The sequence below is a fragment of the Silene latifolia genome, chromosome 1 (assembly GCF_048544455.1).
Source record: "Silene latifolia isolate original U9 population chromosome 1, ASM4854445v1, whole genome shotgun sequence".
In the NCBI taxonomy this organism is placed as follows: Eukaryota; Viridiplantae; Streptophyta; class Magnoliopsida; order Caryophyllales; family Caryophyllaceae; genus Silene; species Silene latifolia.
In genome coordinates, this window is record NC_133526.1 from 188,451,137 (window position 1) to 188,512,084 (window position 60,948).

The window sequence follows — 60,948 nt, forward strand, 5'->3', positions numbered from 1 at the left end:
ACCCTAAGCATACCCTAGAGACAGCCAGACGTAGCCGTCACTACTAAACCCTAATGGGCCTAATATCATCCTAATACCCTCCCGCAATCGTAAAGGCAGTAAGTAGTACGAACTTTACGATTGGAGAAACACAAAGAAAATATAAAAAGAAAAAATGAAATCTTCATCTTTTTCGATCTTCATCAATCATCTTCGTCTTCGAAAAGTGGTAAGATAAACGAGTATAAAGACTCGCTAGAAATTTATTCGAACAAGAACGTTAATTTTTTCGGACTTGTCGAAAATATGAGTTAATTTGCAGGAACCCTAATCGAACCTGACAAATTTCAATAAAACGGAAAATTATCCGTCAATTTTAAGATCTGGAGAACGTTGATTTTTTCGGACTCCAAATAAATCAAGTACCACCTTAAACGACGTTGAATGATTTTAATAGAATTTCAAATAAGAGTAGATTATCACTTTTCTTGATCTCAGCAAGCAACATGGCAGTATTCATGTCCATGGATCTATCGTTAGTTTGGAAATTTCCAAACTCCATGAGATGCACACTTCAAACGTATAAGAAAATAGGGGAAAGTTTTTATTTTTTATTTTATTTTTTTGAACTAAAATAATTTGTGTAAACAATTGACAACGAAAATCCTGCCGGTGAGCGTCATAATTTCACCCACCGGCAAGATAGCGGAAGCGTATTTAGAGACCTCAAGAACGAGGCTCTGATACCATGTTAAGATTATAGAGGGGGAGAGAATTGCATAAATGATTTGTATTGATAATCGTTGTATTATTGATATGAGTAGAATGATCGGTATTTATAATACCTTACATGAAACCCTAAGCATACCCTAGAGACAGCCAGACGTAGCCGTCACTACTAAACCCTAATGGGCCTAATATCATCCTAATACCAATTTAGTTATTTAGTATCACTGAGCCATCATCTTCCACAATATTTACCGAGCAAATCGTCTACAACACACGCTGCTAGCATGGAGGGTTCGTGTGACAAGCATGCCGTCGTCGTGGAGAGGGCGTAGGATAACCTCGCTGCAGCCATGGATCATTCGTGTGGCACTTGCGAAATGCCCTTGGTGTGTTCGTGCATTACACACGACAATGCCGAAGTTGTCTCGTGTGAAATGTGCATGAAGCCACGAATGCACCATTGTGTGCGTATGAAATACCCCATCATTATGAGTCTGCTTCTTTAGTTTATTCAATACTCGATTCTTCTTTTGTTCAAATGCAGCCTTTTAGTGTCCAAATCATTTTCCAATTTTTTTTTTTTTTTTTTTTTTTGCTGCAATGTCAATCAATCTACAATTGTTTTCATCAACTGATGCAAATAACTAATTAAATTAAGTAAACTAAATGAATGACCTTGATTCTCTTGGATAATGTTGCTAAAAAACTAAATTATTGTTCTTCATTAGGTTAGATGTTAAAGATGACGAGTTGGGAGGGGAAGGGAAGTAAATAGAAGAATAAAAAAGGGTATTTTAGTTTTTTACTCGGGCAAAATTACTAATTTATGGGCGACAAAAAGAAAAAATGTATATTATAGACTCTAACTTTTATCAAATATTTATAAGCGATGTGAGAGAGCCTATTTTTTACGAACTATATAGAGCTATATAAGAGAAGATAATAATTATTTAGCTAAAGACGATTATATGAAGAAGAACGACTTAAGTGTCAACACGTGATAAGTTATGTCATATCGCATAATAAAAGCTAAGATCATAAATACAAGAGTGTTGTGTTTCTGTTCGTAAACTTAAAACACAGCAAACTAATCCTTATGCCTTAGGATTAAGTTTTGAAGCTAAGTGTCTAAAACCAATTAGAACACAACTTACCACATAGTTGTGTTGCTCCTATAATTTAATAAAGTGCTTTTTAAGAATTAAAGAGTGACATAAAATTCCCGAGCAGCTATGAGTCTATGACTATCACCCACTCTTATCTTTATTGGTTGCACACAAAGTTTGGAGATGAGAAGGGTGGATAATAAGATGTATCGTGGAATGATTTTCCCGATTCAAGATAAATTCATGGGGAAGTGGTATCGAACCCCCGACACCGTGGTTCGTAGCCACGTGCTCTAATCCTCTGAGAAGTCTAAGTTCAATCAGTAACACAACTAATATAATCAATGTATTTGAATCCTTTGTCGTAAATGGAAAAATTGAGTTATAATATATAATTAAGAAGCTTTTACGAAATACTTTTAAGAAAAAAATTAACTTTTATAGAACTCTTTAGAGCAATATTAGAGAATCCAATATTTATGACTACCTAAAACGCATTAGAATACATAACAAAAAAATAGAATCTAATATGATATCGATAATAAATAAAATGATAATGGAAATTCGGTCCTATGATTTGTATATATACATATGTACTCGATCAACTTTCCCTCCCTATATTTGCTTTTTAAGAAATTCTTATCGTCTCTGTCTTTCACTATTAGCTTATTTACTACAGTAAGTTTTATTATTTATGGAGGAATAAGTTTGTCATTTACTTTCCATTAGATATTAGATGTGCAATTAGTTAATGAGAGCGTTAATCTCATACATGGGTACAACACTAAAAAAACAGTGGCATATCATTTCGATCGTTACATCGTAATGATAGATTATTACAAATTGGCCCGGGCATCGCCCTGGCATTATTTTCGAGCGATTACATAGACTCCAGCTTTTGCGAACTACCTAAATAAAATTAAAAAAAAAATGCTAAATATAACTAACAAATAAAAGATAATTTTATTTAATGGTCATGTGGAAGTTGGACTCCAAATAGTAGGAGTTTTAATATTAATTAATTAAATAAAAGGAGTTTTATATGACTTCAAATAAGTTTTATAGTACTATAAAAACCTTTTATTTACCGCACGCAGAAACCAAATTCCTTTTAATTATCTTATTTCTCTTTTAGCTTCTTTATTATATCTTTTACATTGATGTCGGTGAAATCATGTTTTGTGATTTAATTATCGTGTAAATTTATGTTTGTGTTTAGCAATAATATTTCTTAACAATAATATATGGTCTGTGAAATGTACTAATTATTGGGCAATTTGGTTTGAAATTCCAGGTAGCAAATTAGATTGAACATGTAGCATGTATGGTCGTTGGATTCATACGTGAAACGGCTATCAAATAGCTCTATTGGTAGAGGTAAGGATCTAATAATGTAGTGGTTTTCCTTAAAATAATAACAATTATTCATACAGGTTGAAGCTATGTAGTACATAATTAGAAATCTAATTCATTTTATTTATTAAATTGCAGGACATATAGAAGCTTTGAATTGACGATGACAAAAATAAAAATAAAAAGATAAATCTTTCTATAATTTCTTTATCAATTTCGAGATTTATCTACACTAACATATGCTCATACTTCTTTGTATCCTGATAATATAACCCATACTTTTACTTAATTTTATATTTGTAATTTTGATATATTGAATCTCGCGTCTATTTTTCAGGTAGTTTGGTACGAAATCACTGTAAGGGAATACATGATCAATAGTAATATTTACTTTCTGGGTGGTCTTCGAGACATTACTTTCAGTTCAGCTCCTTTTAACCAAAAACATCGAGATAATACATTATAATAAACATAATGTTCAACTACTGTTTATAAAACATACAAGTACAAGCGGCCCGTGCATCGCACGGGCATTAACAAAGGCAACAATCAATATCTATCCATCCATCTATATTATTAAAGGAAGCTTTTTTTCGAGCGATTATAGAGTCTCCACGTTCTACGAACTTCTTGATTTAAAAACAAATAATAGATAATATAATAGATTAAAAGTTGAATTATAATAACGTAAGAACTACCTAAGTGTTCTAAGCCGGGTCAAATGTAATTAGTTGATTTAATGAGTCCTACTTTAATTCATACTCCTATGTAATTTGTAGAGTCCTACCATAAGCTTACAATCGCAATGTATTACTCATTGCTATATAAATTGTCGTGCGTCCTTTACATCCTTGATTGACGACTCGAAAAAAGCATGGAACTTGATCCACGTAGATGGAGAGCAGAAGCCATGACGACGAAAATAGATACGACGTATTATTGACACCAATGTGTAAATACTACTCCCTCTGCCAGTAAATAATTTACTTTATTTTAATTTTTGAGGAAAAAATAAAGTAAGTGTAAATACTATTCCCTCCACCGCTCATTCTATTTCTACTACTTTTGAGATATCTTGCCAAAATCATTTGAACAAATGTAATAATAATTGATGTCACAAATTCACAATGTGCATGAGATGTAGTTGGCTGCCGTTCAGTCATATGTTCATGTTTTTCTTACGAGTTATTACCGTGCCTAATTGCCTATTATATACTGTAGTTTTTACTGTTTTAATCCAATTTATGAAATTTAGTATGATAAATTGTGAGACTTTCAAATTTACATAAGTTTCAAGCTATTAAGAATGACAAAACAGGCATATTTATATATAATAATATTATTGAATGGGAGGGCGATAAAATTTAACTTGTGTACAACTCTATCAAAATTCCACTACTACAAATCAATCCTACGTGATTTTCTCATGTCGTACGACTGTATGAGGCTTCCATGTAAATCATGTTCATGCACTTTCAACAAATCAACACTTTTTTACGTTTTCTTAGATTTCAATGTCTACGTGTATAGGAGTTAATTTCTCTTAATTTCAATATTTCTCTTAATAGGATAATCGTAGGGCACAACTAGGTGGCATAAATAAATTATATATGAGAGAGTGATATTGAGATTGGGTACCACCGGTGAAGCCAACTCAATTTCCTATTATATTTATCATTACTATTACTATGTTGACTATAATAGCACAAGTATTAATTGGTACTCCATATTAAAAAAAATCTCAATGTGTGGGTATATTGGCTTGCTATTTTTTTTGTCATAATACTAATTTTTTGTTGATGATATTACACTCCCGTTTTTTTATCTTCTCATTTGCTTTTTTGCGGTATTCAAAACGGTACTTTGACAGTTCTATTCGACTCGCATGTATCTTTTTTTTTTGGAAAAAAAAAGAGATTTTGACAATAAATATACATATTTTAGTTTTATGTATTACGAGTAATATTTTTTATTTCTCTACTTATTTATGATTAAAGTTACTTTGACTCCAAAAGAAAAAGGGAAGATATAAAATTTTTTTGGAGGAAATTATATTAGAAGTTTCACGCACGACTAAAATAATAACTATGCTTTATATCAATTGAGGCGGGCGTTGAAATTTTATCACAGGCTAATTCAACCAAAGAATGAGTGAGAACTAGCCAAATAGATCCAAAGCAAACTTCTACGTCCGTTGGGATTTTGGATCTATAGTTATTGAATTGGTTCTTCAATTGATCAAAACACATATTCCTCCCGTATTCCTGAGTATCATTGTACTTTGGGAGTTTGGGAAAATGAAAACTACGTACTAAGATAACTACCCTTTGTCCAATCGATTATCATTTGTCGTTTGCATGTTTGTCGATGCTCATTTTATTTCATTAATATTATTACCTACACATATTTGAAAAAATTATAAAATTTTGATATTTTTATTGTATTTATCAAAGCAAATTAAACGAGAATTCATATATTATATTTTATGTTACGTACTAATAGAGCCGTTAGGCTCCAAGATGCTGCTAGTCCTACGCTATCTCACACACAAGGAAAGGATTATTATTTCCACAAGGAAATAATCACAATTTCCGTAAATATCGTAAATATAGCTGTTAGCTTTATTCTTCCCGTAAATAATCTTATTCCCTCATATGTATAAATAGCTTGCTAAACATCCTTTGTAAATACGATTATCAATAAGATACAATTCTTATATACAGTAGCATTGTACGTTTTCTAATATGGTATCAGTTTTCCAGGGATTTCAATCACAATAAAATCGACTCCTACAAAATCGTTCTCCTTTCTTCGAAATCATGACAAATTCCGAACAACCAATCCCCGAACAAAAATCGTCTGCCTCATACTCTATTGTTCCTGTCGAAAATCCGGGTGCAAACATCACCACCGTTGTCTTCACAGGGAAGAACTACGATGATTGGGCTCGTTGTCTCCGTCTGGCTCTCCTCGCAAAGGGGAAGTTGGATTATATTGACGGCACTATCTCACAACCTCCCGAGACCGATCCCGATTTCAAAACTTGGCGATCCGCCAATGCCCTAGTCTCTGCCTGGATCTTCAACTCCATTGATCCGGACCTCCGTACATCGATCACCTTGCAAGACAATGCCACCCAATTGTGGGCCGACATCAAGCAACGATTCACTGTGGTAAACGCTACTTATATATTTAAATTAGAATCCGATATTAATGCTTGTAAACAGGGCCCAACCGAATCCGTCATGACATATTATGGTCGTATGAAGAAACTGTGGGACGACCTGCTCACCAATGATGCGTTCCCAACCTGCTCTTGCAATCCCTGTAAGTGCAATCTCCTTACGCTTCTTGGCCGTTATCGTGAGAATAAACGGGTACGTTCCTTTCTTATGGGTCTTGATTCCCGTTATGCAACTCTCCGTTCTCACATTCTTGCGACCGAACCTCTACCCAATTTGAATCAAATTTACAGCCGTCTTCTTCAAGAAGAGGGCATGAGGACCACACTCGATTCCACACCACCCGAACCACGGTCTGACTCGATGATCTTTGCTACTCGTGTTCCGCCTGGAACTAATTATGGGGGTGGGATGCAAGCCACACGACAGTATGCAGCAAACCGTGACTCTGCTCCCGCACCACCGAACCCGACACCCAAACCGCGAACCACCTGTCTCGCTTGCAAACGACCTGGACACCACTTCAAATCGTGTTTCCGGGTTACGGGCGACTTCCCGGACTGGTGGGGGAAAAGACCTCGGGATAGGATCATACTCCCACCCGACGCCACTGATATGAGTCAGGCAATTTTTATACCTGATGAACGCGGCCGCAAACGATTGGCCTCGCAAGGAACTGCCCGTGCCCATATGAGTCACGTTAACAACACAGGTGCTTCCTCCTCTTCGAATTCGGGTGCTACTGATAACCCGAACTTAAGCAATGTCAATCCTACCGAGCTCGCCGAAATCGTAAAGTGGTGGCAGTCACAAAAGTCCTCTGCCGAAGGACAATTGAATGGTAATGCCTCTGTCCCTATTTCTTTTTGGATTATAGACACCGGTGCCTCCCATCACATGTCGGGAAGTTTAACGCATTTCTCTAATCTCCGTACTATTGCACCTCTGTCTGTCGGTCTGCCCAATGGGGATCGCACTATCGCTACCAAATGTGGCGACATCATTTTATCATCTCGACTTATTTTAAAAGATGTCCTTTATGCTGCTAGTCTACAATGTCACCTTATTTCTGTCTCTAGTCTTCTATTAGACGACTCCTTAACCATTCAATTTACTCGTAATTTATGTTTAATACAGGACCGTTCCTCGAAGACGGTGATTTGAGCGGGTGAGCAGCGTGAGGGACTGTATTTCTTGAAAGATGTCCGCCATTTCGAGCCTCGAGTATTCATGGTAGGATCGGTGGATACAACTGAGCTATGGCATAGACGGCTGGGGCATCCTTCCACGGACATTATCGGTTTACTTCCTGTTTTTTCTAATAAAACTCGAACTATTTCTTCTTTTCATAGCAAGTCTTGTGACATTTGTCTCAGGGCCAAACAAACACGTACTCCTTTTTATTCTAGTCCTAATAACGCTACGTCAATTTTTGATTTAATTCACTGTGATCTTTGGGGTCGTTACTCTGAAAACGCGTCTTGTGGGTCACGCTATTTTTTAACAATTGTTGACGATTTTTCACGATCTACATGGGTCTATCTCTTACGTCACAAAAGTGACGCACCAAAGAAATTATTAAACTTCTTCGCTATGGTTGAACGACAATTTAATAAGAAAATTAAATGTTTGCGAAGCGACAACGGCACTGAGTTTACATGTCTTCAAAATTTTTTTGATGAACAAGGGGTCATTTTTCAAACCTCTAATGTTGACACTCCTCAACAAAATGGGCGGGTCGAGAGAAAACATCGTCATATTTTAAACGTCGCCCGCGCCCTTTTATTCCAAGCTTTTCTTCCTATAATGTTTTGGGGGGAGTGTGTCTTAACGGCCGTCTATCTTATAAATCGCACCCCATCAAAACTCTTACAAGGTAAAACACCTTACGAGCTTCTCTTTAATAAACCACCCCCACTAGACCATATGCGCACTTTCGGTTGTCTTGCCTATGCCAAGAGTCTTAATCGATCCCATGACAAATTTGCCTCAAAAAGTCGAAAATGTATCTTTATTGGATACCCATATGGTAAGAAAGGTTGGCGCCTTTACGACCTCGATACAGGCTCTTATTTTGAATCCCGAGACGTAGTCTTTATGGAAGAAACTTTTCCTTACCAATCACTTCACATACACGAAAATGACAATGATACTCCGACACACCCTCCTGATCTTACACCTATTGATCAAGTATTTCTTATCCAAGACCCACCTTCCTCCACAACACAACAACCCCCATCGACCACCACGCCTACCACCACGACATCCACCACCACCACCGATAACACCCCCACACCCTCGACCACAACAGAGCCCACGACCACCACGACCGACAACCCCGAACCCATCAACACGACCACTAACACCGACCCTCCACACTCTTCGACCACAACCGATGACAATTCTCTTGGCCGCGGACATCGTCTCAAGAAACCTAATTCGAACCTCAAAGACTTTGTGGTCACCACCACACGTCCCTCGCCTGCTGCTCTCCACGCCTCGTCATCATCTTCAGGTACTCGATTTCCCATTCAAAATTACGTTAGTAGCAAAGTGTTTTCTCCTAACCACCAAATCTTCTTGACGGCCGTGACTAAAAATCACGAGCCACGTACCTTTTATGAAGCTATGCAGGACCCGAAATGGAAAGCAGCTATGGCACAAGAAGTGGCTGCCCTCGAGTCTAATAAAACATGGACACTCGAAGCTCTTCCTCCAAACAAAAAGGCCATTGGCTCGAAATGGGTTTACAAAATCAAATACAATGCCGACGGAACTATCGAGCGCTACAAGGCTCGCCTTGTCGTCATGGGGAATCGACAAGTTGAAGGTATCGACTACACGGAAACATTTGCACCTACAGTAAAACTTGTCACGGTCCGCACCCTCCTTGCTATTGCTGCGGCCAAACATTGGGAACTCCATCAAATGGATGTTCACAATGCCTTTTTACATGGCGACCTCCATGAAGAAGTATACATGAAACCCCCACCCGGGTTCCTTTCAAACGCAGACGGACGAGTATGCCGGCTACGAAAATCTTTATACGGTCTTAAACAAGCCCCCCACTGCTGGTATGCTAAACTCGCCTCCGCACTTACTAAGTTTGGTTTTAAATCTTGCCCCTATGATCATTCCCTTTTCTCTATTTCCACGCCTAACAAGGAGGTTCATGTGCTAATATACGTCGACGATCTCGTCATATGTGGTAACGATTCAACCATGATACAAACATTCAAGAACTACTTATGCAAATGTTTTCATATGAAAGATCTGGGTGCCCTAAAGTACTTTCTCGGGATCGAAATATCTCGCAGCAAAACTGGCATATTCGTCTCCCAACGGAAATATGCTCTTGACATCCTCAAAGAAACCGGTCTTCTCGGCTCAAAACCAAAGCCCATTCCGATGGAGCCCAACCACAAGTTAGCTTCTTCCACTGCACCGCCATTAAAGGACCCTCAATTATACCGCCGCCTCGTGGGCCGCCTCGTTTATCTCACTATTACTCGCCCCGAGCTCATATATTCGGTCCATACTTTAGCACAATTTATGCAAACTCCTACAACTGAACATTGGGACGCCGCGCTACAAGTGGTTCGATACATTAAAAACGCCCCAGGCCAAGGCATTATTCTCAACGCCGAGAGTACTCTATCTCTCACGGCATACTGTGATGCCAATTATGGCACCTGCCCAGCGAACCGACGTTCACTCTCTGCCTATCTCATTTTACTAGGGTCATCACCCATATCTTGGAAGACGAAAAAACAGAATACGGTGTCCCGATCATCAGCTGAGTCAGAGTATCGAGCTATGGCATATACTTTATGTGAACTCAAATGGCTAAAAGGACTCCTCAACTTTCTCGGCCTACCACACAAACATCCTATCAAACTCTTATGCGACAATCAATCCGCTCTACAAATTGCCCGGAATCCGGTTCATCACGAACGGACCAAACATATCGAGATTGATTGTCACTTTATACGCGACGAGATTCTAAAGGGTACTCTTAAAACCAGCTATATATCTACCAAGAATCAACTCGCAGACATTTTCACGAAAGCTCTCGGACGTCCTCAGTTTTATGAACTTTTATCCAAGTTGGGCGTTTCGAACCTCCACGCACCAACTTGAGGGGGGATAATAGAGCCGTTAGGCTCCAAGATGCTGCTAGTCCTACGCTATCTCACACACAAGGAAAGGATTATTATTTCCACAAGGAAATAATCACAATTTCCGTAAATATCGTAAATATAGCTGTTAGCTTTATTCTTCCCGTAAATAATCTTATTCCCTCATATGTATAAATAGCTTGCTAAACATCCTTTGTAAATACGATTATCAATAAGATACAATTCTTATATACAGTAGCATTGTACGTTTTCTAATACGTACTGAAAATTATTCTGAAAATTAATTCTCTTCAGTAATGAATAGTCCTTGAAAGCAATGATAACGATTGACCAAGACGGAGTGAGTATACGTGGTCAACTTAAGATGACAACATAACGATTGTACACAGTAGAACACCACAAATAGGCCCGTGCATCGCACGGGCATTAAATCTAGTCTATATTAATAAATAAACCTTTTTTCGAGCGATTACAGAGAGTCCAATTTTTGAGAACTACCTAAAATGGTTTTTTAGTTAAAATATATTTAAAGATAATTACAAAAGATATAAATTTGATTATATAAATGAAAAGAAAATATTGTATCACGTCATAAACAAGTTTACACCTAATAAACTTCTACTATCATCAACACTCAAACACTTCGACACAAGACCTACCAAAAAAACAACTACAATCCTATGTGCATTACAATTCTACTTTTGTCAAATACTAAACACTAGATAGCATCCCGCGCTTCGCGCTGCCAGTTTGTATATTTTATGATTATAATTGAACAAAAACAATATAATTGATATGTGACATTTAATATTTTTATTAGTTATAAATAGAAATAGATTAATCTTTTTCAAATATTAGTTTTTTAGAATTAATTTTATGGTTAGTTATGCATGATCAGTTTAAGTATGTCATATGATGTTTAAGATTTTATTTATTAAATAAAAAGATTGAAATTTATGATATATAATTTTTTGAGGTTTTACTTCAAAGTATTTCAAAATATATCCTAAAAGTTATTTAATTAAAATGTAGTCGTTAATACTGTGTATATACATGCTCTTTATCACTCTATTTAAACCCTCTTAAAATCTTATACTCCCTTTGTTCCTTTTTTATGTCATTCTCAATTATTGAGACATTCCGTTCTCTCTGTAATATCTCTCATAACATAAGAGTAAATATCATGAAATGTGGGATACTATGTATCTTCAAGTGGAGTATAGTATATGAGGTTATACTTTATAGTATACATGGGTGGAAGGTGGATACTATGTATCTTTAGCTTTAATCATTTTTTTTCAACAACTTAATTTAATCATTCTTTTCAATATCAGTATTATTTATTTATTTTGAAATTAACATATTCAGATAGCAAGCATAAACACGTTTATATTACATAATAATTACTCGGTATTATTTATAACTTAAACTTACTTATGTTCAGTGTTTCAAAATTTAGAGTAATAAATAAGACGATCCTTAACACATAATTAAATGTGTATTTGTAAAACATGTCCAACCTATTCTTCTAAATGTATACATAACCCTCATATTAACCTTGAATACAATACAATCATCCACTCACCCCAACAAATCTAAACTCATTTATGCATAAGGATTATACTCGGTATTGATAACAACTCATTCCTGCTTATTTCTGATTTCCTACGCTCCCCATCTTCCCAAGAGAATTAAGGAGTCCTATCAAATGAACTCATCTCATCCTTTACATGGTTTTCGTCGTCGTCTGACTTTTTCGTCCCTCACTTGTTCTGTCTTTATTTGTATATCCGGTCATATCTAATACTTATCCCATTACTACGTCTTCGATCAGCTCAATTCAATTCATATGCGAAGTGGGAGTTTTTGTCCAAGTGTGTCTTTTGCTGATGGATTGGCTATTAAGAGGATTTTTGTTTCATAACCATACTTTTTTAGGTTGTGATTGTTAATCATGGAGATGAGTTTATTTTTTAATGTTTAATTTAATCTATCTATCTAAAGCTTACATGAGGTTATACTCCATATTTATCTTATTATCTCTAATAACCAAATACAAAGTTCCTATAGACTGTAAATAGAATTATTGATTTTAGATAATCTATACTCGTTATATATGTTTTTCATCTTTTATACGGTTTCTTAGTCTATACCTCTATAGTTCTATGATTCATTCTACCCTTTCTCCTATTCATCTTAAAGAAATATTTTGTTTTAAAAATACAACATGGATTACTTGCTTCTGTCTCATATGAACTCAAACATATGAACAGTTTAATTGATTATGAAGAAATGAACAATTTAATTGATTATGAAGTAATGAACAGTTCAATGTTGTGAAGATATGAACAGATGTTTGAACAATTTAATTGCTTATGAAGATATGAACAATGGACTATATATAAAAAGTACTACGAAGAAAACTTGTGCCTTCGTTTAAATGTTACGGAGTACCAAGATATAAGGGAAAATAAAAGCTTGTGTTATGCCTTAAAATCACATGAGTAATTCTTCTATGGTGCCGATTTCTTCGAACATTTTAGTACTCCACATTTGATAACATAGTTTTTTAGCTTATCAGTGGCTCTTCTTTTCGTTGACAAAATTTCATACTCTATAGACTTAGTTGATCTTTCACCTTCCCATCATCCTCGTCGGTTATAACGCTTTTTGTAGAGCACCATATTTTTAGCTTCAGAAGAAAACCACACCTGCAAAACAAATCATACAAAACCACATTATTAGCTATAGGTATATATGATGCAATCATGTAAAGTTTGGAGATCGTTTGACATGGATTAACCTATTAAGAAAAAACTAAAGCATAATACCCGTTAGTAAGTTGTGATGATCAGAAAATATGGTCGTGTAGTATTTATATGCACTGCTAGTGTATGTATCTTGAGAATACATACATGTGAATGGATATTAGAAACTTTGAGTATGTGCTCATGAGTTTGTGCATTGACCTTAACTTTTATTTTTACTTTGAATAAGTATACAATTCTTTGTATCTACTATCTACCGAAAATGTAACATTTATTTTTGATTGACTTCAGTTTTATAATATTCTAGGGAATATAAGTTCAACTTAGTCTCGTATAATTATATAGGAGTACATTCACATACAAATATATCAAATCCACACTTTCTCAACCCAACTTTATATATATAAGATACGTCAAATAAATACAACGGAAATTATACTCGATGGAAAGCATTTTTCGCACTAAACGTAATAATTTATATTTTATAATTTTTATAAATATTTTTTTTAATAAATTTAGAATCAAAACATCATAATTATTTATTGTAGATTAATTAATACAGTAACATTTATTAAGTTATAATTAAAGATTTGTTAAGATTTGTACAACATTTAATATGTTCGTATTTAATGATTTGACGTATTTAATGTTTGTAATTAAGGTTGAAACGCCACGTGGCGCATCCACAGCGTTTCAACCCAGTTTTATATATATATAAGATTAATTAATATTAATTAATTAACTAATCTATCTATAAATAATATAAAAAAGCAAAACATAAAAAGTTACTTAATCTGACGTGGCATCACCAAAATTTATATAATTAGAGCATCTCTAATGGTTAAGCAAAAGGACTTGCTTGCAAATAAAAAAGTTTTCAAGCTACTTGCTTAACCATTTTTTTTTACATGTCTTAGCTTAAATTGAGCTAGTAGCTTCATCAGCTAGTAGCTCAAAGCTCAAATGGGCCTACAAGAAAAAGTCTACCAATTAAAACAACACTTAAATATTTTTAATTTTTATTTTCTAGGTAAAATAAGTAAATGTATTAATTAAAAGAGTGTTGCGGAAGGTAGTTGACATATGGTGCATTTAAGCCACAACACTAAGCTAGTAGCTTACCATTGTAGTAATTTGTAGCTTACAAATATTCTAGCTTGCAAAGGTAAGCTAGTAACAACTAGCTTACCATTGTGGATGCTCTTACCACTTCTCGCTTCCTACTATACCACCACACTTCCATCCAATAAAAAAGAGACAAATAAGATAATCCATAAATTAAATCGGCAAATTAATAGTAGGCAATTCAGTTTGTTCAATACAATACTCCATATAACTCTTCAGCTCCTCCATTATTTTACCTATTCGGCTGCTCTTCCGGCTACTGAAATTGTGTTTTAATAGCTCATAATTTCCATTGAATTGCATTTGTTAGTGTTTAATTTATCCCTTTTGGCGACTAAATTCCTCCTCATTCTATTTAAATTGTTGATTTTCTCCCCGAAATTTTCACATGCAATTGTTTCAGAATCTCTCGCAACCTATTTGCAGCTGTATGTATTCTGTTGTTATTTGGTTATTTGAATTTGGGTATTTAACCTGCGCTTTTCCCCCATAAACTCCTTTATTATTTGCCGAAATTTTCCGAAGTCGGGTGTTGGCACCTATTTAATACGAGTGTATCATTCGAGAATCACAAATTCACAACTATTAGCTCTGAAGTGGTGCGTGCAAGTCACGTGGGTCAATGTCAAGTTATGTAGCAGGCTTATGGAATTTGTGTTCTTTCAACCTTCCGCCTCACATATGAAGAATCATGTGCCTGTATTTGCAGATTTACGGCAACCGTTAAGGATGTTAAATCCCTACTAATCTTAGACGTTCAGTTTTACCACTATTTGTTCCATGTATATTTATATTTAGCTTAGAAGGTGACCTTTACCATGTTAGGATGGGAAATCGTCGAGGAGGAAAGTTTGGAGTTTGTGGAGTAACTTTGACTTGATTGCACTTTGTTGGCTATCATTATGTGGAGTATTAATCTTTGCATACTTTGTGCTTCATCTTAAAGCTAGAAGGCTGAAAAAAAAAACCTTATGGCCAACGTTGTGTATTGGTTGGTCGATTAATATGTTTCAACATTCAACGGTAATCCTGGAAATACCCACTTTAAGATATGTTATTAAATATGTCATGATTTCTAAATTTTAAAAGATTTATTTGGACCTTATAAACCTAGTTAACACTTAATAATCATGAAGCTATTAAATTAGTTTAGGTTTTGTCCCGGTTTTTTAATCCTTTGAACAAAGCTTGCATGTGTTTCACTTGGAGTAGAAAAGGCTAAATTAAATTAAAACTATTATTATATAATAGGAGTAATGGATAGAATACTAATTAAAGATATATTTTTGTTCACAAATCCTTGACCAATTCAATTGCTAACTATTCCCATGTATAAAACTATAAATATTAGTCCTTTTAGACTCCCCTCTCCTTCACGCTCGTAACTATTGATATTCAATTTTTTTGTTTTGATCTTTTAGTTAGATTAGTTTGTCTTTCGTATTATAATTGTTTTTACTATTACTATTAATTAACTATATTGTTATGCATGTATGTCAATTTTATTAGCTATATGATCATATTGGGCATCTCTATGTCTATTTATTATGCGTTTGGGTGTGTGATTCATACTAACTAGTTTTAAACCCGTGCAAATTGCACGGGTTGCCGTTTCAAGTTTTGTTATGTTCACCTAGTGTCAAATAATTATGAAGTTTTCAACAAATTCAAATTTACGATTTGCAATTTGAGTTATAATTTCATCTAGATTTAGTGAGCTTGTACATAATTGATCACCTACTAATGATATAGTAATGTTAACAATTAAACTTATATTCAAAATAAATCAAAACATAATATACCCGTGTAGTTTTGCAATTTAGCTCAAAATATATCAAAATAATAAATTTGGTAGGATGATTTTTTATATTAACTAACTATATTCCTTTTATAGTTAATTATCTTTACAAATAAAATTTTACAATAAAGTAATAATATCTCTCTACTTTTTATTAAACAACAATTTAAACCCGTGTAAATTGTTAAACCCGCTTTTCATTTTGCCAAACTCGTGTACATTTGTAGAAACCATGCAAGCAAGAAAATAAAAATTTTCACTTGTGCATGTTTTAAATGAAAACTAGTTCTTTAACCTGTGAAATTCACGGGATCGTTTCACTTATTGTTATGCAAGTGTGTCATTGTTTCCATCTTCTTATGCGGTAGTATAATAGGCAAGGATAGTACACATTTCTTTGCAATTGTTACCAATAAACAAAGTAGAGTATGTAGTAAAATAACATTTTTTATGCACTTGTCAATGAGCTCCACTAAAATATAGAGCCAATAGTATTAGTAACTCTGCTTTTAAGCGTTAATCCGTCTTAAGGAATGAGACAAGACTAATGTCACCATGACACAATCAATTTCTTCCGACTACTCAGGTTCTTAATACTCAATTGTAGCCAATGCGGCTTAAACTCTTATGAAGCAAAATGTATCGCATTTCAGATCCACTATTAAACTAAGATGCTCTTTTGTCATTTGTTCTAAAGTTGCAGTAGCAGTAAGCTGAAATGTCAAGAAAATCAGTTCAGTAAAAGCAATGCAAACAACCCAAGCATTTAGTTTTGACTATATGGTGTATACTTATATTAGAAACATAACCGAAAAGAAAAGTCGGTTTTCGGAAGAACTGATCGTATTATGCTTGCTTCATTACAATCTTGTTGTTCACACATACATATGTTTGGACGGATACTTGTCATTCCGACTAATGGCCTAAGACCAATGGATAACTAATAACTTAAATTTCGTATAATGAAAATAAGCATAAACACATCCTTTTGTTCGACAAATTAGAGGAGTAAAAATTGCATGACAAACCAATTCGGTCTCTTGTAATTGATCGACCATACTTTCATCATATGTTTATTGCTCCTGTGTAGTGCTCAAGTAGTCAAAAAACATATATGTGTATGTCGGTTTATCACACTAAGTACAGTTTTTACCCATTTAGCAAAGAAATTGTAGCATGTAGATGAATAATATCTTGAAGGGTACCTGGTTCAAATATTTATCACAAGGACTTTCGCCTTTAATGGGGTGATCCTGCTGAACTGTTGTACCTGTAAAATGATCCTCTGTATTGTAAAGTTAGTATTAAGAAATAAGCTATAACACGTTTAAATTGGTTGGTTCCTATGCAAAAATTGTGTTATTTCCTCATTATAGGCCAATCATTAAATTGACCTATTCTTCCATTCCTTTGATATATTTTTCCATGTCGATTTTTGTTGTTGTTTCAGTGACCTCCGAATGCTTCCTATCCATGACACATCCCCCTGTCTTGATTTCTTTAGTTTCCTAGCTTCAAGTTAATTTGGCTTACAACAAACATAATATGTGTCTCATTTCTCTTTTATTTCTTCTCTGATGTATTCAATGATATGCCATCGGCTTCAGGCTCTAGGTGCTAAGTTGTGTCTTGGTTCTTTTATTTTCCCATGAGTGCTCACTTCTTTATGATACCAATACTTGTGCACCTCAATTCAAAAATTACCATGGCTGGAAACAGATACTACAATAGTATCGCGCAACAAAATAAAAACTTAGTTTTAAGGTTACGTTGCACATAAGATATACAGAGTAAGATATGCTAAAAATATGATCAATCATTATGTAAAGATCACCATGTTCATTCTTGTCAATATTTTCAAAAAAGGTGGATCCAAATCCCAGATGTCAATTCTGTACGCTACAACTTAGTTTCATAAATTAAACAACCAAAAGAATTACAATACAAAACTGTTGAAAGTATTGGAAGTAAAAGTATCCACCGTCGCCAGATTTGTAAAAACAACCAAACAAAAGTCATTGATAAACCAACTATATAGAGTACAACTGAGAGAAATATGGGATCTTTGACAGGGTAGCCGTACTTTTTGTATTGGTCTTATAATCTTGTGCAATAACAATAAAGGAAATGAGTTTGAAGAATTACCTGCCTCTTAAGGAGCAATGCAGAACTGCAGAAGTGTGCCTTTACTTTACTTATCTTATGTTCCCCAATTTTAAAGGCATGCGTGTGGTTCAAAATTTGGATAGCGTACACTATAAGAAGGTGCCTGTAGCCCTATTTACCAACCTAAGCAAACACCCGGAAACTAATGAATAGGTCCGAGCAGCAAATTGCCTGGCTGGTTTTTTATGTACCGACTGGATACTACAGTCTAGTGATCGGTATATTTGGTCGGAAAATAGACTTATTTCTGAACAAATTTGTGCCTAATTGTTTTGGCTGAAAAATTGGCCAGTAATTTCTCCTGGATAATGGCTAAACTTTGGACTGTAAAACAAAATATTAAAAAAATTGGCTTAAAATGATTACCCTTAATTCTCTAACTAAAGACAATTTACCAGTAAAGGGAGATATATTAAATTTATGTGTACTTGAATTTCACTCTAATGATGAAGTTTAGCACAGTCCCGAAATCATTAAACCCTAGGTTATAAATAGAATAATGAAACTCTAACAAAAATAAACAAATATAGAAATAATTCGGTATGCATTACCAAATTCGAGGGAGTAGTTAAATCTATAAAAAAACCATTACAATTTGATATGCAATATCATGAAATGAATCAAATCATGTGATTTGAATGGAACCATACCTGCTTGTTGACCTCGACCGCAACACAATATCAGCCTTCAGGACGTAAGTCGGATTCCGTCAGGATGTGGTAGATATTCCTAGCTGGTTTTATGAAAAAAAGAGTATGTTATCAATATGAATGGCTAAACAACCAAAAGTATGAGTGTTTACGAATGAAACCATGACTCAAAGCAATTTCAGCAAATTAAATGTGAAATGAAGTGGTGGTCTGTATTCTAGACGTGTATAGAATTGACTTCATTCCACTCATTGCATATGTGTCATTTCATACAAAAGTAGCTAAAAGTCATAACAACTCCAACTGTATCAAACTATCATGCATCCAATTAAGATATCATCAATCATCATATGTGCCCATTCATTTTGCCCGTTTGTTTCCTTTTTGAATGATATTAATACAACAAACATTAACAGTAGCAGCAACAACATCAACCGTATTAACAGCTAATAAACATCAACCATATTTTGCGGGGAAGCAGTAAGTTTTGGTAGGCGAAATTGTAGGTCCGGGCACTTGCCGTGATTATACGGGAAGAATTTGTACACCGCGAAGCCTAGGCTTTAGTCTGTGGAGCCCAAAACCTGCAAAATTCGACTTAAATCGTAAATCGGAATATACATAAACAAACTGAATCAAGTCTTAGCTTCAGACGAACACAAACAAACCATAAATTAAGTTAGAGCGTATACATTTCGGCGGCACTAATAGAAACCAAAAACCAAACAGAAACGTAGGTTTGAAGGTGCAAGATGAACTTACCGGCGGCGGCGTAGGTCAGTGAAGCAGCAGTCGGAAGTCGTAGTTAAATAGCAATCCGAGTTAAATAGGAAAATTGATTGCCATTGGTAGCCGGTTGGAGAAACGTATGAAGATTATGAGCAGGTTATAATTGATATAGTAATTGATGGGGCATATTCTGCACCCGCTGACCGAGTCAACACATTGAGCAAGGTCAAAGATAAATGACAGCAAGTCAACGTATTAACAACCTAACCGACAAAGCCTGTCGGCCTGTCACTTGGGTCTCGGTCTCGGCAACTAGCCGGCCGAGAGGCATATCCGCGTACTCACATCCAAGTCCCCTCGGCATGGAGTCAACCAGGCCTGCCGGCCTGCCATGGGTCCCTCGGCCGAGGGTAAGACAGTCTTTCCACCTGCTAGCCACTTGGCCACTTGGCCACTACGTGACAAAAGGTGAAAGTCTATAAATACTCCACTTCTCTCATTGAGAAGAGGAACCCAAAAAACTAACCAAATAATCTGGTATAAACTCCCTTATCTCTCTACAATATACTTTGCCAAGTTAACACACAACTTATCTCTTTAAGTTTACTGACTTGAGCGTCGGAGTGAGTACGCTCGGTACCAAGCCGAGCCCTCAGTTTGTTCATCTTTACAGGAGAGAGCGAAAGGAAGAGACAAGCAACGACGTCATTCTACAAGCTTAAGTGGTCATAAACCCTGCTCCGGAATTACACCCGGAACAATTGGCGCCGTCTGTGGGGATAGATACTAAAAGCTAGTCACCTCCCTTACAAAAAAAAAACAAAACAAAACCATTCAAAGAGCTAAGAAGATGTCAAAACAACAAGAAACTATGAGTGAAGGAACTGCATTCGTCCAGGATGACACGTTCCCTAATTCTGAAATTGGGCAGTCCCCCACCGGCTGAGTCATCGAACCAGCGTATGGGATGCCAAAAGAGCCAGAAACGCCGCTGCCTACCGGCCAAGTTACTATCATGGGACATGTGGTCGATGCAGCCAAACTGAAGCTATTCCGGACTCGATGGGTAGACGGTCACCCCTGTCATGACGACGGTGACGGCAGCGCACCCACAGGTGACCAGGGCCTATAAAGTGACTCCGAACAACTTGTCCGGAGCGATACAAGGAGCTGGCCATGCTAGGACGCCGGCGTAGCCCATGGTGCCAGTGGCAGACCTAAGTCCTTCCCCCACTCGCGGGAGGACAGCGTCGCCGCGGCAACAACGAGGCCCGCCCCGAAGGAATGAAAGAAGTCCGACTCTCCAAAGTCGGACAACAAGAAGCCCTTCCCGCCAGAGGGAGAGAAGCCGGACTAAGGTTGCGAGGGGCCGATCGCCGCGTGTCATTCGACACGTGGTCAGACAGCCCCTCAATGCCTATGTCCTCGAAGTCTCTGTGCCGACTAAACTGAAGCTGCCGCCCCTATCATACAAAGGGGATAGCGACCCAACCGACCATGCCGAGGCTTTCGAGTCGTACATGTCGGTATGGGAGCAGCCTGATGAGGTATGGTGCCGAGTCTTCCCAACGACCCTGCATGGGATGGCCCAGAGTTGGTACAAGGGGCTACCTAATGGCTCGGATATCTTTGTTATGCCGACCTGAGGGATAATTTCATAGCCCAGTATGCTTGCAACAAGAGAAGGGTCGTGGAAACATCAGATCTCCTCACTATCCGACAGGGGGAGGACGAGTCTCTCCGAAGCTACGTGAAGAGATTCGACGCAAAAGTTCAGCAGATCCGTGAACCGAACACCGAACTGGCGGCCTTCGCACTGATGAAAGGCCTCCCGAAAGGCGAGTTCAGAAACGAGCTGATCAAGTGCGAGGACCTCAACCTAGACACCGCCAGAAAGATGGCCGACCGAGCCGTAAAGGTGGAGGACTATCACAAGACCTGGGTGGGCCACAGTGAAGCTGGGCACCCGGAGAAGAGGAGCCGCCGGGACAACATTGATGAAGGTCGCCGTGACATGAATAGGTCACGGCCTGAGAGATTTAATAGGAAACAGAACTCGGCGGGCGCCGAGGGGAGTTCGGGACCATACACCCAGAAGCGGTACAGTAGTCTCACTCTCACCCCTCTGGTCAAATCACCAGCCGAGGTCTTTACCCTAAGCAAGACTGAAGGGCAGAAATGGGCAAGGCCCCCCAAGGCGAGGGGGGACGGCGACACAAGCCAGTTTTGCGAGTACCACGGCCAGGCCGACCATAAGACCGACAACTGTCGGCATCTGAGGAACGCCATCGAAGAGCTGATCCGAAAGGGGGCCCTCAGCAAGTATGTAGCTGGAGGCCCATAAACAAGCTCCGACGGGGCGAATAGAAAATCAGTATTCCAGCGGATGGGAGTGATCCAGGTTGTCATCGGGGGGAACGAGAATGGTGGGTCAGCTAATGGGCACAAACGGCACCTGAATGAGCTATACCAAGCCATCAACTTTGTGCCCAAAACAGCGAACCCCGATATAACCATCGGAAAGAAGGACTATGAAGGAGTCGTCGCCCCGCACAGCGACCCGCTCGTAGTCCACCTAGACATAGCCAACCACTTGGTCAAAAGGTGCTTGATTGACACAGGCGCCTACACGAACATCATGTTCAGGGAGTGCTTTCTCAATCTCGGTCTGAAGATTGAAGACCTGAGCCCCTGCGCTAACCCGCTATACAGCTTCTCTGGGGCCGACCTGGTACCCCCGGGGTCAATCGATCGCGGTGATGTTCGCCAAGCAGATGCGGCCAAAAATGTTTTGTCCGAGTTCGTGGTTATTGATGGTTCGTCTGCCTACAATGTTCTCATAGGCCGAGTCACTTTGAGCGAGGCCGATGCGGTGATGTCCATCCGGGCCCTGACCTTGATGTACGTCTCGGACCGGGGGGAAGCACAAAAGCTCGTCTCAAAGGACGAAAGAGACGAAATAGTCAATGTCCAAGTATCTGCCAGGGGGTGCAAGATGCAATCCCTCAAAGTGGCGAAGAAATTAGAGAAAGGGAAGAGCCCATCCTTACAGCAGGAGGGTGATCCGATGAACACCAACGTCGACATGGTCGAAGGAGCCGAGACCGAGGAAGTGGAAATTGACCCAGGGCGCACCGTAACTGTCGGTGTCGGCCTGAAGCCAAAATTCTGAGCCGATCTCCTAGACCTGCTGAGGAAGAACAAAGATGTCTTCGCATACTCAGCCGCCGAGATGCCAAGCGTGAGCCGGGAGGTGATCGTTTACAAGCTAAACGTACTCTCCACCGCTCGCCCTGTCAAGCAGAAGATGAGGAACTCCTCGGCCGAGAAGGATGAGGCCATCAAAGCTGAAGTAGACAAACTATTAGCGGTGGGCTTTATCATGCCTTGTACTTACCCTGAGTGGCTAGCCAATGTTGTAATGGTGAGGAAATCGTCAGGGGCGTGGAGGATGTGTGTTGATTTTACCAATCTTAATAAAGCGTGCCCTAAAGATTGTTATCCCTTGCCTCGAATAGATAGTTTAATTGACGCAACGGCAGGCTACACCATGCTAAGCCTGCTAGACGCCTTCTCAGGGTATCATCAGGTGTTTATGGCCGAAGAAGACATGCCTAAGTGCGCATTCATCACCGGTAACGGCACATACATGTATAAAATGATGCCGTTCGGTTTGAAGAACGCTGTCGCAACTTACACTAGGCTGGTGGACAAAGTGTTTCAAGATAAAAAAGGGCGAAACATCGAGGCTTACGTCGACGATGCTATTGTAAAAAGCAAGTCTGACAGCGAGCACTTGGCCGATTTGAGCAAGACATTTTGTTCACTAAGGAAATATAAGATGAAACTTAACCCAATGAAATGCAACTTCGGTGTCCGGGCCGGCAAGTTACTCGGCGTGCTCGTCAGCGCCAGGGGAATTGATGCCAATCCAGAGAAAGTCCAAGCAATACTAGACCTGCCGGAGCCGAGAAATCGAAAAGAGGTTATGATGCTGACCGGAAGGATGGCGGCCCTCGCCCGCTTCATCTCTCGGTCGGCCGACAAGAGCACTCCTTTCTTTAAAGTCTTTGAAAGGGAATAAAGACTTTAGTGGGGGAGGAAAGAGCACGGCTTTCAAGCAGCTGAAAGCCCACCTTCTAACACTTCCGACCCTGTCCAGGCCGACGCTGGGGGAGACGCTATATCTATACTTAGCAGTTACCTCGGCCACGGTCAGTGCCGTAATCGTCAGGGAAGAAAATAAGCAGCAACACCCAATTTACTTTATCAGCCATACACTGCTAGGGATGTCAATTTCACCCGCACCCGCCTAAACCCGATCCACCCGAACAATTTAAGTGGATGAAAACCCGAACTAAATGGATGAAAAGCGGGTGACGGGTGAATCGGGTGACGGGTCGGGTCGGGTTCGGGTGAAGATTTTTCACCCGTCACCCGATCCATCCACCCGGTAAGAATTAAAAATAAATAACTTTCACCCTCCTTTATATACCCTTCCATCATTCTACCAAAACCCTAATCATATAATCTGTCATTTTCTTCTATTTACAGCCGCCCTCTTCTACTCTCTTTCGCTCTCTCTTTATTTCCGACCAAGGCAAAGCTTCGAAAAAGACGCTCTTCTTTGATCTCCTCCTACTACCACCAGTCACAAACCTCCTTCTAACCCCTCAAACCATCGACCCTCCCCTGGATGTCTACCACCGTCGTGCTCCGTGTTTTACCACTCTATTGCCGACATAAGGCGTTCAACCTTGAACTATACTCTGTTTGTGCAGTCGGTGGTGGAATCAACCACCAGATCTGCTTTTTTAATACAATAAATACTCCGTTTGTGTTATAGAAAAGACAAGTAATCAACTTGTTCATCTTATAATTGGTGAAATTCATGTGTTTAAACAAATTTTTATGCATCTAATTAGTTTGTACAGTACTAGTTGTATTTTTTTTTAATATTTTTCTCATCCGTTTGATCACCCGATCCACCCGACTCACCCGCGGATGACGGATGGGTTGGATTCGGGTGGAGGGTTGGTCGGGTGACGGGTGGATCGGGTGGACTAGTTGGTGTCGGGTGATGGATTCGGGTGAGGCTCCACCCGATCCGAAACCGACCCGTTGACATCCCTATACACTGCTGGCCGCCAAAAGAAATTACCCAATAATCGAAAAGGCAGCCCTCGCCGTCGTCGTTGCCGAAAGGAAGCTGAAACGCTACTTCGACGCGCATCCCGTGACGGTCTTAACCGACCAGCCATTGGAGAAAGCGTTAGAAAAATTCGAAAAATCCGGCAGACTTATCAAATGGGCAGTGGAGCTCTCCGGCTTTGGCATTCAGTACAAGCCGAGACCTTCGATAAAGGGGCAAGCGCTTGCAGACTTCCTGGCTGAGTGCACATATCAAGAAGAATCACATCCCGGTGTGTGGGAAGTGTATACCGACGGGTCCTCCACGGCGAATGTACTCAGAGCCCAGCAGCATGCTTATCACCAGCCCTAACGGGGACGAGTTTGAGTACGCCTTGAAGTTTACCTTCTCGGCCTCAAATAACGAATCCGAATATGAGGCGGTGATAACTGGAGTCGAGTTAGCTAGAGCTGCCGGGGCGGAACACATTGTGTTGAAGACAGACTCGCTCTTAGTAACTAATCAAATCCGAGGAGAGTATGAGGCTCGAGACGATGGGATGGTAAGGTACCTGGAAAGGGTAAAAGCTGACACGCAAAATTGAAATCTTTCCAAATACAGTGCATCCCCAGGTTTGAGAACAACCGAGCCGACGCTCTCTCAAAACTTGCCAGTTCAAGCATCAAGAATGTCAGTCGAACCGTGCTGGTGGATATCAGGAATGCTAAAAGCATCACTGAGACCGTCGGCATGGTGGGCGACATCGAAGCCGAGACGACGTGGATGACTCCGATAATGAAATACAAACTGACAAAAGAGTTACCGGAGGACCGCAGTCTCTCTCAGAAGATAAGAAGGATCGCCGCAAGGTACTTGGTGTTCGAAGGAGAATTATACAGAAGGTCCGTGATAAGACCACTATTGAAATGTGTCGGCCCAGCCGACGCGGAGCTTATACTGACAGAGATTCACGAAGGCATCTGCGGACATCACATGGGGGCGAGAACGCTAGCCCACAAAGCTCTCCGAGCCGGCTACTTCTGGCCTACCATGCTGAAAGATTCCAGGGCCAAAACCAAGAAGTGCAAGAATTGTCAGATGCATGCTCCGGTAATACATGCACCTTCCCGAGACCTGCAACCGGTACTTAGTCCCCTACCATTTTCACAATGGGGGATGGATTTACTAGGACCATTTCCGACGGTCTCCGGAGGAAGGAAGTACCTGATCGTCGCGTTGACTACTTCACCAAATGGGTCGAGACTGTCGCGGTACCTGCCAAGACCATGGCGGCCGTAAGAAAGGTGATTTGGGAGAACATCATAACTCGTTTTGGGTTACCCCAAGTCATGGTATTTGACCACGACCGAGAGTTTTGGAGTGACATGGTGATGAATTGGCTGGAAGAGCTCGGTATCAAATTCGCATACTCCTCCGTCTGCCACCCTTAGAGCAACGGGCAGGCGGAGGCAGCTAATAAAACAATATTGAACGGGTTGAAAAAGAAGGTTGAAGATCTAAAGGGAAGATGGGCTGATGAACTACCCGGCGTCCTGTAGTCACTTCGAACCACGGAAAAAGAAGCAACAGGGTACAGTCCATTCCACCTAGTCTATGGGTCTGAGGCCGTCCGCTAATTGAAGCGGTGCCGACATTTAGAACGAAAACCTTTGACCCAAATCGAAAATGAGGAAGGCCACGAGAGCCTCCCTAGACCTGGTCGAAGAAAGTCGAGATACGGCACGGCTCAACTTGGCAGTATATCAAAACCGAATGAGAAGAGCATACAATCGTAGGGTCCACAAAAGGGACTTAAGAGTAGGAGATCTAGTTCTAAGAAAGTCGGCCGCAACAAACAAAGGAAACATCCATGGTAAAATGACGGCCAACTGGGAAGGACCCTACAAGGTAGTTGAAGAAATGAGGTCGGGGACATACCGGTGTGACGGGGACATGGAGGGAGTGCCTCTAATGAGCCACTGGAACACAGACAACCTTAGAAAATACTTCATATAGCGGCGGAGGTGTCCGAGACCGTTGTGGGCACCCCAACGCGTGATTATATCTAATGAAGAGTGATCCAAGTTTTCCATCAAAGTGAAGAGTCCCCTCCGTAGTCGTACCAAGGTAGACGCCACGGCCAAAGCCGGGCAGTCACCGCAATGGTAGTTGATACTCGCGAAAGCGACCAACATGCTTAGTAGACGCCAGTGGCAAATCACTACAAATGCAGTTGATACTCGCGAAAGTGACCAACATGCTTAAGAACGTATGAGTACAGTTGAGAACGCAAATCTGACTGCCCCGGCCAATCCGGGAGTGGCAGAGGAAGCGATCAATATGTCTATAGATACGAACGCTGTCGAGCCGTAACGTCGATTGCCTCGGCCAAAGCCGGGAGTGACGGGGAAACGACCGATACGCTAACATGTTCACAACAGCAGTTGGGAAGCGTAAATCTGACCGCCTCGGCTAAGACCGGGAGTGGAGGAGGAAGCGACCGACATGCCAACATGTTTAAAAAACGTTTAAGTACAGTTGAGATACGCAATCTAACTGCCTCGGCCAAGCCGAAGGTAAAACAAAAAGCGCTCAATATGTTAAAAACGTAAGAAGACAACTCAATGGAGAATGAGAGCAAAGCCTCGGCCAAGCCGAAGGCAAATAGACAAACTTTATTAAAAATGTTTACAGGTGGGGCAAAACAAAGTCGACGGCCGTCTCCATAGGGATAGCCTAAACACAACCTACCAAAGTTTAACAAAAAAGAAGAACAACAAAAGGTTACAAACATAAGACTTGAAGCGCCAAAAGGATGGCAGGGAGGAAAGGCTCAATAGTTGGCCCCCGAACAGCTGAAGCTGTCAGAAGGGCCGGGTGAATCTGGTGACGACCGCCCGTCTCCCTATGCTTGTTGCTGCTCGCCACCGGCAGCAGTAGCAACATCACCAACGGTGGGCGGCCCAGAGGAAAGCTTGGCAGCTTCCCTTGCCTTTGCCCTCTCAGCCTCCTCTCTGGCCTCCTTCACCTTAGCATCCCGGGCCGCCTTCTCCGCAACCTCCTGAGCGGCCTTCGCCGCCTTCGCCGCCTTCGCCTCATCCGCGGCCTTGGCCTCCGCAGCAGCGGCCTTCTCATCTAGAAGCCGGTCAAAGTCTTGCCACGAGAAGGAGCCTTCGGGAAGGAGCTCTTTAATTGCATCCCTGGTAGCATCTTCAGCTTGGTCCCGGTACCGGGCACACATGTCAGGGATGATGACGGTCTTCAGCGTCTCAATATCCTTCTCCCTCTGAGCAAGGATAGCCTTTGTGCCCTTGTGCTCCTTCGACTCGGCCGAATGCAGGGACTTCCATCTCTCCCTTTGATCAACCATAGCCTGATAGCCGCCCTCAAATTTGGTTTTCTCCTCCCATGACTTAGCGGCATCGCCCAATGCGGCCTCAACCTTGGCTCTCTCGGCTAGGACCAGCTTCTCGGCTTCCTCCTTAAGCTTTCGCTCAGCAAGAAAGTCCTTCATGGCGGCCTGGAAGTCCTTCTTCGTCCTCTCGGCCTCCTTCTTAGAAGCAGCAAGCTCGAGCCTAAGCCGTTCAAGCGCAGGGCCGGCTTGAGCCATGACCTTTTCTTGCTCCATAATATGAGCGCCGGCTAGTTCAGTCCACTTCACCGGCCTCTTGGACAACCTTATGCCTTCCGCCCTAAGCTGAGCGGGGGAAACCTTCTGGGATGAGGAGTCGACGGTGACATTTTGATCGCCCGTCTGCACAGTCGCTTCTCCAATTGCGTTCGGTGAGAACGACCGTAGGCGACGGCCGATCTACAAAAACCGGACAAAGCATCCATGTCAACATTCATTGACATGTCAGAGAGCCTGTCATCAGGAACGCCTAAAGAACCTGCTAAATCCGAGCCATGGGTTAGATCCGTACCAGTTCTGGCCTTCTTGGACAGAGGGCAGGCTGACCCCTTTTCTTTCCCTGCCTCGGTAACAGCAGCAGCAGGCGTTGCTTCCTTCCTCTTATTTGAAGTAGGAGGACCCTCCAGAACGGTGACATCCTCGTCAACATTGACGACCACCTGCTCCTTTTGGACTGCGGGGATTGAAGATTGAGTGGGAGTTGGCGTCGTAGCCGCCGCAGACGTTGTTTTTGGTCTCCGGCGCGGCACGTTACCGCCAATCTCCGCTTGAGTCGCCGCCACATCTATTGCCTTCATCGCCTGCTCCATAAGCTCGTGCGGGGCCGGTCTGCGATCACGTGGCGCGGCCTTAGGATGCAGCTCAACAACTCTCCCGTCCTGGTCGAGTCCCAACTTGTTTAGAATAGAGACGGGGAGATCACGGCCAAATCGATCTGCAAGAAACAAAGCAAGAGTTAAGTAAAAGAAGTAAACCGGGGCAAATACAGAAGCATAAAAAGCAAAGGTGGGCCTCACACCGACCCCACTCACCCTGGCCGAGGGCCGGTATGAGGCCGACGTGGCAAAGTGGCTCGTATTGAAGGACGATCTGCGTCGGGGGCATCCATCCCTTCGGCGTGCCATCCTTCTCAGCCTCGAACATGCTCATTGCCCGCTCTTCGTCCTCCTTAAGATAGACCTTCTTGATGTCCATCTTAAGCTTATTCCGGGAGACATATCTATCATGCTCCCCCTGACTCTCACACCGCAAGTTGACGCGGCTCTGAAAGGACCGGGGCAGTGGATAGTCCTTCGGCACCTCAACATATACCCACCGCCCCTTCCAGTCCTTGCAAGATGTCAGCTTGGAAACGGTGACGTAACCCGGCTCGGCTCAGAGGCCGTACCACCCCGAGCCGCCTAGGGTAGTCTGCCGAAGATGGTGGAGCCGGCGGAAGAGGTTCACCGTTGGGGCCTCCCCTTTGAAAAGGCATAACCATACAAAGCCAATAATAGTCCTAATGACCAACGGATGCAGTTGTGCCACGGCGACGTTCATAGCTTTGATTATGGCGGCGACGTGTTCATTAAGAGGAAATCGGAGCCCATACTCCAGATGTCTGATGTACACGCCGATACAGTCTTCGGGAGGGCAACAGACCACCTGATCACCCTCAGGGATAACAATTCTATACCCCCTGCCGAAGGAGTAATGGTCTTAAAAAAGATCAGGCCCGGAACAACTAGCGAACTTGTTTGTCCAAACACGATCAGGATTGATCGAGCAGGCGTCGCCGTGCCACGAGAAATACGGCCTCTCTACGTCAGAATGGGTCCTTTCCTCATCATCATCATCAATACCCTCCAAAAATTTCTCATCAATTTCAGGAGAAGGCGACTTGCGGCCCCCGAACCCTATCGGGGTGACAACCAGTGGCTCCTGTTCATCAGGATGCGACGGTTCCCCCCCCGGAGTAGAGGTACTAGGAAGAGCATCGGCAGCAGACATGGTGACAACAGTTAATTAACAAGTAAAAAGTTGGGGAAAAATTTGTTTGTTTACCTTGGAAGAAAGTGTTACGCCGAGTAACGCTTTGAAGACTAGAGAGAAATTTCTTCGAAAAAAACAAGAGAGAGGAAATTTTTTGAGAAAATGAAGTTTGATGGCCAAAATTAGGGGCTAATTGCTCTATTTATAGAGCAAAGCCCATTCAGTGGACCAATCAGAGCAAAGCCCATGAAGCGTCCACCAATCAGCACCAGGCCACGTGTCGAGCATGCAGCCACGGAATGTCAATCGACACACAGTGACAAATCTTCTTCGACACGCTCCTTGGTATCTACTTGCTAAACGGCCAGCTGATCAACCAAGCTTGGCAGCACCGGCCGGGGGCAATCAAAAGCACACGGCATCCTCAACCTTGGTCTCGGCCAGCGCCATTTTCTTTTCCACATTGGATGTCCATTACACAACCATGTGGAGGGGGGATATGGTACGGCCTGAACAGAACCAAGCCGAGGAAGAAGCTCAACAGGCGCAGAATACGCTCAACACTCATCGAAGGTCCATACCACGACATAGACTACGCTGGGGGCAAATTGATGGGGCATATTCTGCACCCGCTGATCGAGTCAACACATTGAGCAAGGTCAAAGATAAATGACAGCAAGTCAACGTATTAACAGCCTAACCGACAAAGCCTGTCGGCCTGTCACTTGGGTCTCGGTCTCGGCAACTAGCCGGCCGAGAGGCATATCCGCGTACTCACATCCAAGTCCCCTCGGCATGGAGTCAACCAGGCCCGCCGGCCTGCCATGGGTCCCCCGACCGAGGGTAAGACAGTCTTTCCACCTACTAGCCACTTGGCCACTTGGCCACTACGTGACAAAAGGTGAAAGTCTATAAATACTCCACTTCTCTCATTGAGAAGAGGATCCCAAAAAACTAACCAAATAATCTTGTATAAACTCCCTTATCTCTCTACAATATACTTTGCCAAGTTAACACACAACTTATCTCTTTAAGTTTACTGACTTGAGCGTCGGAGTGAGTACGCTCGGTACCAAGCCGAGCCCTCAGTTTGTTCATCTTTACAGGAGAGAGCGAAAGGAAGAGACAAGCAACGACGTCATTCTACAAGCTTAAGTGGTCATAAACCCTGCTCCGGAATTACACCCGGAACAGTAATTGAATCATTGATTTGTGATATACGTAGTAATTGATCATTCATAAACATTGATTTGTGTTAAATGAGGTTAACATTGATTTGTGGAACGGCTTAGGTTAGGAAGATGAAAGGTTTTTTTTTTTTATTTTTTTTTTCCAGTTTTACGTCTATTGTAGGGTGATTTTAGAATGTGTGATTTTTAGTCTTTGAAAGCCATTTAGATATGCCAAGTAGGATTTTCTAATTACCCCTCAATTAACCTTTTTATATTATTGTATAGATTTTGACTCCTTTTTCGTATCGTTAATTAGTCAAATAGGACAAAAAAAATTGTGACCCGTGCACATTCAAAATGATTTAACACACACAATAATCCAATTATTACCAAGCAATATTTTATCTCTTTTTGTTATCGTTTAAAATCCGTACAATTATTTAGTTTTCTTTTGCATTTTAATGAGTTTACTGTAATTTATGGTGCGGATTTGATGTGAATTATTTTTTTTCTTTTAATACATAAAAAATGCTCATATTTTTTTACCATTGTTAAATATGTTTCTAGAGTGCATATTTTTGTATTGTATAAAACAAAATATAAAACAACTGTTAAATCCGTTTCTTTTAATATAAAACAAAATTGTATTATATAAATTTTTTGAGGCCGGCTATATATGAGTTTGTCAAGATATACATTTTAGGTTCATGTACAATAATCTGAACATGGATCTATATACATTATCACCTAAATGTGTAAGATCCTTGTATAACTTATTTGCACAAATTAGTCCACGTAATTAAATAAGTAACTAAATAAATCGCCTAAAATGGATACATGATATATTGAGATTATATATATCAACAAATATCAATATAGACGGCAACTATAAATAGAAAAGGTATACACCATATTTTAAGATATTAAGCAATTTATTAGAGGCACAAATTTGATGAGACTAAAATTTGGTTGATTTCGTACTTACTTCCATAATAAGTGTACCTATTTTGTATTTCAAAGTGTTCCGCATCTTAGGAGACTTTCTCTTGAGTCTTGATATTATATGTATCTCTGAGTGATTGAAAAAAATACAATTTTATGCTCTTTCCGTCCAAAAAAAAGAGAAAAGATACAACTTTCAAGTGATTAGTACTCTCTTTGATTTTGTTCCAGAAAACACAGCGGGTGTGAGTACAAATGCATAGAGGATATAAAAAAGAAGAGTTTAATATTCATTAATTAGTGTAATATACTTGAGTCGTTTTAATTTGACACATTTTAGCCCATTGAAACGATCTATCATAAAAATGGCGGTGGTGTTCAAGACTTGAAGCCAAACGTATAAAATATCATGTATGTTTATTGATATATAAGGAGATGTTCTAAATTTCCGATGTTCAAGCAATTATAGAGAATTTAACTTTTATGAACGACTTTCAAGCAAACTTAGAGTTTCCAACTTTTATAAACTTCTTAAAATTAATATAAATACTCCCCCGTCTCAGTGAATAATTTACCCTTGATAAAACTATTGACTGGGACGGAGGGAGAAACTCAATTTCATAGAGGATGTGAGTATTTGAAACAAATCTCACCGGAGTTGAAATAATGATAGTTGGAGTATATAATGAAAAGGCAAATCTCATTGAAGATGGCGATAGTGAAAAGAGTAGTGTTCTTCCCCTGTCAATGTATATCGGATATTACAACTTTGAAAGGCCAGACTATATAAATGATGGGCATTATAGATTTATAGCTCTCACCTCTTGTTTTATTATTGACTAAGTGCATGATCCATGAGTCTACGGAGGTCACAAATTTAATAACTCTTGCTACCGTCATTTATATTAATCTCTACGAGTATTTTCCATTACTTAATATGTGCATGCTAATCCATTCATTCTATTCTATTTTTGTTCAATATAATCAATTTGTATTTCATTGATCATATGAGTTATTTAACAAATGGACGTTGTGATGATTTAGTTTTTGCATCCTTGCTACGAGTACAGTTTTATGTACAAGAAATTGGTTGTGGCAAGGTATCCATGTACAATAAATATAGAGTCAAAAGACTACAAAAACAGCATATTTCTCATCCTTTTTACCTCATAATCGTATTTCCCTTACAGTCTCATGTGTTTTATGCGAGCAGCTTCTCTACCTCCTTTGATTAAAGTGAGCATATACAAACAAGATGAGGTTAAATATTTTTTATTTACGACATTATACATGACAGAGAATACAAATAGGCCCGTGCATCGCACGAGCATTAACTCTAGTCTATATTAATAAAGGAAACTTTTTTTCGAGCGATTACAAAGAGTCCAACTTATTCGAACTACTTAATTATAAAACAAATATTTAATAAAAATAAAATTAGATTAAAATTAGAATAATAAAAATTATTACTGCAAAAGAACATTAGAATCTGATGTTCTATACACTACTAATTCCTATTGATAATCCTAGAAATACTAGATGAGTATGAATTCTACCACTACTACTTCACGTTTTTTTATATTAAAGATCAATTTTAAGACATTTCTAAATAATCCGATTCTTTTGTGAAATTTTTTTACTTAAATTAATTCATATATTTAACATTAAGATAATAGTTAGTTAGAATTTGACTTTGTTTGTCTAAATTATGTTTATCATAATAAAAGCCGTAGGTTGTCAACTGACAATGTCACCTATCTTAATTCTATTAAAGTAAGAGCAAATAAACAACAATGGTTAAGCCACGTCACAAATACAAGCAACAATTGCATTAGGAGAAAAAGTGTCACATGATGTCATAGTGACATCATCCCATCACCCACCCACGTTTTTCTTTTGTTTGCATGGTTTCCAATTTCCCAATTCATTTAGTGTATCATTTATACCAAATAAATTTATACCAAATAATAATAATAATAATAATAATAATAATAATAATAATAATAATAATAATAATAATAATAATAAAGTAGAGTAGTAAATAAGTTTTAACATTTCTCAAAAAAAAAATTGGCAATATAATTATATTTTTCTTTTATAAATCTTGCTAATTTACAATAAGTTTTATAAAAAACAAATAAGTTTGAACATTTCTCAAAAATTAACATCATGTATTTTACGTCCCGTTTGATAATTACAAATGTAATTTATAATTCAAATTTACATAGAAAATATAATTATATTCTTTTATAAATATTGCTAATTTACAATATTGAATTATATACCCGTGTAATTTTACGCGGGTTAAAAACTAGTAGCCCACTTATACCAAAAGAAAAGACATTTTCAGCCTTATAGAAAAGGTAGGGATTTCAGGGAAAAAAAAAGTTAGTTAGTTCCGGTAAAGAATGAAGATATTTCATTATTGATATTAATGGGAAAAAAAAAGTCGTTCGTTTTTACAAAATGAAATCTTATCTATATTAATGCAAAAGACAATGCTCAACATAGGATGCGCCACGTCATTCACCCAATTTTTTTTTTTTTTTTTTTTTTGGAAATTCAGGTTATGGTAGGTCCCGTTTACGTGGAAAGAGTTTATTTCTTTAAATCGTCTCTGACAAACATGCGACAAATTCCGTCATAGAAAATATTTTATGAAATAAATAGATAATCGGCATAAGTAAAAGTAATTGCATATAAACGGAATCATGGCATAGGTGGTCAGTTAGGGTTACAACTTATGTTTATTTTGGAGTATAAATATCAGTGCAGACCAACATAACTCACCATCAAAACAATAACAAAGCATAAAAAAAAAAACTACACAATGGCATATGTTAAGAGTATTCCCATCGCCAACATCAAGAAAGAAACGCCGAGAACAGAGCAAATCACTGTTCGGGTTATGAGACTATGGCACAAAACATCAGACAAGAAGCCAAATGACGTAAAAGGAGTTGAACTGATTCTATTAGACGTAAATGTAAGCCTTCTTTTCTTTGATGTTGTTTTCAATGTGAAAAGTAAGTATATGATTAACCAAAACCATACTCATGTTTATGAAACAGGGAGACGTCATTCAGGCAACAATCAACCAGAGGTTGACAAGGATTTTCCTAGAACAACTTACTGAAGGGAATACATACAAAATCAGAAGGTTCAGCATTTCCTCAAACCGAGTGGGCCTCGACATGGCAATATTTCACCCTTGCAAGATTTGGTTTGAATACAGTACAAGGGTGATACCTCTAACTGGTTCTGAGATACCACTTTCAGTTCATGTGTTTTACACTTTTCATGAAATCGTTTTTGGTGCAATGTCATATAGACTTTATACTAGTTTTAAACCCGTGCAAAATTGCACGGGTATGTATTTGGGCCGGTATTAATGTTTTTGGATGTATATTTGTTTTTGCATTTCTATTGTACTTATCTAGTTGGTCTAAATCAACGATCTACATAATTAATGTTTAAATTTGTTACAAACACGTGTTGACATGCACTGGTTAATGAGGAAATAACGTAATCTACTCTTGTAAATAAAAATTGCATACATAAAAAACTTTACATCCGGATAAAAGAAATATAATCTAATAATCAAGTTTAACATATGCAAGTTATTCTAAAAATTGAAAAATTTCATGATACACTACATTAGTAGTGCATAATGACTTGTAAATTAAATTAAAATTTATTTGTTTTTTTAGAGTAAAAAAAAAAAAAAAAATGCTTTAAATGCTAGTTGAAGACTAAATTAACTCGGTTGCCTATCATTGTCGCCTACCATTTTCGGTGTGCGCGGCTGATAGTTAAGCCGAGTTTTATATTCCAAGTAAATACTCCATCATGATTGATTTTTTAAACAAACATTTTTGTACCATGTAGTTTTAAAAAATTATGTTGTGATGTTGTTGCTGCATGGTACAATAATATTAACCAAAATACATGAATATTTTATACTCCAAGTAAATACTCCGTCAAGATTTATTTTTTAAACAAAAATTATTGTAGCATGTAGTTTTAAAAAATTATGTATGTAATTCATTTGCGTTTTATGTTCTATCCCGTATATAAATGTAATTCCTTCTCGTAATTATGTAATTTTATTATTATTTAATTTTGTTTTAAAAATTATGTAATTCAATTTTATTTACTCCCATTTGTAATTCATTCTGCGTATATGTTATTAATTTTCTTTACACGGAATGTATAAAATTATTTCATAATATTAATTCATAGAATTTTTTCATAGAATTTGTTGCAAGACGGAATTTATCGCATGTTTGAAAAGACGGAAATCTGAAAAATAAATACATTGCACACTAACGGGTCCCACCATAACATGAATTTCCAAAAAAAAAAAAAAAAAAAAAGAGGTTGCATTAGTGACGTGGCGCGCTGAGGATTGAGTATTGTCTTTTGTATTAATATAGATAAGATTGGTAAGAAAACAATTCCTAATTTTTCTGATAATGTGTTGCATATAGTAACTTAAACAAGAGTCAAGAGCAGTCATTATCTCAGGTCAGCATCTATCTTCCAAGACCAGTGTTTAGTTATGGCCAGCTTTATGTGGCACTTTCCAGGGTCACACGAAAAGAAGGCTTGAAAATTCTAATTTGTGATTCAGATATGCCTACTTCTACTACGACTACTAATGTAGTATATCATGAAATTTTTCAATTTTTAGAATAATTTCTATATGTTAAAGTAGATTATTAAATTACATTTCTTTATTCGGGATGTAAGGTTTTTTATGTATGCAAATGTTATTTACAATAGTATATTACGTTATTTCCTCTTAACTCATTGCATTTGAATACGTATTTGAAATAAGTGTAAACATTAATTACGTAGATCGCCGATTTAGACCAATTAGATAATTACAATAGAAATGCAAAAAAAAAAAAATCATCTAAGAACATTAATACTTGCCCAAATACATACCCGTGCAATTTTGCACGGGTTTAAAACTAGTTTCTCTTTAAGAAGTTTGTATTTCAATGGAAACGAATAACTGGCTCTTTGCATATATAAAAATAACTTTTAAGCGCAATTCATGATTCGTTTTTACCATGTGGTTTCTTACTTTGATAAGATTTAACTTTTTTCTTCTTACTTATCGTTATGATTATATTACATTTGATATCATATCATGTTTATATGCATAGAAGTTTTTTTTTTAAAATTATATTCTTAGGTATATCTTGCCTAATATTTGAGATTCTAATATTTTCATCATTATTATTTTTGCAGGAAGTACAATTTTGACAATCAAAATTCAAAAGAGAATAGAACAACAAAGATTAGCCATTGCCTTCGACGACAAGTAAGTGATTAAGAGGTTTCAAGCAAGCCTAAGTCACTTACCTTTAATACACTGTGTAAGTGATCTTATTTTACTTTAGCGTGATGAATTACCTAAAACGATAAATATATCATCCGAATTAGTTTAAAAGTTAGCTTTGTTTTATTTTTCTTTATATATTTTTGGCTTTTGAGTAATTAGCTAACTATAATCAAATAAATTCATGATATGAGATCAAACTGACAGTTTTATAATTTATTGTAGGGTAAATCTCGCTCTAATATTTTTCAACTATATATTAGTAGTGTTATTGTTCCCTCATATTTGGCTATAGCGAGAACTCGGAAAGTAAGAGTAGAACAAGCTAACCTTGCCATGCTCTCACGAGGCCTTTGTCCTTCCCAAACGACAGACTAAGAGAGCATATTCTGGTTATAATAAATGTTGTCGAGGAAAACGTGAAAACTCGAGGAGCTTAATTACGTAGACAAAGTCAAATACTATTACATGTATTATATTTCAGTCTATATAATAATTTAGTAATAGATAGTAAATGATTTCTGTTTAAAATTGGATTTAAATTAGAAACTGATCTTATTAATGTTGGTAGTCTAGCATGACACAATTTTGAATCATGTATTTAATATGTTTGTTTGCATGAATTTATGTCATAGATTATATTACAAAACTAAAAATCATCGTAGAATAATTAGTAGACGAGTTGAATGTACCCATCAACGAGCAGTATCGTAACCAATATCGTAATAAGAGATTTGTTATTCCAATATATTTATATATGCATTCTATTTTTGTCTTATTCATATTATTTGACTTGTCTTAAACTTAAACATATACCCCTGCTTTAAACGAGAATTTGCCTTTTCTCCGGAATTTTTCGCGTTGCCATATCTATTAATTTAGTTGATTCAAAGTGATTGAGAGAAGGGCCGGTCTGCCACAGCCATTATATACATAATAATAATAGGTCTTCCGTACCACTTTATTACGACGGATTTATCTGTTATATATCCGTCTTAAATGAAAATTTGTATAAACTCAATTAGGAGTGTACTATTCTGTTTGTTGCCTAATATTCATATTATTGTTGTCGTGTACAATTCTAGCAGTAGAATGGGAGTGCTTGCTATTGCCATACTACTACATATAAAGAGGACATGATTATATTTTAACTTAGTTTGAATAAGAGTATCATTTATTTGATCTATGACCTTAGTTTAATACAACGGAAAAAACAGGACCTTAGTGTTATAAAGCATGTTTTATTGGACTTAAATTCAATTTACTCGAGTGTTAAATTTCATTGGTACTATTAAAATCAATTTAGGTAAGTTAAAATTAGCTCATGAGTACTAAACAAGGCTTTTTACAATTCAAGTGTGTATCGTATGACCTATTGTAAGCCATGACTAGGAGAATTATATGAAACAACATTATTCTAGGCCCGTGCATCGCACGAGCATAAAATCTAGTATATATATAAAATAGGTTTTTTTCAGGCAATTCTAGAAACTCCAACTTTAATAAAAAAAGTTAAATAGATAAATAATAGAGAATTTTAAAAAATATTAATGATAAAATTTAAATAAGATAGAGATTAAAACAGATATATTAATATGTAAATTATCCCCCAAAATTTTATATTTATTTATCATATATTACTTAAAAAACAAACTCTATCTAATTAATATGATACAGTTACATTTGTAACAAATACCCTTTAACATGCATATAAAAAGCAACAACAAATACGACTTTCCTTCCCCATTCTATTTTATGTCTATTATTATTATGTGTTTTTATTTTTATTCTATTGCTTTTGTATAATTTCTCGCATATTAATTATCGCTAATTGTTTTCCTTCGTATTTTCAGGTGCATGAAATTGGACTCGGCGAAACTGGTATTTTATGGTACTCCATGATTATCTATATCTAATGCCCACTGAATTAATTCGGATCAGTGTCTCTCTTACCCATTGCTTTTTTGAATAATAATGACATATTATTAAGTTTATTTTTTCATTTATTTTTGCTTAAATCGTTAAATTTTGTTCAAATATTGAGGCTTCATCTCAATGACCATATTCTACTATTATAGTATTATAGTATTATATATTGACAGCGTTGTGGGGTTTAGATTAACAAGCTTTAGGGAGGCGTAAATTAATTTTAACAGGGTTGTTCATATTGGTTAAGTTTTGTTCTGTAATTTTCTAACCATTAGAATTTTATTCTCCTAGCATATTTGTATACATTATAAATTTAAGTTCATCGATTCCTTATTTTCAAACAATAAAATTGGTATTGGTATTCAGTGGAGTACACATATTTTTATTATATAGGGAAGACTTCTAGAACTACCTAAACTATAAAAAAAAATACAAATAATATTTAAATAAGTTGTTTAAATTATATACTTATTCTCTGCATTAATAAATTAGTAATTGTAATTATTCTAAGATAGAATAACAACTTTTATTTAGAGGTAGAACGATAATTAAAGAAGTCTGGCAATGCTAAAATGGCTAAAAGAAGAACCAAACCTTCCGTAAAATTATTTGCAAATCTCCAATATATAAACGACGCATGGTGCCATAATTCATCTCAACACACGCCTTCACAACTAAAAAAAGCTACTCTTTGTGTTGTTTAATATTGATGAATGATACACGCAGTTCTAAATTCGGATAACGCATGCATCTTAATTGTAAACATCTAAATGAATTTCTATCAGACACGCTATTAATGAAGAGAGATTAATTCTAAATTTATATTTGGACCAACTAATGGGAGAGGGATATTTTACTCCGTATTGAGGGTAATTCTTTGTTTTTTATACGGAGTACTTTATTTGAGTAATTGAAATACAACTTTTGTGTATCATTTAAAATGATATTAAAAGGTCTAAACAATTAGAGGAAGGACAAATTTGAAATCCGTGCAATGCACGGGCACAAAATCTAGTTATATGTAAAAATTAAAGCCTTATAATATTTTTTTCATTAACTAAGTTAATTACCCCGTGCAACGCAAAGTTGATTTATTAATTATATTTGTAATTTAAAGTACTAAAAACTAAAAATAAATTAATTATTATTTCAAATATATAAATATTAATATTTTAATTACAAAATATTCGTACATGTTAGATTGTTACATAACCACGCTATGAATTTCAAAGTTGATTAACATGTATGAATGTATGATAACACACACACCTACCATTTTTGACTATTAATGTTATCATAACCACGCTATAAATTTCAAAGTTGATTAATCATACATGTTAAATTGTTACATTAGCTAAAATCTTAAAAAAAAATTAAAAATAAAAAGCTAGGAACAAATTTGAAAGGATGAATTCAGCAAATGTTAAGCAAGTATCCCAAAGTTTCATCAAACCAAAGTATAATGTCCAAAACTCTAAAGAACCTTACTACTTAGCTCCAATGGACTTATCCATGCTCTCCTTACAATACATTCAACAAGGTTTAATGTTCCTTAAACCTTTACATTTCAGTAATGGTCAAGTATTTTCCATCTACAAATTCCTTGAAACTCTCAAAGACTCACTTTCTCAAACATTGGTTCATTTCTATCCATTAGCGGGTCGACTCGTTACACACATAGACGAAAATCGACATGAAAGCGTAATCTTTGTGGATTGTGTCAAAGGACCCGGGGCTAGGTTCATTCATGCCACCGCCCAAGACCTAACAATATCTCATGTACTTGATCCGGTAAGTAATGATATTCCGTCAGTGGTTCATTCATTTTTCGACCACAACGAGGCCGTGAACCATGACGGTCATGACCAACCTTTATTATCGGTTCGAGTCACTGAACTCATAGATGGGGTGTTTATTGGTTGCTCCATGAACCATACTATACTAGACGGAACCTCATATTGGCATTTCATGAACGTATGGTCTGAAATACACAATAATAATAATAATTATAATAAGGGTAGTGATAAAAGTGTGTTAAACTCGCACCTACCCGTCCATAACCGTTGGTTTCCCGACGGTTATGGACCGATTGTTACCCTTCCTTACACCGATCACTACGAATTCATAAGCAAATATGAGGAGAGTGGCAATTGCGAGAAAATGTTCAAATTTTCGTCTAGAGCCGTGGCAAGATTAAAAGCCCAAGCTCGTAATGAAAGTGGGAACAATCAAATTTCGTCCTTACAGGCCTTAACAGCTCTGGTTTGGAGAACAATTGTTCGGTCCAAACCCGGTCTGACCCATGATCACCTCTTAAAATGCGTCTTTGTGGGAAATTACCGGCCTAGGTTAAACCCCAAATTACCCGAAAATTATTTTGGTAATTGCACAGGTGCCATTGAGTGCAAAGTAACAGTCAAAGAAATGGTTGAGCGGGACTTAGGGTGGGTAGCTTCTTTGTTGAACCAAGCTGTAGGAAACCATAACGACTCGTCTTTTCGTGAAAGTATCAAGGCATGGTTGAACTCTCCGTCTGTATTCCAAGCGGCTAACCTGTTTGATTCCAACAGCTTGACGATCACACATTCACCACGGTTCGATATGTACGGAAATGAATTCGGGTTGGGTAAGGCTGTAGCAGTCAGGAGTGGGTATGGTTATAAATTTGGAGGGGTTGTTGCTGCTTACCCAGGTTTTCATGGAGAAGGGTCTATTGATCTTGAGATTTGTTTACCTTTGAATACTATGACTGCACTCCAATCTGATGAGGAGTTCATGAATGTTGTCTCTTGATAATCACAACTAGGGGTGTTAGACGAGACAGCTCGCGAGCTACTCGAGGTCGGCTCCGTCAAAGATCGGCTCGTGCGAGCTGTTCTTAACGAGTCAAGCCGATCAAAGGTTGGCTCGACTCGAAAAGTTCGCGAGCGGCTCGAACTTGTGTGATTACATAACATATTGCTCATATTTTATAAAAAACGTTTATCATGATTTTAATTTTTGTATCACATATTAAATGTCTCGTTGATTTGCCAAATATTTTTACATATAACCTTCGAGTCTTGTTATTGAAAATATCGAAGAAAAAAATAAAAAAATAAACAGTTTTTATATATAGGCTCGATTTGGGCTCGGGCTCGCGTTAAAGCTCGCAAGCTTTATAACGAGCACATTTTTTCAAACTCGATCGGGTAAGCTTGAGATCCGCTCGAGCTCGAGTTTTGGTTCTTAAGCACAAACCAAGTAAGGCCAAGTTCGGGCTTGGCTCGTTACCAGCCCCAAATTCACAAACCTCTTCATATCATGTGAAAAAATATGAAGGAATACAAATGGAGGAAAACCGAGTTAAAGTGATCTTTGAGTCTGTGCAACTCAAACTAAGAAGATTATTATGGAATGGAGAGAGTATCATAATAAATATGAGTAGAACTAGCAAATAAGTCAACTCGGCCGGGTTTGGGTTTGCAAATTTCGGGTCAGGTAGTTTCGAATACGTATATGTTATTTTTAGGTTATTTATTTTTTTGAAAGTAAAGAATAATTCATTAATAAAACGTCGTACAACACTTACAAAGGATATATATAAACTCATAATCGAAAACCAATCTAATGGAAACCAAAGAAAAATAACTTTCTTATAAACTAGAGATTTCAAAACATCATCTGACAATTCGGTTCGTCCTATTATCGCTATCTTCGTGTAGCTTTTGAGGGGATCCTTCGTTATTATGAGATAAGATTTACCTCTGACTGGTTTCAAAGATCGTTGATAAATCACCTGTACCCTTTGAGAGAACACGCTACGAACCATCAACGAACTACTCTTGGCTATATTACTGATGAGAATAAACCCACGAATGAATGGAAAACCCCCGAAATAAGGGACGGAAAAACAATTCTCACCAAAAGGGAGACTTTTATTGAATAGAAGATAGATATGCATATTATTGAAATTTGAAACAATTTTGGGCTTACCATCGATCGATTGATAATCGATGGGAGTCCCGCATATAATTGATGGAGGATAGGGTTGTTAGAGAGTTTTTTTTTTTAGTTTTTTTGAGTTATTTATGGATAATGGTTAGTTTGTCATAATAAACATTTAGATCGGGTTATATACTTATATAGGCTTTGGGTCAAGTTCGGGAGTTGGATTTGGTTATTTAAGTCAAGTCATTATGATCGGGTTATTTTATTATTCAAGTCGAGTCATTATAATTATACAACAATCTTATTCAAGTAGTTTGGTATGACTTATGAGTACTCCCTCCATTTTCATATGATCTACCCATTTACTTTTGCCTCAACAATCAAGGAAAGACAATTAGTTGCAACATGTGTCTTTAATTAGCAAATAAAGTACTTGTGTTAAGAAGTGGAGTCATGCTCAACCTTTCCACCAATTTCAATGTTTCATAAAGAGAGAGGGAAAACAAGTTGGTGGGAAAATAATTTTTCATGAAATTTCATATTTAGTGGTCCATTTATGAAGTCATGCTCATGACAATTGACAAGGTTGTCCAAGGTTCATTGTGACTTTTTTGCTTTTACGGAGTACATTGTACTATTATAGTATTTTCATATGATCTACCCATTTATTTTTGGCTCAACAATCAAGGAAAGACAATTAGTTGCAACATGTGTGTTTAATTAGCCAATAAAATACTTGTGTTAAGAAGTGGGGTCATGCTCAACCTTCCCACCAATTTCAATGTTACCCGGTTTTTCATAAAGAGAGAGGGAAAACAAGTTGGTTGGAAAATAATTTTTCATGAAATTTCATATTTGGTGGTCCATTTATGAAGTCATGCTCATGACAATTGACAATGTTGTCCAAGGTTCATTGTGACTTTTTTTGCTTTTACGAAATACATTATACTATTATAGTAAAGCAAATTTGCGAGATGTCAATTTTTTGTTGATCATCTTACGTTTGTGCCAACCTATACTATCTGATAGAGACAAATTGATCAAGCCTAAAAATAACCGCTTTTTTCAAGAATTTGGAAACGACAATATGATGATAACCGTACATTTAGTGTCAAGTCTCACCCGATCTGTGGCCCAAATTGTAAATAGGTAAGTTTATTAAAAATTATGCTTTAAAACAAATATAAGTATATTTTATTTCAAAATTCTACAAATTCGGACTACTTTTTTTTATCATTTTATATTAGTCTTACCTTATTTAAATACAATTTTTTAATAAACTTACCTATTTACAATTTGTGCCACAGATCGGGTGGGACTTGACCCTAAATGTGCGGTTATCATCATATTGTCGTTTTCAACTTCAGGTTGAAAAAAAACGGTTATTTTTAGGCTTGATCAATATGTCGTGTCAGAACTCATAGGTTGGAAGTACTTGAAATGACCAAACTCATAACCCGCCCACCAGACCCATTTGACATATCTAATTATGGAGTATAAAGGTCAATATTATATGGTTATATTTTATTTTTTTAAAACACCGCCTTAAAATTACACTCTCGGAGTTGGGATTTTGTTTCGTATTTTCTTATTAAGCTGAGTCGGGGGTGGGGATTCAAGGTGGGGGAGGTTGGAGGGGGAGTTTAGAATGGTGGCGCAGGGAGCGTCGTCTGGTGGAGGACATGGTGTTGCTGGTGGTAGAGAAAGAGTGTTAATAAGAAGACATTAATTTAGTACGAGCACTTCATTAACAATAATACATTAAGGCTCTGTTTGGCAAGGCATTAGTTCAGTACGAGCACTTCATTAACAATCATACCATGCAAATGTTTCATAGAAATATCAATAGATGTGGCTGAAATACAAAATAAAACAGAGAATCCAAGTTGCCGATGTAACACTCCCTCATACCAAGGTGCCTTACCAGGACCACCAAGCCATGAAAGAGTGTTACCATCTCGGTTGCCCGAGGTTAGTACATATCAAAAGCGTCTGTCCTAACACACTTATTAGAAATATTGAAAAGTGTAAATGTTTACATCAACTAAATCCAAATCCAAAACCAACGAAATAAATCCAACAACTGATAACAACTACAAAGTCATAACTAAGACTCGAGACTGTGATGCTATAACTGGTAAAGACGCCTCCCCCGTGACCGCCCAAGCTCCCCAAAAGCAATACCTGTCAAACCTGCTCACCATCCCCGAATGGATCACAGCAGATTCCACAAACAACAACGGGGTCAGTACTATTCAATCAATATAAGACAAATAAACAATGTAACCAACTGATCATCCTCCACAGTAACCGACTACACACCGAGGTGTGTAGCCCTGCCGGATTACCCGTCGCAACAGGTAATCCACTCCGCCGGTGGGGGACCGCAGCCCATCCCCACCAAGTCCAGCTCATCAACGAGCGACTAACAATCCCTGTCCCTCAATGTGCACATCCCCTCCCGTGGCGGGTTCCACGGAGGGCGAACTAGGGTGTGAAGCATCACAACTGTCACAACACAACCACATCACCATCGTCACCACAACACCCATACTCCGATGATCAGCAGATAACAACAATTACAAAACAAACACATCTTAAACCAATTAACAGTAACTGAGTAGGGGAAACCCTACCTTAGCAACAACAGCGATACGGAGAATCAGGCAATTTAGAAAGGCTCCTCTACGAAGTCTTCGCCTATACAATAATCACATAATCCAATTACACATTGCACAATTCCTTTTCCCCAAATTCATATATGTAGAACACCCTAAGAATAACATAATTAACAAGGGAATTACGGACTTACCAACGGTAGAATGAAAGATTGAACGCAAGGCTACGACGATTTCACACACAGTGGAAGATTAGGGAGTGATTAGAGTATCGTAAAATGATTAGGGTTGTAAAATGACGTTTAGAAACTGCTTTTCACAATTAAATAACCCTAAACACACCCCCAACAAACCGCTGAAATATTACTCGCCAGACCGGATACTCGGTCGAGTATAGAGCATACTCGGCCAAGTATCCTCTACTCGGTCGAGTATTCAACATACTCGGCCGAGTATTCCTCGGCAGAAGCCAAACAGAATACACTTTTAACATTACTCAGCCGAGTAGGCTCTACTCGGTCGAGTACTCAGCTTATAAAAATCCGTAATATTACAGTCTTCTCCCCTTAAAAAGAACTTCGTCCCGAAGTTCATACTCTACGCAAAAACAAGACACAACAAACACAAAAAGACTTCCCAACGCACATTTAACAACACCAAAGAACTACACAAAGCATCACAAAGCCTACTATCCCGACTCAAAATAAGACAAAACATACACGCGACCATCTCCTACCCCCCTAAAAAGACAATGGTTACGTCCCCGTAACCAAACATACCTGATCAAAAAGGTTAGGAAAACGTTCCCGCATAGCTTCCTCGGGTTCCCATGTGGCCTCTTCCACATTGTGATTAGACCAAAGTACCTTGAGTAAAACGGTCTCACCATTCCTTGTCTTACGGACTTTGCGATCTAGAATCTCTTTAGGAACCTCGGCATAGGACAAGGACTCATCAAGCTCGATATTCTCCACCTCAAGTATATGTGACGGGTCACTCACATACTTTCGAAGCTGTGAAACATGAAAAACATTGTGGACTCTATCCAAAGTCGGTGGCAAGGCTAATCTATAGGCTACCTCGCCTATACGGTCCAAAATCTCATAAGGACCTATGAACTTCTGACTGAGCTTACCTTTCTTCCCAAATCTCATCACCCCTCGCATAGGTGACACTTTCAGAAGAACCTTGTCACCTACTGCGAACTCTATGTCTCTGCGATGCAAATCGGCATAACTCTTCTGGCGATCTTGAGCTGCCCTCATCTTTTGTCGGATCATCAGAACTTGCTCAACCATATCCTGCACCAGTTGTGGTCCTAAAACCACCGCCTCGGAACTATCATCCCAACAAACTGGACTTCGGCACTTTCGACCATACAAAGCCTCAAAAGGTGTCATCCCTATACTCGTATGATAACTGTTGTTGTATGAAAACTTAATCAGATCAAGTCTGTCCTCCCAGCTGCCCTCAAACTCCATGACATATGCTCTCAACATGTCCTCTAAGGTCTTGATGGTTCTCTCCGTCTGACCATCGATTGCCGGATGAAAAGCTGTACTCATCTTCAAGGTAGTACCCATCAACTCTTGCAGCTCTTGCCAAAACTTGGATATGAACCTCGCATCACGATCAGAAACGATATCCTTGGGTATACCATGTAACCGTACCACATGTCTCCTGTAGCCCAAAGCCAGCTGCATCTTAGACCAAGTATCTTTCATAGGAGCAAAGTGAACTGACTTGGTTAACCGATCAACAATCACCCAGATCATGTTATTACCTTGCTGTGACCTAGATAATCCCACAATGAAGTCCATAGAGATCGACTCCCACTTCCACTCAGGTACTTCCAAAGACTGAATCTTATCCTGTGGTCTCCTCTGCTCGCCCTTGACCCTCTGACAAGTCAAACATCTAGCCACGAACTCAGCTACATCCCTCTTCATGTTTGGCCACCAGAAAGTCTTCTTAAGGTCTTTGTAGAGCTTATCACCACCCGGGTGAACTGAATAAGGAGTGCAATGAGCCTCCGACAAGATCACTCTCCTCAACTCTGCATCCTCAGGAACGCACCATCTCCCATCGAAGCGAACACTCCCATCTGTATGGATAGAAAACCTGGAAACTGTTCCACTCTCCACTCTTGACTTCCACTACTGAATCTTAGGATCAAACTCTTGCTTACTCTTGATGTTCTCATACAAGTCTGGCTCGATTGTCAAATCCCCGATGGTATCCCCCTTCCTTATCATAAAGATCCCCATCTGAGACATCTCATCCCTCAGCTTCAGCAAGGACATGGTCGTACATAGCGAATGAACGCTCTTCCTACTCAAAGCATCTGCAACAACATTAGCCTTACCCTCGTGATAGATGATCTCCATATCATAATCACCAATCAGCTCCATCCACCGTCTCTGTCGCATGTTAAGCTCTTTCTCAGTATAGATATACTTTAGGCTCTTATGATCAGAAAACACCTTAAAGGTTGCTCCGTAAAGGTAGTGCCACCAAATCTTGAGAGCAAAGACAACTGCACCCAGCTCTAGATCATGAGTAGGGTAATTCTCCTCATATGGCTTTAGCTGCCTCGAAGCATAAGCTATAACCTTCCCTGCCTGCATCAGAACAATCCCCAGCCCATTCTTTGAAGCGTCGGTATACACCTCAAAGTTCTCACATCCCTCTGGCAAGGCTAGGATAGGAGTTGTGGTCAAACGTTCCTTTAAGGTATGAAACGCCGTCTCACAACTCTCATCCCAAACAAATCTGGTCTCTTTCCTCATCAAGGCGGTCATAGGCCGCGCTATGGTAGAGAAGTCTTTCACAAACCTCCTGTAATAGCCAGCAAGGCCTAAGAAAATCCGAATCTCTGCAACATTCTTCGATGATTCCCACCTGGTCACGGCCTCAATCTTGCTAGGATCCACAGACACCCCTTTCTTAGATATCACATGACCCAGAAAAGCCACTTCCTCCGACCAGAACTCGCACTTAGATAGCTTGACATAGAGTTGATTTTCCCTCGGAGTCTGCAAAACCATCCTCAAGTGCTCCTCATGTTCTTCCTTAGTCTTAGAATAGACTAAGATGTCGTCGATGAAAACAACCACAAACCTATCCAAGAACGGTGTAAAGATCCGGTTCATCAGATCCATGAAAGCTGCTGGTGCATTGGTCAACCCAAAAGGCATCACCACATACTCATAATGACCATATCAATATCGGAACGCTATCTTTGGAATATCCTCATCTGCTATCCTCAATTGGTGATAACCTTACCTTAGATCGATCTTGGAAAACACACATGCTCCACTTAGCTGATCGAATAAGTCATCAATCCTAGGAAAAGGATACTTGTTCTTCACTGTAACACGGTTTAGCTCTCTGTAATCGATGCACAACCTCATACTCCCATCTTTCTTCTTCACAAACAGGACTGGAACTCCCCACGGTGACACACTCGGCCGGATATAACCCTTGCCCAACATCTCTTGTATCTGCTTCTTCAACTCGGCTAACTCTTTAGGTGCCATACGGTATGGTGCTTTGGATATAGGACATGTTCCTGGTTTGAGCTCCACATTGAAATCAACATCCCTCTTTGGCTGCAAACCTGGTATCTCTTCAGGAAAGACATCATCAAACTTTCCCACCACAGGTATCTCAACAGCTGTCTGCGGCTCTATACGATGACCTCTCATATGACAGAGAATCAAGGGGCACTTCTTCCTCAAGCATGACTTTAAAGTCATCACAGCTATGAACTTACACTTAGGTTTTACCACAAACCCTCTATAGGACACCCTAACACCCTTAGGACCCATTAAGGACACTCTCTTTTGCCGACAATCTATCTTGGCATCATACTTACCTAGCCAATCCTTCCCGACAATCACCTCAAACCCATCCATAGGAAACTCTAACAGGTCTACCGGTAAATCTACCCTTCCAACTACCATAGACACTCCCTTATACAACTTGAGACATGACACAGACTCCCCAGAAGGTATGAACACGTCATCCTTTACAATCTCAAACTCCCCAAACCCATAGAGAAGGCATGACTCCTAGACACAAAAGAATGTGTTGCCCCCGAATCAAACAAAACAAAAGACGGTACATTATGAACAAGAAAGGTACCGGTGACTACATGTGCATCATCTTGGGCTTCCTGCTTGTCCATCATGAAGAGCTTTCCACTGCTTTTCTGCCCTCCTCCCTGGACCGAAGCATTAGAAGTACTCGGCTTAGCTGCCGAATCCTGGGTGACACTGTTGTTCTGGCGCTGATAAGATCCACCACCACTGCGGTTATAACTGCCATGGTTGCTATGTCCACCCATCTTGCCCCATGATCCACCCTGCCGGTTGCTAGCAAAGCTCTAAGTCGGCCCTTGAGAAATTCCCTTGATAAGCTCCCGAACCTGCTCCGGTCTTGACACTCGTGCACTCCCGTTTCTTGTGGCTTACACCACCACAATTGAAGCATGTAAGGTTGGAGTTGTCACTCAAACTCCGACCACCAGCTCTTCCCCAACCGCGAGATCCCCCGGAGAAACCAACTCCACCAGAAAAAGCCTTGGCATGGTTGAAGTTCCCCTTTTTGTTACCCGACTGATTGTTGTTCCCACTATCAGCCTTTCTTTTCTCGGCAACAGTCCTTTCATTAATCTTTTTGGAGAGATCTACTATTCTCTCAGCTTGACCCGCTCTCAGATATACTTCCTTAAGATCAGTGGCGACTCCAGCTGGTAGACGGCTCACGATCTTGGCAGACAAGTGATACCCGTCGTTGTGAGTACCAAAGATAAAATTTATAATCTCCTATTAAGACTAACCTAGGCTAGTGGTAACAGGGTCGAACCACAAGGAGGCAGTTGTAAACTTTAGTTGATTTATGTTCAGTCCGAGATAACTATTATGGGGGTTGGTTTGAATTGGTCTATAGCTAAAAGTCAACTAAAATAATAAACTAAAATACGAATTAAACAGATAAAAGAAAGGTACTAGGATGATCGGTTCATTATAGCTTTGGCGGCAGCAAACTAAGTCGGTCTGAATTAAACACAGGTAAGGCGGGAAATAAAGAGGTCCTCTCGGTCCACTCTTAACAATCAGCATCTCTCGATCTCGCTAAAGGTCCCTAATGTCACTAATACTAACTTTCGTCCTGAAAAGCGACTAATGGTCTAAACTATACCTATCTTTCGATCTTAGCACAGTTTAGTCGATTTAATTGACGGTCAACTAACCTTCCCTATCTTTCGATCTAATGGGTTGGTCACAAAATAGGTATTTAACTGGTCGCATGCATTCGATTGGCTAAATACAAGATTAAGAACAATTAAAACGAAGGGTAACCTTACAAGGTCAGTCGATCGACCAACAATGTCAGTCGATCGACTGACACGCGGGTTCAGTCCGTGTTCAATCTAATGCCGCCTATTGCTACAATTCCCCTACATCCTAGCACTACAGATTTAGCTACTCATGGTGAAGGTAAAAACAACAAATAAATTAACAACGATTACTGTATTCATGCTTAATGTAGATAATAACAGCGAAAATATGATAATTGGCTTTGGGGCACTAACTATCAATTCTATACTAATAATGAAAGCGAAGCAATAAACTAAGATTAGGGCAGAATCAATACCGAAAATTCCAGAGGAAAGATTAAGAACAAAGGCAGAAATTCCAATGCTAAAGTCGATATATCAAACCCTAATTACTCGGAAAATAAACTAAACTTAAAGCACTGTATTGTGATGTGAAACTTGATATATTATTCGATGATGAAACTAGACGCTGGTGTTACGTTATATAGCAATCAACGCAACAACTTATTTCTAAAACCTAAACTTCACGGGCTTTCTAAATCTCAAATGCGGAATCGAAATCGTCGATCGATCGAAGGTCTTTGGTCGATCGATGCTCCTCAAGAATAAAGAGCTTCGGAACCGAGCCTTGGTCGATCGACTGACTAGGTTGGTCGATCGACCGGCTAAGCTGCTACTTGACTTCTTTTAACTCGTGGACTTGTCTTTTGGGCCTTGGATTGCGCACCAAGCTCGTTCCTTAAGCAGTTCCTTTACGTCATTTGCAATGCAGATTACTCGGGGACGGATTTGGCTCGATTTCCGCTCAATTCTTCACATTTCTGCAATAAAGTACAAAAACACGGAAGTAGAGGAAAATAGGGAAATATAGGCATATATTGCACATTTGAGCTCTGAAATGCGTGTAGAAAAGAGTGTGAAACATCGTATTTTAGACACGCATCAACAAGCCCCTCTCGAAATGAAGAGTCAAACCCCTTTGTCCCAACTACATGTCCTCAACATAACGAGACAACTCTAGGAACCGGTGATAGTAATCGGTGACTAAAATATTGTAGATACCTCATTTCTGCACCTCTCGCAAACCACCCGGTGATGATTGGGCCGCATGTTTGCTACGCGGAACGATTTGTGACAGTTCGTAAGTTTATCGTCAAGTGATTGCTCAAACACTAATGTCTACCTCTTAGTTGTCATCTACGTGCCGATACTGATCGTTTTGTGATAATTAGAGTACATTTGGAGTCCGGGCCTAAAACCGTTTTCATTTTCTGATAACCGTTAAATCCCGAGTCAGAATGTTCTGGAATGTTCCGGATATTTCTATTCCATATTTTTATAAATATTTCTTTGGTAAACAATTTCCCGTAATATTCACATAAGATATTAAGGAAAACCAAATTATTCCGTCCTACCATAACTCAAACACGGAAATCTTTCTTCCGCAGGAGGAAACCACTTGGGAACAGACGCAGCAGGTGCTGCGCCTCTTCCAAGGGACGCAGTGGCTGCTGCGCCTCTTCCCAGGTCCGTTTCTGCGTAATTTTCGTATCTTTTTCATATCTTTCCGAGATTCACTTCCAAAGACTCTCCGAAACCCTAATTCCTTCACGTGATTAGTATAAATAGGAGCCTTCCCTCCTCATATTTCTCACGCGAGTATCCGCCTTTCTCTTCTCCCTTTGCATTCTAGACCTTTGTTCTTACTTTTTGGCGTCTACGTGCTTGAACTTTCGACCACGTAAGCTCGGATCCTTCTGAGTACCAGCCTCGTTTGCATGACCGACCAATTTGACCACCTCCACATCAATCAACTTAATTAATCTAATCGTTTTCCTCTTACGAGGGCACTTTCTTTACATTCGCGTCGAGCATCACTAATCGATATCTTAGTTCTTCTCGTTTCGTCAAACATATAAGTCTGAGGGTGTAAATCTCTCTTTATTTATTGTATTTTACTTTTTTGTATCATCAATTGTAAGGTTTATGTCGAAAATACCTCTTAAAACCGTGCTTTAAAAACCTCTTTTTACGGATTTCCAGAAGACAAACCGTCGAGAAAGGACGCAGCAACTGCTGCGCCTCTTCAAAGGAGCGCAGGTTCTGCTGCGCCTTTTCGTGAGGCTGCCGCAGTTCCTTCTTCCTTTCTTCTTCCTTCGTCCTCTGTAATTCGTTCGTCAAAATTTGTTTCGTTTGTTTCCTGTTAATTCTTTGACATAATAGCTAATCATCTCACATGTATATCATTAATCATCATTAGTATTTAATTCATTATTAAATCCCGACTTAAATCCCTTATAATTCATATTTGCGGGTTTTCGTCATTAAAATCAAATTCGGGTTTTAGAGGTTCGATTCATCCATATTGAGTCTATGGAATTCGTCATTGATATATTTTTCATCTGTTATTTATCTTCACCATCATTAGTTCGTCATTAATAACTTGTTTAACCTAATTAATTTGTTTAGTTTATTAATTTGTAATTATTAACCTTATTAATCTTGTATATAATTCGCTTTAATTAGTTTCATCCATGTTTATTGCTTTTATGACCATTAATCACATGTAAATAACCTATTAATCACTTTCATCCGAGTAAATAATTTTATCAATCTTTAAATTTACCGACGAGTATTAACAACACGCAATTCCGGATTCGCAACCAGAATTCAGGTCGGGAACAGACGCAGCAATTGCTGCGCCTATTCCAAGAGACGCAGCTCTGCTGCGCCTGTTCCAGGTTGACTTTTGTCTCTGAACTTCCGTTGTTGCTTGACCTAGTTTAATTAGTTTACGTATTAGTTAACTATTAATCGTATTATCGCCTACTGATGTGTTCGTTAATTCATTCCTTTATTCGTTTTCTCAAAATTATCCGTTTTAAAGGTATTTTCGACATAAATCGCCTAATCCATTGTAATTATTGTAATTTTCTTTATCGTAATTTTTCCTATTGTACTTATCATTATTTCTTGTATCATTTGTATGTTTTCACATGTAATTGAGCATTAAATCCTACTTCGACCCAATTGTATGCTAAATTAATTGTCTACCGACTTAGCCTAATTTTCACATGTTAGGATTAAAACTTGGATATTGCAGTGCATGCATATAGCCGACGATATATCGAGTACGAATGATGTCCTTAATCATTAGTAGAGGCCGCTATCGAGGCGGGCGGGATTAGGTGTTCGATCAAAAGAGCTTCCTAATACGTACCCTCACCCCTTACTCCAGATCTCTGTGAACACCCGTGTTCATTGGCATCCACGAGAGTCATTCTAGACATAGAATGCTAAGGGTAATGATTGCTTAGTGTTCATGTCTCTACTTTGTGTCTTGATATGGCACGAGGTATTCGAACGGTTCCAATTTCCCATAAAAATTGGTGGCGACTCCAACAAAAATGCAAACGCTTGTTCTCTTCCTCCAAAGCGCCCCCGTGGGCCCCCCGCTGTCCACTGTTTGGCGACTCTGCTGGGGATAATACACTTACGTGTAGCCAAGGGTGAAACTTGAACAAGGTTAGGGAATAATTTGTACAAGACAATTGTCGGTTTTCATAACTCGGTCTTCCTAGACCGTTTTATTCGGCCTTCCTAGGCCCAACCTAACCCATTCGACCAGTCGTCCCGTCTAAACGGTCCTAATTCTTATTTGGGCCTAAGGATGGATAACGATTGACGTCATCCATACCATGATGCTTACTCTTGTTTGTATCAAGGGCCTTCACTACTTGAGGAAATGGACTAGGAATCGGCCTTACTCTTGTTCGGTACGAGCCTCTCCACAGACTTCGGGTTTGATGGTTCGGTATGGCAACCCACCCTTTAAACCAAAACCCTTTTAAATGCACTCAGCATCCCGTTATAATGCTTGTATAAATGTTTGTACCTTACGTGATCACCATTTCTAAACGAGACCATGACGTTTTTCTAAAAATCAAAATCCTTTTTTAATCAAAATTTCGAAAAGACCATTTGATTAACGCAAAACCCAGTCGAAACTCTTTGTCGAGTCAAAATCCGGGTCGCAAGCCCATTTCAAAACCTCACTTCGAGTCCACTCCTACAACTACACTATAGTTGACTAGGATACACATTTTCAAAATCCTTGTCTTTCTTCAAAGCTCACTCAACACAAGTGGCACACACCCACTTCACGAGTCAAAACATTTCTTCTTTTAGCAAGTGTGTTAGATTGGTCGATCGTGTTTTGATTCGTCATCGATCTCTTATCCAGTTTCTCAAGATGCCTGGATCCAGCGAAACAAACCTCCATCAACTTCAAGATGGTAATGATCGAATCCTAGCCGCGCTAGCCCAAATCCAAGTTACCCAAAACCAAGTCCATGATCGCCTTGAGATCATCGAGGGCCGGATCTATGCCGTAGAGGGGAGGTTGCCTCCTCATGAAAGTGAAGTAATAGGTGACTCCGCGGATGAATCCAGGGATGAAAATCCTACCATGGGACTAACTGTAGCCGAGAAAAGACTCCAATACTTAGAGGAGCAATTGATGCACCTTAAAGGGGATGACATTTATAGGGAGAATAACCGCAAGTATGAGGCCGTCAATTCCAAATTGCCAACCAACTTCAATATGACGGATATCCCTAAATTCAAGGGGCACGAAAACCCTTTGAACCACATCCGTGCCTTCAAGGATTACATGTCTATCAAAGGCATCAAACCCGAGATGTTCTTAAGGATCTTTCCTTCATCTCTTGACACCATTCCGAAGCAATGGTTCTACTCCTTAGAACAAAAGAAGGTCGCTACTTGGGAAGATGCCGCGATCGAGTTTTCTAAGAAATATGCGGATAATGCCGAGATCCAAGTTAACATGCGCACTCTAGAGGTTCTTACTCAAAATTACAAAGAAGGATTCACCGACTTCCTAAGTAGGTGGAGGAAGACTAGTACCCAACTAGTTCAACGCCCGGACGAGGCTACCCTTGTGGAGAAGTTCGTGGATAATCTCAAACCCATTTATGCCAATTATTTGAGATACCAAAACATCAAAACTTTCAAGGACTTAACCGTACTAGGGACAAGGATTGAAGATGACATCCGTAAAGGACTCTTGTCCAAAACTATAGATCGAGGATATCAAGGCTCAACAAGTCGTTCATACGGCACCACTAGCAAGACCGATGAAGTTAACCTTCTCGAGCCATCCAAGAAAAGTACCCCACCAAGGAAATTCACAAATCTTGGGGACACTTACTCCAACGCTCTAAAAAGATTAATGAAGCAAGGCAAACTTCAACCCATTGGACCTACTCCCGAACCCGAAAGGAAATCCAAATTCTGGGACGAGAACTCGTACTGTGAATACCATAGGGGTAAGGGGCATGACACAGAAAAATGCTACAAGTTGAAAAATGTGCTTTAAGACATGATTGAAGACGGTCGACTACCAATACCGCCGGGAGGTAAACCCAACAACACTCAGAATCCTCTTGGAGTTCTAGTGATTACAAGTGACGAATCTACCTTAGATTGTTCACACCTCATTTCTCCAACTGAAGACGAAATCCATGCAATCGAAAATGAAAGGTTCTACTCTACCATCTCCCCTACCATTTCCGACTTCATCACATGGGCAAGGAGTGTGGATAGACAAGTTTGGGAATTAGAAAATGTGGTGACAACTTTACGAGATCCCAACGCAACACCCAAGGAGCATGTGCCACTAATCTTCTCTTGAAACGCTACTATGCAAGAAATAGTCGCCGTGGTTGATAGACTAGTCAACCAAATCATACGACTAGAAGATGAAATCATGAGAATGAGGGAACTAGCTACAATCAATGGAGTTTGGGCCGACGATGATGAGGACGAATATCTCATAGAGAACTCCCTAGTCAAGGAAATAGTCCAAAATGGTGAAGACCAAGATGTGGACCACCTAACTCGTTCGGGACGTCCATACCAAAACACTACTCAAAATGGTCCAACCAACGTTATCACAACAAATGATAACAAAGATAACTCCACTGACCATTTGATCAAGCAATTACAGAAGATAAAAGCTGATCTTTCAGTCTGGCAATTAATAGCGAGCTCATTCCCACATCGCCAAGCTTTACTGCAAGCTTTGGCCAAACTAAATGTAGCACATAACTCGACACCCGAAGATGTAGTCAACTTGGTCTTCCAAGAATCACCAAAGCTAAGTAATCCTATTACTTTCTCAGACGAAGATTTGCCACCTTTTGGCGCTAGTCACAATCTAGCTCTTTACATCACTGTAATTTGTCTAAAGAAGAATGTCCCAATGACCTTGGTAGACGATGGCTCCGCGGTTAACGTCATACCCCTCAAAACGGCATACAAATTAGGCATGAAAGAATCGGATTGGACCCCTACCAATCAAGGTGTGCGTGCATATGATGGTACACAACGAAAGGTAGTAGGACTTGCTAGCCTAACCATAGCCACAGGGCCAATTGAGCGAAAGGTTAACTTCCAAATAGTGGACATCGAAGCTTCCTTCAACATACTTCTAGGAAGACCTTGGATTCACGCTTCCAAAGCGGTAACATCCACCCTTCATCAAAAGATCAAGATCCCACTAAATGGCAAAGTGGTGACGATCACTTCGTCACCCATCAAGGCAATAATCGAAAAGAAATCAAGCAATCAAGTCCTTGCAGATCCAGTATATGAACTTGGGGACTTCCAAAGCATAAGTGTCATAGAAAGCGAATTGACACCCTTATACTATGATCCGTACTCCAACTTGGTGGTCAACCACATACTCAAATCCCAGGGATACTTTCCTGGAATGCCTTTGAACCCTATTCGAAGAAACACCTTCTCACCATACAAGGAAGGCAACTCAAAAAGGATACCACTTGGACTAGGGTACAAACCCACTAAAGAAGAGGTTCTCGAAATGCTCGCTCAAGTTCAAAGCCGTAAGCATGTAGGAGTCCAAATGCGACCCTATCTCCCTACCCTAAATGGGTACTTTGTTAAGGAAGGAAGTCTAGAACTCTTTCACAAATTTCCCGAGCCTTGGCATTATCTCGAGAAGAAGCTAGCCAAAATCGAGATCTTTCACGATTGCTACTTCATCCCTCCAGAAACGGTTCCTACCGTCAAAACCCGTCAAGCACCTTGCTTAGACAAACAAGCTGTTAGTCTATTGTTCGGAGAGGATCGATTTGTTAGAGCCGCGCAGGATGAGATCATTACCATGATACTTCAAGACGATCGCTTCAACCCCACCGCGTTAATCACAGAAACCAATGCAAGTCAACAGAAAGGATGGAGAAAATCAATCAAGTGGACCAACAATCAAGGAAGACTCTTCAAAACCAAGTGGTGTTAGTCCAGTGGTAGCCGGGTTAAACCTTGAAGCTTGCAGAAATGCAGGAGTTGAGAGGTCCCGGGTTCGACTCCCAGCTGGGGCGATGATCACTTGGCCACTGCAGCCCCCGAAGGGGGTGGCTTACATGGTCCATGTGGTGGTGCGGGAATGCATGGGCCCGGGGGGATTCAACCCCTCGTCATCAAAAAAAAAAAAAAAAAGGAAGACTCTTCAAACTCACCACTGGAGAAGGAGAGATGTTCAAAGGAGAACCAGCAGACGATGAGTTCGAGTCGGAGTCTAGAGAAGTCGTTAGAGAGTCTCCTCCTGTCGTCATCCCCATTCCCTCTGTTTCTTCTAGCTTAGCCTCGAGTAGTCACGGTAGTTCGGGAAATGTCCCAACCACTGTCCCTTTGCCGCCACTGACCATGGATCAGATGGCTTCTTTGTTTCAACTTTACTCAAACTTTAATATGAATAAATCAGATTCTGCTTACTCTTTGTGTTATCTTGAGTGCAATTCTGTTTACGATGATACTGAGGATGACCAAGACCCAGACTCGATCGAAATACCTCCCTATGTAGCCAAAGAAATACTCCAGGAAGGGGAAGGGGGACCAGTAATAGAGGACACCGAACCCATCAACGTAGGAACCGAACTAGAACCCCAAGAACTTAGGATAGGGACTACCTTGAGCTCTACCGAAAGGGCCGATTTCATAAACCTCCTAAACGAGTTCAAAGATGTTTTCGCTTGGTCCTACAAAGACATGCCAGGGATCGACAGGGATATCGCCGAACATAGAATTCCGATTAAGTCAGGGTTCAAACCTGTAAAACAGAAGCTTCGTCGCATGAGAACAGAGTGGGCTCTCAAAATTAAAGAAGAAGTTGATAAGCAATTCAAGGCCGGGTTCATCAAAGTTTCCGAGTATTCTGACTGGGTAGCCAACATAGTACCTGTACCCAAAAAGGATGGGAGAATCCGCGTTTGCGTTGACTTTAGGGACTTAAACAAAGCAAGCCCTAAAGATGACTTCCCTCTACCACATATCGACATATTGGTGGACAATACTGCAGACCACGCATTACTATCCTTCATGGATGGGTATGCGGGTTATAACCAAATCAAAATGGCCATAGAAGACATGCACAAGACCGCCTTTGTCACTCAATGGGGAACCTATTGCTATACGGTCATGCCATTTGGATTGATCAACGCCGGAGCTACATATCAACGCACCGCAACTACACTCTTACATGACATGATGCACAAAGAAGTTGAGGTATAGACGACATGATTGTCAAATCCAAGGATAGAGAAGGGCATATTGCGAACCTTCGCAAATTTTTTGCAAGGCTACGAAAGTATAACATGAGGCTCAATCCTCAGAAATGCACATTCGGTGTAACATCTGGCAAACTCCTGGGATACGTCGTTAGCCAACGAGGTATAGAAATAGACCCTTCCAAGATCAAGGCTCTGATCGAAATGCCACAACCTCAAACAGAAAAAGAAGTCAGAGGATTCCTGGGAAACGTGCAATATATAAGTCGATTCATATCGAAACTCACCATGATTTGCGAGCCTATCTTCAAGAAGCTCAAGAAAACAACCCACACCATGTGGGATGATGATTGTCAAAAGGCATTCAACCGAATCAAAGAAATACTGGCTAAACCACCAGTGCTCATGCCACCTCAACGAGATCAACCTCTTGGTTTATATCTCACAGTAACCGAAACCGCCATGGGTGCCATGCTAGCTCAAACTGTAGGAAGTGAAGAAAGGGCTATCTACTACCTTAGTAAGAAGTTCTTGGAGTACGAGTGCAAATACTCACAACTCGAAAAGACATGCCTCGCTCTTGTGTGGGCAACGAAGAAGCTATGCCATTACATGCTTAGCTACTCCGTCAAAATATACTCCAAAATGGATCCAGTCAAATACCTCTTCGAGAAGCCCGTCCTAACTGGACGCCTAGCAAGATGGACTTTGATGCTCTCAGAATTTGACCTCAAATACGTGCCTCTAAAATTCATAAAAGGGCGCGCTGTTGCTGAATTCTTCGCAGAAAATCCCATCAATGATACACAAACAATA

At 39.3% G+C, this 60,948-nt stretch overlaps 2 protein-coding genes across 2 annotated transcripts; both read left to right on the forward strand.

The window, feature by feature from the left end:
- The first annotated feature begins 5,986 nt into the window (after positions 1-5,986).
- LOC141589498 (uncharacterized) lies at positions 5,987-7,513 on the forward strand. The gene has a single exon (XM_074410270.1). The coding sequence runs from the start codon at positions 5,987-5,989 to the stop codon at positions 7,511-7,513; it is 1,527 nt and encodes a 508-aa protein (XP_074266371.1).
- Positions 7,514-40,983: 33,470 nt separating this feature from the next.
- LOC141617225 (uncharacterized) lies at positions 40,984-42,620 on the forward strand. Its single transcript, XM_074434433.1, has one exon. It carries the CDS (start codon positions 41,039-41,041, stop codon positions 42,422-42,424), a length of 1,386 nt encoding a protein of 461 aa, XP_074290534.1. The 5' UTR covers positions 40,984-41,038; the 3' UTR covers positions 42,425-42,620.
- Positions 42,621-60,948: the final 18,328 nt, after the last annotated feature.

What these genes read in the sequence shown, in the direction of transcription:
- LOC141589498 (XM_074410270.1), top strand. Translation starts at nt 5,987, where the DNA reads ATGACAAATTCCGAACAACCAATCCCCGAACAAAAATCGTCTGCCTCA.
- LOC141617225 (XM_074434433.1), top strand. Translation starts at nt 41,039, where the DNA reads ATGAATTCAGCAAATGTTAAGCAAGTATCCCAAAGTTTCATCAAACCA.